Source organism: Dermacentor variabilis, chromosome 1, assembly GCF_050947875.1.
Source record: "Dermacentor variabilis isolate Ectoservices chromosome 1, ASM5094787v1, whole genome shotgun sequence".
NCBI lineage: Eukaryota > Metazoa > Arthropoda > Arachnida > Ixodida > Ixodidae > Dermacentor > Dermacentor variabilis.
The window spans coordinates 278411964-278484052 of NC_134568.1; the positions used below are offsets into that span (position 1 = coordinate 278411964).

General features: G+C 44.6%; 3 protein-coding genes across 7 annotated transcripts in view; all 3 read right to left on the minus strand.

Moving 5' to 3' along the window:
* Window positions 1-6348: 6348 nt before the first annotated feature.
* Window positions 6349-8616, minus strand: LOC142573774 (uncharacterized). Its single transcript, XM_075683040.1, has 2 exons — window positions 8044-8616; window positions 6349-7350 (listed from the first exon to the last, which is right to left on the minus strand). The coding sequence occupies exons 1-2, from the start codon at window positions 8399-8401 to the stop codon at window positions 6581-6583; spliced, it is 1128 nt and encodes a 375-aa protein (XP_075539155.1). The 5' UTR covers window positions 8402-8616; the 3' UTR covers window positions 6349-6580.
* A 10209-nt stretch (window positions 8617-18825) lies between these two features.
* On the minus strand, window positions 18826-56732 carry LOC142565420 (alanine--tRNA ligase, cytoplasmic-like). 5 transcript variants are annotated; one of them, XM_075676263.1, is made up of 21 exons: window positions 56678-56732; window positions 55901-56150; window positions 53707-53895; window positions 50983-51128; window positions 49104-49307; window positions 48783-48927; window positions 46654-46793; window positions 44567-44708; window positions 43161-43260; window positions 42905-43029; window positions 38110-38254; window positions 35849-36009; window positions 31359-31475; window positions 28772-28909; window positions 26654-26794; window positions 25941-26017; window positions 22762-22951; window positions 22541-22594; window positions 22179-22301; window positions 21888-22076; window positions 18826-21192 (listed from the first exon to the last, which is right to left on the minus strand). In XM_075676263.1, the coding sequence occupies exons 2-21, from the start codon at window positions 56129-56131 to the stop codon at window positions 20959-20961; spliced, it is 2991 nt and encodes a 996-aa protein (XP_075532378.1). In that variant the 5' UTR covers window positions 56132-56150; window positions 56678-56732; the 3' UTR covers window positions 18826-20958. The 5 variants fall into 5 exon arrangements, with proteins under 5 accessions (XP_075532378.1, XP_075532374.1, XP_075532377.1 ...); XM_075676259.1 differs by having other exon boundaries at window positions 56612-56720; XM_075676262.1 differs by having other exon boundaries at window positions 56570-56720.
* Window positions 56733-59157: 2425 nt separating this feature from the next.
* Window positions 59158-72089, minus strand: part of LOC142568706 (uncharacterized) — a 21021-nt gene continuing 8089 nt past the window's right edge. Inside the window, exons 2-3 of the mRNA XM_075678531.1 lie at window positions 59362-62505; window positions 59158-59290 (exon numbers count right to left, since the gene is read on the minus strand). Coding sequence (XP_075534646.1) covers window positions 59158-59290; window positions 59362-62505 — 3277 coding nt within the window. The remainder of the gene's footprint in view (window positions 59291-59361; window positions 62506-72089) is intronic.

The window sequence follows — 72089 nt, forward strand, 5'->3', positions numbered from 1 at the left end:
GGCGATGTACGACGCTTCGCTACCAGCAGTTCTTTCTGCTGACGTCTTGTCTTTTGGTCTGGGAGCAGTTTTGTTTCAAAAACAAAAAGATGGAGAACGCGGACCAGTTACGTTCGCGTCTCGTTCGCTAACTAAAACCGAGCGACGCTACTCGCAGATTGAGAATAAGCCCTTGCGCTAACATGGGCAGCGGAAAGGTTTGATGAGTATATGTTCACGTGGTTTGGACTTAGTTTTCGAAACAGACAATAAACCCTTAGTATCATTGTTGGGTCACCTGGCAGTTGATGCTATGCCACCAAGAATTCAACGATTTCGCTTACGGCAGATGCGATACAGTTTTTCTGTTGTATATGTTCCCGGAAAATCGCTCATCACTGCAGACGCTCTCTCACGTTCTCCGTTAGCTCACACAAACCTGTCAAGCTACCTGACGGTCTCTGAAGTTACAGCCTGCTCGAAAGCTTGTTTATTGGGCGTAGAAACAGATCATTTCCTGACAAGGGTGAGAGAGGGTCAAGCGAGCGACGCAGTGTGTAGAAGCCTGCGAAAACTGTGCATTGCAGGTTGGCCGAAGAAACAAAATGTTCCTGGCTATCTTGCACCTTAATGGCAAAATCGAGCATGCATTACGTTGGTGAATGGGCTCTTGCTAAATGGAATGCGCTTTATCATTCCTCAATCTCTTCGAAAAGAAGCACTATGTAAGCTGCATGACGGTCAACAAGGCATCTCACGATGCCGTGGTATAGCTAAAGGTTCCATCTGGTGGCCAGGACTTAGCACTGAAATAGCGTCTTTCGTGAAACAGTGTGGTGTTTGCGCAATGCATGCCCCTGAGAGGATGGAACTAATGGTGGCATCGCCAACACGCTCTTATCCATGGGAAAGAGCCGGTGCAGATCTGTGTCAAATTAACGGACAACCGTATCTTGCCTTAGTAGATCATCTTTCACGCTACCCAGAAGTAGCCATTCTTCCGTTTACACAGTCTGCCACTGTGATACACAGACTAAAAAGCATTTTCGCTAGACATGGTATTCCTGAATGTATGGTGACCGACAATGGTCCCCAGTTTGTGAGCACAGAGTTCGAGCAATTTGCCAAATTATATGGTTTCCGTCATGTTACCTCGAGTCCGAGGCACCCCCAGGGAAACGGAGAAGTGGAGCGTAAGGTACAGACGGTTAAGCATCTCATTTTGAAATCGAATGACCCTTACGTGGCCTTACTAGCTTATAAAGCAACGCCTTGTGTTTTAGGAGTCAGCCCAGCGGAGATCCTAATGAATAGAAGGCTCAGGACTCGAGTCCCAATGCTGCCTCAGCACCGTACTCCGGGACAGTGCTCCCCGAAAAAGACGGTGAATAATGATCGGAAGGTCAGGAAGAGGCAGAGCCGCTACTTTAACCGACATCTAAACATCTCCCCATGCTGGAAACAGGCGATGTGGTGTGGGTGACTGACCTCCGTACAAAAGATACCGTGCTCGAAGCAGCGCCACAACCACGTTCGTACCGTATTCAGACGGAGAACGGGGTCGAAGTTCGGCGAAATAGGCGGATGCTTAACCGTCTCCCGAAAGATAAGATAAACAGTGGAAGTTACGAGTTTCCAGATAGTCAGGAACAGCCCAGCAGTGTTCCTTGGAATACTAGAACAGGCGGAAAAAGGAACGAATCCTGGGTGCGCCTGACTCAAAAGGAAACAAACGCTAACAATTCCCAGACTAAGATTGTGACGACTACTAGGTCCGGTAGAGTAGTTCGAAAACCCACCAGGCTGGGCGTAGACGAGTGATGTATGAAGTGATTTCGTTTTTGTGGTCCTTTGTTGGTGTGTATCCAACCTGCCGGCCCCCATGTATACTTGTATAAATGCTTGAAAAGGGGGATGTGTTGGAGTCAGTTATGTGTTCTGTTATGTACGCGCGACACCACGAGAGAGGTGGCGCCAACAGCATCTCTGTCTGCACAGTGGATCATGTGATGCGCGAAGCTTATAAAGAGGCGTTCGCTGAATAAAAGGGGCTCCTCGATCACCCGAAAGACAGCGTCCTGACTGCGTTCTTGGGACACGGGGTCTCATCGCGACAATACGCACTTTAATTATTCAAGCATGTGTACTAGTAGCGCCGCTTGACATTCCCCTTTTAAAGTAACGTAAACGTGGGACTCGTCGAAGCCCTTATAGCATATATAAGAGGGGTGGACAATAGCTTGCTTCCTTGGGCAGTTGCTTTAAATGTTCTTCATTTAATAACACTCTGACACCGAGCGCAGACACACAACTACCTTGGCTCGTTGACGTTGTCGATGCAGAGCCTGCAGAAGTTAGTGGTATCGTTATACGGACGTCGTCGACGTACGTATGGGGAGCAGGTGTACCTTCTTCTTCTTTTTAATCCCGTGGCACACACAAACAGCGGGAAATTAGCCAAGCAGACAAGTAAAGTTTCTAATGTGCTTTCTCCTCTTTAAACACAGCTAGCTTTCACACTGCAAATACACAACCACATTCGTGGATAGCGGTGGCTTTTTCCGCAGTGTTTCAGACAACAAAGTCGGCGCCTGTAAGCCACGTCGTCTTTTTAGTACGCCACCATCATTATTCCGCACCTCGCGCGCCATAGCAATTAACGCTCGCACACGCGGACACTAAAAACCGCGCCCCATCTATCAAGTGCGCCAGAAGACGATGACGACCCAGCACATGCTACACGAAGTTAACTTATAAGTTTCTCAAACTTTTCTTTTTTCGTCTCTTCATACCACCAACTTGTTGGCCTACCCTGAGTTTGCGTCGCTTCACTTAAATAATAATAACAGAGGCCAATTGCAAGGCACCATGCAGAGATGGTTTGAGAGGATTACCGACAGCAACATAGCAAACTGTTTTTGTTTGTTTCTTTCTTTTTCTAACCATTGGAGCCCCAGTCAAAGAGCTGTTTTACTCTTTGCCAAGCAAATTGCAGGTACCAGAGGAGACCGTTTAAGAACGTATACGCTTCCGCTTTCCCAAAGGAAAAGAGAAACTGCTGCAAATTACCACATCGGCGCCGCGCAGGAAATTACGCTGATCCCATGCGGTCATTGCGCAATGAAACAGGAGCGCATCACTGAAAGAAGGAGCACGTCATCACGTGCTCGTAGACCGCAGGTGCAGTGAAGGACGAAGTGCCAAGCGTCTCGCGAGCGCATGACACGCGGATCGAACGCGACCGGCGAATACCGGCCAGAGGCGCGTGGGCTCCCGGACGTTCCAGACGCGTTCTCGAGCCCAGCTCGATCAGCGGTGGTCTGCCGGCGTCCAGCTCCCAGGAACGTAGCTGCTGCCCGAGGGATGGCGACGCTCTCGGTTGTGCTGCTCTTGGCGGTTGCGGCGGCGATTCCGCTGGCGGCTGTCGCCGATGCGCCCATAGCTGCGCAGTACGTCGGCAGGCCCAAACCCGACAGCGGTGCAGGGGAACAGCAGGTCGGGCTGCCGCAGGTTGGCAAGGCTCCTGGCCTCGGGCAACAGCAGGTCGGGCTGTCGCAGGCTGACCAGGCTCCCGCTGTCGGGCTGCAGCAGGGCGCGCTGCCGCCCGCTGACGGGGCTCCCGGAACCCTAACGGGCGTCTATCCTGGCGGTAAGCGGCACAGCGCGGCCAGTTTGCGAGCCCTGGCAGCGCAGAAGGTTCGTGGCGGAAGGCGGGATGACTACGAGGAGGAATATGACGACGACGACGACGAAATCATGGACGTCTCGGGCGCAGCGCGCCTCAAGAAGGACGACTTGGAGAAGTTGCAGCCTTTCCTTAAGGACATCGAGAAGCTCTACTCGCGCGGCTTCCGGCGCTCGCACGTGATGCGCAGTAAGAAGACTCGCGACGGCTGGCTTAGCATGGTTCACATGCAGCGTCACGAAGACCAACTCATGGCCGGCGAAGCGATGGACAAGAACGCTACCGTGGGCGGCGAAGCGCAGCCGTTCGTCGTCGTCGCAGGTCGCAAGCCAGTAAACATTTCAGCTCTGCCCTACCTACTCAAGCAGCCCACGCTGACTGTACAAACGAGGGATCTGAACCGTGACGACAAGGTGGCCTTTTACATGTCTGTGTCATTCGAAGACCAAGTAGCGTTCCATTGGTACCTGAACGGCCGCCTGCTCGAGGAGTACGACAGCATGCAGATCTTGGACATGAACGCGCCCATAGAAGCTGGAAACAAGAGCACCCGCTCTCGCGTCTCGCAGATCGAGATAGAGCATCTTCTGAAGCTACCTACCAGCACTGGCAAGTACGAAATCAACTGCACCGCCACTGTCGACTACACGCAATACAGCCTCAAGTACGTCATCGAGCCGCAGTTAACAGACGATTGCCCCCCAGCAAACTGCTACGATCGTCACGCTATCTGCCGGAACGGCAAGTGCGTCTGCGATTCGCCTTACCCGGTCAGGCTAAGCTCCGTACACACTACTTGCCGCACCGAATCGTTCCTGGAGACTCCCTGCCACCACCACGAGCAATGCCAGTACACCACCAACAACAGCGAGTGTCTTGAGCAAGGCTGGTGCGCCTGCAAAACGAGCTTTGGACGGACGCCGCAGCACGTATGCGTCAAGAAGACTGGCGTCAACTCTCGCTGCGATAGCGACGGCCAGTGCGCCGTCTACAACGCCACCTGCATCCTGAGCCACTGCACCTGCAACTCCGACTCCATGGAAGAGAATGATCATTGCGTCGTCGTCAGCCGCTCCGTGAACCGACTGCACTCCAGCTCTACTGTCGTCCAGCCACGCTGGGCCGCTCTGGGTCTCGCGGGCGCCTTCACCATCGGAAACTTCCGCAAGCTGCTCGTCTCGTGAGCCTACGCCGCAAAGCACAAAATAAATTCATTTTTCAGGCACTCTGCGCTTTGGATGGCTTCTTTCTTTTCTTTCTTACGCCACGTCTCTTGTAGTTATCTCCGTGGAACAATATTACCTGGCGGTTACCCTTGGACACGGCCAAATATGTTCACGCGACTTTATTACGAAATGACTATCCTTCTAGGAGCGTTGCTAAGGATCTTGAATCCGCTGCTCAACAGTGAAATGACGGGCGGAGACGGGCGGCGATAAGGCAGCAGTGTCTCATGCCGACGTCCGTTCGTTGAGAGAAGAACCTATATATGACGCCAAAGGGGTTAAGAAGACTGGCGTAAAATTTCTGCGACGAAAAGCCTAAGAAGGAAAGGCTGGGAAAAGTCTGGGGCCCCACGGCAACCTATCACGGGGGATCGACCATGAATCGGGCGGTACGTAGAAAGGAGAAAGTTTAGCAAAATAAGGAGAATATATTACATGGATAATAATTGTTAATATAAATTTTAGGGCTATATTATAGAATAGGTGCTATTAGTATATTTGGTACTTGCGATGAGGAAAAAAAGAAAAACACAGCGAAAATTAACACGGTAGTTGTTTCAATTACAAAATTAAATATGGCATAACCTACGTTCCTACTGCAGATCCTATACTCCGTTTAAAACACCAGGAGCTACGCAAGAAGTGCGGTGACGAAAATTTATCACTCCGCGCGTTCCGTCCACGCTTCGTTGCACGTCAACGTCGTTTGCTCGCGCGATCGTGCACGTGACGCTTCCGCGACGGGCTGCCGGCAACCCGGTACAGAGAACAGTTCCGCACAGTTGCGAACAAGGACATCGGACTATTTCTAAGTGCGGACGCAGTCACTGCTAGAAGTTTCTCTGGCCTCCACAGCGTTGCACCTGATATGTGAACAGTGCCGACGCCCCAAGAGAGAGTATAACAGGACGCGTAATGCCTAGTCTAAGACGACGAAGGGGACCTTCCAGAAGTCTTCCTTGCAGATTAAACCTGCGACATTCGATTATGAAATGTTCCATAGTTTCCGGTTCACTGCAACGACATTGAGTGGAAAGAGCCAAACCAGACTTGTGGAAATAATTAAAGCAAGCATTGGTATGAGCAACCCTTTCTGATAAACAAAACTTTAAATTTTCCATCGCAACACCGTCTGCTTTGCCAAGGGAATATAAGATGCTGAAAATCTGTGTTACTTAATACATATGACTTGGTGTGCAGCTCATGAACAGAATTTCTTTTAGATGTTGCAGCAGTGATATATGCCGAACGTCATAGAATTCTCATTACCGGGCCTTTAAGCTCAGATCCGTGTGAGGCGCCCTTTCACGTGATGGTATGTCGACTGCCATGGGGCGCGGGGCCTTTAGATTTGATCTAATGCACAACAAAATTTCGTGGCATAGATTCCTCTTTGTTCAACACCAACAAAATAATGCGCTTTCTTAGAACAGACACGTCAACATGACTTCGCTGCAACTAAGTTACAAAACGGACCTTTGGATATGTGTTCCACACAGGTTTATACATTCCTACAGACAACAGCCCTGCCCTACGTCCAGCGCCGTCTGTGCTTCTAGAAACCGCTGCATCACCTCGACGAACCGAGGTCCAGCCACGGGGGCCCCACTCGCCGCAGTTCCTTCCAGCGACGCTGTGACCCACCGGCCGGCCACTGCCGAGCCTATGCGCAGCGCACATCGCAGCGGCGCTACGCTAACCTTAGTAGCGCGGCTAGAACCACGACCACCGCCGCCGGGGAGTGGCGCACTCCTCTGCCGTACGGCAGTTTGTTTCCTTCCAAGTGTTCGGCCAAGTTCACGCAGCGATCATTAAGCTCCTTCTTGTGGCTAAAGCAGGTGCAGTGGTTTAGGATGCACGTGGCATCGTAATCGGCACACTCCTCTTCCGAGTTGCAACGCGAACGCGCGCCGACTTTTGGCACACACTTGTGGTCCTCAGTGCGACCGTAGCCCTTGAGGCAGGCACACCAGCCTCGGCTGGTGCACTCGCTGTGCTCCGTGGTGTTTAAGCACTGCTCGTCATACATGCAGGGCGTCTCCAGGTAGGCTTCGCTGCGGCAGGTCACATGCTTCGACAGGAGTCGTACCTTGTAGTAGCCCTCGCAGACACACAACGCGTCCCTGCAGATGCCCATCCGTTCGGCGCACTCCGTGCCGGGTTCCTGGCACGCGTCGCTCAGCGGCACAGTCACGTCCACGTGCACCGTGGCTAGGTCGTAGTCAGTGAGAGTGGTGCAGTTGAACGTGTACACCCCAGTCACGGTTGGCAACCGCGTCAAGCTCTTGATGAGAACGCTGGAAACGCGTCCCTCTGGCACCGTCTCCTCAGATAGCGAGTCGTAGTCTTCCAGTGGTTTGCCATTTAGTGTCCAGAATATGGACACTTGGGACTGATACGCGACGCTACAGTACAGCTGTAAGCCCTTGCCGAGGTGTACGTCGTAAATGTGCGGCTTGCCTGGAAAGGAAAATAGAATTCAGGCTCTGCACAGGTGCATTTTCTATATACTATACAATCCCTATATACGCGTATACTATATTATATGTATACAGTTGCAAACCGAGCACAACTTCCATTCGTGGCTTTTAATTAAAGGGCAGAATTTCCTGGCTTCGAATTTAATCTCGTGTACACCGCAGTTAAGTATGGACGTGCAATCAGTAGGTCAGTAAGACATTTATTTTTCTGCTTCGAGCGAAATGTAACCCAAATGTAAAACTGATCCCGAGAGAAAGCAAGTACTCGCTTGTATTTGGAATCCCTCATGTCACCATCCAGCCATAAATAAGCAGGAGGTTGTCACCATACGTCTGTTCAATACACATACCGATTATAGAAACCTTCACAAAAGCGTCTGTAACTGTACCTTGAAAGTCGACTGCTCCAATTTGGCATAATATTGAGAATTTCAAAGCTTCCTCTCGTCAAAACTTATCTCACTGAAAAAACCTAGACAGTGGTAATCCAAAGACTGAGCTATTTCTAGGACATTAAAAATAACTACAATGCCACGTGTAAAATTTGCATTTAATGGTACGTTACACGACTATACGAGCGCAGCAGCCGGGTTTGGCGGCATTGTGTAGAACTAGAAGCGCACCAAAATATGCCCACATGACAGCTAGGAGACGGGGCCGGATGTGACCGCACCTTTCTCGAATTTCATGTTAGGCGGGCCGTTCTTGGCAGTGAGAATGGAACCACCGACGGGCGATCCCGAGCGGTGCTCGGGTCGGATCCTCGGCTGCCGGGACTCCTTCGCGGCCCCGCTGCCGAATGACTGCAGACCTCCGATAAACGGCACTCGACGCCGGCGCAGCAGGCCCGGTGATGGCTGTCGCTCGAGGATGCCCAGCACCGACCTGCGCAGCTCCTCCGAGAGGCGCGAGTCGTGCTGCCACGACATGTTCTGAACGTATTGCGAAAGCTCCGCCCTGGGCCCCCAGCGGGCGCCGCCCGACGGAGCCACCAACAGCGGCAGGAGGATCGAGAGTCGCAGCGACAGCATGGCGCGGGCGGGCCGCGGCTGAACACTTGTTCCCTGGCGGCCCGCCGGCGACGACGAAAAAGTCTCCAGTCGAAATCACGCGCTCGGCGAATTCCACTCTTCCGGCAATTCTTTCTTTTGGGGCTACCGTACTGGGTTATAGCCACAGGAACGTTTGCGAGGCCCTCTGCAGCTTTCCGCGCGAGACAAAAAGGATTGCGCGCTAAAAGTGCTTGCTCTTGATACTTCTGATGCTCACATAATTTTCACTGCAATATTTCGTTATTTGAGCCTTCATACATGTCACAGCAGACACTTTAATTCACATTCACACGATACTAATTTCATTTCACCTTATTTTCCTTAAAAAACTATAACAGTCTTTTCACCACCCGATTCATGGCAGATGCCCAAGAGTGGATTGCGCCATTTTACTATAGGGCACAGCACAACAACAGCTTGTCACTCTCTTGCCGCTGACCCAGTGGCGTCGAGTTCATGCTCGTTAGTAGACAGCTCATGACAACGCTAACCCTACTGACACAATCAACGCCATTTCACCAATAAAACTTCAGAGTACCAAAGCTTTTCCCGCAAATCAACGACGGGCCATCAGCTAGGATATAAGCCTCGTATTTCATGCGCATAGAAACAGTGTCCATTGCAGTTCTTGTAGAGCAGTGAAACGCACACTGCACCGGAGCAGAGGAAGAGCGGCCCACAAGGAAACCGGAAACGACCACAGGTTACACAGAATAAGGGACCATGCAGCTTGAGGTGACACCCCGTGACGCAGCCGCGGCCCTATCGGCAGCGCATGATTCCGCGCAGGCGCATAGTATGGCGCAGGAAAATAAGCCTTCTGAGATCACTGAACTTTTGTATGTGAATTAGAGAGGTAACCTGGGTCGGATACCGGCTTTAGCGGCCGCAGACCGATGAATAATGACATGTTACTGTGAATTCGTTCAGCGTCAAACATTCAATTGCGCGAGATACTGAGTGAGTAACTAAAAACTTTATTGAAAATAAATAAAAGAAGGTACAATGGTTGGGCCCTCTATTCCCGGGCCCCACTGGCACGAGTAGCACGCTGGGCTTGGTCCAGAAGAGCCAATAAGGCATGGATTGCGGACGAGGGCCGGGATAGCCATTGGCTCTCCCAGCCCTAGACCGCAAGTCATGCCTCCCACTGCCCATTCCTCGATATGGAGAGTGGCAAGAAGCATAGACGACAAGCAGAGCAGAGAAGTTTTGTTCAAGGCTGGGCGGCGCGTACGCAGAGCGTGCCCACGTGACACGTCCCAAGCGGAATTGCCCAACGGCCGACGGTTGGAAAACTGCTGCTGGGAGGTCGGCTGCCAACTGTCGTGGCCAGCCATGGAGAGAAAAAAGTCGGGCCAAGGTTGTTCACAAGCTACGTCGGCACATAAGTAGCAAAAAGACATGGGACCGAGGTTGCAATACAACCATTCTCCAGGGCCGGATGCGACAGGTTGGTATGCGAAGTGGAAACGTCGTGCCGAAGCACGTTGCCAGCGTATTATATTAAGCATTTTCAAAAACAATTTTGCGCCTTTCGACCCCAGCGTGAGGCTTTTTTTCAAAAGCGCCTAACTTAATTAGATTTGACTGAATAATAATTCTGATATCACGTCTTTTTTTCTACCTTATTATATGAATAAGGAGATTTTTTTCATTGCTTATTGCAGTGTATTTGTCTTCCCGAAACCAATGCGCCACATAATGTATCTACATTCTTCTCTCTTGAATTCTTTCTTGCCTATATGTCATTTTGCGTCTCGTATGGTTGCTTCTCTGTTGTGATATCTTTAATGGCACCAAGCGTTGCCTTTAATGCAAGGCAGATACATACAGTCTTTTTAAAATGCGTATTCATATTTTGATAATGCGGTTTCAGCAGTGGCGTAGCTAGGTCGTTTGGCACCCGGGGCCTATAGGTCGTCTGTCACCTCCCCCCCCTCCCCTCGGGTGTAGTGAGGAAGGCGAGGTTATCGAAAATTTTCGGGGAGGGGGAGTATTGTTTCAGCACCAGCACATCCGCCTTGGATACCGCACATGTCCCCTCTCTCCCTCTCTTCACTTTCGTTCCCAGAGAAAGAATGTAGCAGGTATACACACTGTTTTATTTTCTGCACTGAAGGGTGCTGTACTGATAACGTGTCATAAGCGCATTTGCACATCTGCTGTCAGACTGTAACGCTTGGCAGCCAATACAGATGCGGCATTGTGGGAAATATGGCTCACAAGTAACCAAACAATTCTAATGGGATTTTAATTAGCGACTTTGGAGACGATATTACATTTCCAAAATTGAATCCCGACAGTCATATGTCCCCCAACAACAACGTCACAGAATTCGTCGTAGGTACTACGGCGTGCAGTATTTTGGCTGTAGGTAGCCCTGAACCCAAACGAAAATTAAATAGCGCGTCAGTGACAATGATTTCCTGATCCTATTAGGAAACTCCATCTGCTTTCCTGCTGCGTGGTTGACAACGCTATGAGAATTGCAAGTTCTCTTCATTCTGATCCATAAAGCCTTTCTTTAGTTGCTGCTATTGGCAAACGTCATTATCCGAGCTGCTGTACCGCCACAAGGTAGGGAACGGAATAGAGCACGCTTCGCGTAGAGTCCTGGCATTAACATGCAAACAAAAAACAAGAGAGAGAGAGAGAGAGAGAGAGAGAGAGAGAGAGAGAGAGAGAGAGAGAGGGCGCAATGAAGCCTGTGCCAGCGAAACCTTGCGCTAGTGTTGGTCTGCACTCGTAATGGAGAGGATTGAAATATTGACGTTACTGGTGCAGTATTTCATAATTACTTCGGTACTGCCATACTGGGCCACCCACAGTGCCAAAGTACTGCAGGCTCTAGCACCCAAGACGATTTTGTTTAGAGAAAAAAATTTTGTTGAGTAATTAATGACTTCAGCTCCTCAATTCCAGAATTCCAATGTTTCCTCTAGAATTGTTATTTAAGCTGTTACTTAAGATATCCTACTTTAATATAGCGCGGACTAACGACGTCGTATGTTTAACGACGTCCGCTCCGACCATGAGCGCAGGCCGAGTGGTTTAGTGACCACTTAGCAAATTAAATTTTTTAGCCCGCACATTCGTGCAATTATTACATAGGATGTTGATAAAGCTGCAGCCGACAATTCTGCGGCACTGCACTTCTGGTACATCGGGTACATGAGCTCGGGCTGCTGGTTATCGGAGTATCTTAACCATTTACGCCCAGTCAAGCCGGCGGAAAGAGGGGGGTCTTCAGACATATATGACACCAGCCGCCCCCAACTGGCACCCGGGGCCCACGGCCCCCCTCCCCTGTTACTACGCCATTGAGTTTCAGTGATCCATTTGTTCTAGTTTACTTGAACAGGGTTTGTTAGGTCGCACAAGCTTCAGCATTTTGTGATTTTGGTAAGATAACTGTTCTGTAATAATTTTCTCAATGAATATGTTCTCTGTGGCGCAGCACATGTTGTACTGTGTATGCTGTACAGCAAGAAGGATGCATGCTTGCTTTTTATCGACCAGGAATATGTACCTTCATAAGCATGAGACATGCTAGAAATCAATCTAAGCCTAATGTAGGCCCAGTCATAAGCCGACCTTCAAATTGGCGTGGGCCATCCCAGTGAAAACACTTCGTCCGTAGGACATCCGAATCTGGTTCCAATGTCCATGCACCATTACGGAGACAAATAGGACATCCACCATACGTCCAGTTGCGGATATCCTATCACGGATATCTCAAGCTTATACCATATGTGCCCTTTTCGGCATATGCGTGAATATTTGTCCTTCAATTGAGGCTTAGTCTGAGTTTCCTCGTGATCGAATTATGTTTATCGCATATTCGAATTACAATCCCAAACTACCATGCCTGCAGCTCATGTGTGCGTCGTACTTTACGAATTTTCTAAGCAATTTACTTTGGAAACTTCAATTAGTTCCTAACTCATTTGCGCTTGGCGGAAGGCCTAGATGAATGAGTAGTGCTGCATTTCTGCACAAATGCGTGCACGCATAACGTGTGCACAAAATATAACGTAACACACAATATAGCAAACATTGTGCAAAACGCCCTGACATGTCCGTGAAATATACGCCGAAAGTCCCCATGATGGCCCTTGTGCACGTGCGAGGGATGTCCGCAGGACATGGAAAATGCGACCAAAGGGTCATGTGAGAGACGTCCGCAGGACGTATTTGACACATCCCTAAGTTATCCATGTCCTGGCAGTGGATGCCCATATCTATAGGACCTCAAAGGATGTTAGGTTCGATGTAGGACTAGGCATAAGCCGACATACAAATTTTCGTGGCTATGCTAGATTCAATGCAGACCCAGACAGGGGCCAGCCTTTAAATTATCATAGGCCATGCTAGGTTCGACCTATGCCCTGACATGGCCCGACCTACAGATTGGCATGGGACTTGCTAGATTTGAGGTTGGCGAGGTTAGCAGCAATGATTTGCCCTAGGTCGGCACCATAATAATTGACCCATGTAACGTCGATGTCAATCTTAAAGAACGACCCAAACGAAATGGCCAAGCATGGGCTACTAATGTCACGGCTGGCCACGATATACTTGCCAACATTGGGCCGAGGAAATTTTTCCCATTGGGGTACTCCTACCGTCGCCGACGACCGTGCCACTGGCTAAGCGCCGAAGACGCACTGCGAAGCGGCAGACCTCGTCATGTGCGTCCCAGTGACACGGGCCAACTAGCGACAAAAAAACTCACGCTTCGCCATTACACACTCCCGAGGCCACGATGATGCCGTTTAGACGGAAGTTTAGGCGGCTGACGAAACAAAGCGCGTCGTCCTCCTCAGTATTCACGCAAAGGCACATTTGAGGCGCAACACAGGCAAGATTCCCCAGCAAAAAAGTTTCCAAATTACTCTCTCTGGATTTTTTGGGTCGGGCAAGTCGAGAAACTTTAGATTCGTTCGGTGCTTTGTCAACCGCTCTGTGCGCAACTTTCTATATGCTTGTGCAACTTCGCTAGTTTATTGAAACGTTTACATTCATCGCCCTCATTGCAATGTGCTTGAGTGCGGCAGCTGCACGTTGCTAATGCATCTGTTTTTTTTGTTTTTTTTGGAAGAGTGTGCGCCGCGGGCACATGGAGTTTATTTCCTTCCTCCATTCGCGGGTAGCGCGGCGGTGGAAGACACAAAAACTTACCGCAGGATGATCAATTGTTGGGCCGACTGGATTGGATTCAATTATTTTAGGTAATGCTCCATATCATAGTTCTTTCTGCATGCCTGCAGCAACCTGCCTGACGTACGGGGCCGTACTGCGCTTAGCGCACGGACAGTCCGGTCGTGACTGACGTCATGCTCTCAACTCCGCCATATATTTGGCATCTTGTCATATATTTGTCCCATCGTTCTGACAGCGCTACAACAAAGTGGCAAATACCATACCACCAAGGCCCATGTAGCTACCCTGTTCAATGGCGGAGTTTTAAGCCTATCAGAGAAGCCGCAGGGGCCCTGTGGGCCAATCAGAGCAGACAAGATGGCAAATTCGACGATGAGGCGGAATTTCAAACAGAATAGCACCAGGGTTCTACGGGATACAGAATACACAAATGCCTGGCGCCTACTGCGATGCCACTACGACGAAATGCGACAACCAGCAAGGCTGAAGGCCTAGGCTGCAATTGGCGGAACGCTCGATTCTGTGGGTGCCGAGTAGCGCTGCGGGGGTTCTCCGGGTGCGTTTTGTCGTAGGCAAGAAAACGTGCACTCGCGGGTTCCCATTGTGTGTTAACATATGAAGGGAATGTCACCCAATAGCAGCTCCGAGCCGAAAGGAATGATTCGTTGTGCCACACCCTCCACCCCGTTTGGTTTCGTTCAGTGCTGCGTCAAGGTAAGCGTACTCACTCCAAAGCGGTATCGCAACACGGCCGAAGAAACGCATCAGCACAGTTTGAAACGGGGAAAGAATGAGAGAAAGTGACACACTCACGCCTTTATAGGACATCGTTATCCGACGTGACGCAAGACTACTGTTAGGGCGTTTCCACGGCCGGACAAGAGCGTGCGTGTGCTCCAGTCGAGCCTTGACATTTCAATGAAAGTGGCACGCGCGTGCTATGCGACGTGACGCACGCAAAGAGATGGTAAGTATGCATACGATTGCGGCCTAATTTACAGAATCTGAAAACGTTTTAATTCATAAAAATTTAAATATTTACCTATTTTACGTGCAAAAGCAGGCAATAAAGAAACAAAAAACTGATAATGGTATTGAGCTTCAGGCTGCTGTGCCGTGAGACCGAGGTTCTTTAAGCGAGAACTTGCCTGGTATGAGGCAAAGAACGCTTTTCATTAAGACAACTGCATGTTGAACAAAAATCCGAGAAAAGTGTGCTGGAATTAAGAAAAGTATGTACATTTAAAATTATTTAAACTGCCATCATGTTATGCTCTTGAATACGAAAAAACGAAATTGAGCAAAGCGAATTACACTGTGCAAACCATGTCTGACGTTTGCAAATGTAAATGTCTTGTCAACCATTTGCTCACTGACCCAAACATGCTAATAATTTTAAGGAACACACAACAAAAATGTCAACTCTCCTTATTTGTTAAATCAAATCTATTTGACATAGTGAGGTAAAAAATAAATCACAGAAATGTTTCATTGTGCAGTAACAAGATGTTTCATTATAAAGGCAGTAGCATGGATTCCATGCAATGATTCTCCACAATCTCTCAAGCTCTTTCATAAGCTGACAATAAAAATGTGCTCTTTAGTAACCAAAGACACAGCATTGAATAAAAAATATCAAAAATTGCATCTTTTCACCATGAGTCTGGAAATGTAAATGATGTACAGCATGATTTTACACTTGTCTAAAATGGTCTAGTGGCTAGCTACAGACTGCGTGTCTGCAGTGGCTACTGCTGGGCTCCAGATCTATTTGTTCAATAGTGCATGGGCAATAGGCATATGGCAATGACAACAAGGTCTTATTGGTGGGTCAGCCTGTATTTTGCCTGGGAACGCTGGCGACCAAATTGGCCAATTGACCGCCTTTGACAAGTGTGACTCACACTGTACTCATCATCATGGAAATTTTAGTTTTCGAAGGATAAATAAAAATCTTTTCATGCAGCGTAATTCTTTCAATGAAATTTCACTTGTTTTGAAATAGAAGATCGAGAAGCACCCTGTTTTTGTCATAATTGTTTGGGTCACAATCACCAGTGTGTCTCTGATGACAACAGTGTCATTTAATCAACCTAAACTGACTGAATGAAGTTAGGTTCTCACTTGTAATGAATAATATTCTTCTTAGTTTGGATTGAAGTAGTAGCTTAGCGCGATAAAAACACGGAAACAAGAAAGGTGGACAAGGACAAGTGCTACTCACAACTGTTTAATGGAAGGAAGGATAGTACATATATATCCTCTTGTCACTCATGCACATACCCAGCAGAAGAGAACAGGCACATGCACATCAAAGGCAGTTGTGCAAGAAGTCAAATTCGGCATCTAGTAATGAGATAGAAGGCTCACTTACACACCTATCTCTATTCTTTTTGATAAAGAAGGCCTCAAGAGCGAGCCTGGAAGAGGCTTTGCCACTCCTGCCCAGAATAGTAGTCGCAGAAAATCGAGCATCACAGCCACACGCCCTAACATGAGCCACCAAATGTGCGCCCTTATCCTCCTTTCTCTTTAGTTTTTGTGCGTGTTCCCTTAAATGGTCATTCACGCAACGCTCAGTTTGTCCAATGTAGAGCTGCCCACAAGGGTGCAAGGGAAGTGCATATACAACCCCTCTGGAGCACCCAACAAAGGGCTTCTCATGCCTCGTGCAGCAGCCCCGCCTGCTCTCACAGCAAACTCGAGAGCACAGCTTCGAAAGCTTGTTGGACGCAGAAAAAACCCGAGGAATACCATGACGGTTAGCAACCTTTTTAAGGTTATGTGACACCTTGTGCACGTAGGGTATAACCACTGGTCTTACCTTCAGTCGTTTGACCTCTGCTCTTGCCCTTCGTGCTCCAAGCTCCACATTTTGCAGAAGAGAATCTACTATAGCGTTGACGACCATCAAAGGGAAACCAGCTGCCAAAAGGCGTCTAACTTGGTACGTAAAACTAGACCGCATTTAGTGTACGCACGATTTCCGATTTCCGGTCGTCAATGCTATGGTGTTCTCAACCTTTTTTCATTTGTAGACACGAACGCACAGTGACTGACAGATCAGTTTATTGGGGACATCGCATTATTTTGCTCGAGAGGGCGCATTCCTTCATGCTACAAGAGTTGCACGAAACCCATCCGGACATGACAGCAATGAAGAGCCTTGCTAGCACAGTCTTTTGGCATCTGGGGCTGGACCGCGATATAGAAAGCCTGGTAAAAAGTTGTTTGCAATGTGTGCAGTGTTTGCCACTACCTGCGGCTCCAGTTCTTTCACGCTGGCTGGAAAACAACAAGCACTGGTCAAGGCTGCACATAGGCTTTGCTGGTCCAGTGGAACGGCGTACGATCCTTGTCTTGGTGGATGCAGGGACGAAAGGGATAGAGGCGGTGCCACTAAAGACTGCAATGGTTGATACTACAGTAGAAGTGCTTCAGAGCATCTTTGCCCATTTTGGTCTGCATCACACATTTGTGTCCGATAACGGACCCCAATTTACCAGCGCAGTGACAAAGATATTCTTCTGAGATAACCATATGCGTCACGTAACAACTGCTCCTCATTATCTTCACTCGAACAGGGCAGCAGAGCGCGTGGTGCGCACCGTCAAAGAAGCACTAAAGAAAAATAAAGTAGGGTCGCTGCAATGTCAACTCGCTAAATTCTTGCTTTACTACAGGATAACGCGGATGAAGGACGGAAAATCACCTGTAGAGATGTTGCACACACACACGTACACACACACACACACACACGTGCACACACACACACACACACACACGTGCACACACACACACACACAGTCCGTCAGTCAGTCAGTCAGTTCTTTGTGCAGAGCTAATGACCTTTGCTAGTGCAAGTGTGTACTGTACAATGAGTGTACAGTGACTGCTGATTTAAGGTTAGGCAGTTAAACATGCTAGAATACTGGGCATATACTAAAATTTCCATACATTCATTTCTGCATTAGATACGCATAAGCACAACTGCATCAAGACATCATGCGATCTGCATGGAAAGCTATTGTCAGCACAGTTGAACCTTAATTCAAGAAAAACAAGCAGAGCACAAGCGAAGAGGATGGACAATGGCACCAATTACAGCTGGAACACTATTAAGACCCCACAAATCAATAATTCCAAAAAAACCTCACCTAAGTCATGCATGCACAGAAAACCAACAATGCACTGGGTGCAGACAGCAATGCCGTTCATGTGCCTTCTAAACGGTCTATCTCCTTAGTGGACATTGTAACCGAAGAGCAACACAATCATCAGAGTTCTTGAACATAGGGCACACTTCAATAACTTGTAGCATAATCTTACTCCTGTGCCAGAGCAAGATACCTGCATTTTAAACAATGTGAAGCTTCCATAGCTCACACAGCAATCAGTCAAGCTTCTGGCTTTGTTGTTGATAATGTTGGCATGCTCCCTTAATCTAATATTTATGCACCTACATGAGCACAAGAGGACAGGTAATTCCCCGCTCTCATTTTCTTGTGTTCTCCTGGGTGCCCATGGCACCATACTAAACCTATGCAAACTACTAGACCAAATTTTAGGTGTTGTTCTGAGAGATGCATAGGTAAAGCAGATGACTCGGTGTAGAAGATGCAAGATTAACTTCAAGGTTAGAGAAGTCAAAGGTGCAAGTTAGAAAGCACCAATAGTGAAGAGAAATAGTGCTTTTCACCATGCTTTCATTCACTGACATTAGACTGCAATGTTGGTGTAAGCTAACACCAAAACAATGTTTCAGTTAAAACATATCAGCTCCAAAGATCAATACAATGTTGGTGCACTTGCCATGGTGGCTCAGTGACTACTATAATGTTTTGCTGTTGATCACAACATCGCTCATGAGACTCCTTACTGCAGCAGCCACATTGCAATGAGTCGCAATGCTGAAATGTTCATGTAGCATGCTTTAGTTGCATGTTAAAAGAACCCCTACTAGTCAAAATTAGTCCACAACGTCCACCATTTAGGTCATTAAACCACAAATTGCTTTCTTGGTGTTTCCATACGTGGAGAAGTAACACAGTTCATCAAAAACGATCTTCATTACCAGTGTCTCTTCGATGCTTCCTGCAGCTGATCAACTGACATCTGAAGTAGCATTTGTCTTGTTGCATGGGGCTCCTCAGTCATAGGGGCGGCATTGGCCTAGTGGCCTGGACCCTTACCAGGTAGATCAGAGGGGAGGTCCTGGGCAGTGACGAGGCAAAACATAGAACGAAAACCAGGGCATTTATTTACATTGTTACATAGAGCAGTCAGCTTTGAAAGCTGCTCGAGAACAAAAGGCAAACGCTCCCTGCTGGGAACAGTCTCACCCAGGAGAGGGAAGGAACCATTGGCCACAGCATGGATGGCTGGTGCTTGGTCATCATATCCGAGCCCTGCCAGGCTGGCACCTCTCTGTGTTGACTATTACTCACTTCTTCTGCATGTGCTAGCAAAGGAAGTTTTGCATCATGGCACAAATGGGGCTTCTGGTGTTTTGAAGCATTGAAAATGTCTTTGTTGCCCTAGCAATAGATTGAAGCGCTTGGCATAATTTTTGGCCAAGTGACACGAATTTGCAACTCACGACAGTATTTTCGTGGGGGTCATCTATTGCCCTCATCATTAGCCTACCTATGTGTTATGCGGGGTAAATGGCCTCTTCCAGTGATCTTTAATTACTCCTATCTTGTGCCAGCTGACATCATCTTATGCCTACAAATTTCCTCATTTTATTGCACCACCTAGTTTTCTGCTGTTTCAGACTGTGCATCCCTTCTCTTAACACCCATTCTGCAACTGTAATAGATCACCAATTATCCACCCTGCACATCACATGGCCTCTACAACCTCATTTCATCCACTTAATGTCAATTAGAACACTGTCTTCTCCCGTTTGCTCTCTAACACATTCACTGCTACGTGGGTCACGGGTGGGTCACAGAAGCTAATCCCCCCATGTGGCTGTACAGGGCTTTCCTGCAATGCGCAAGTGACATCTTCACTAGAAATTAACGGAGAGAAAAAAGACTAGTTTCCTTTGATCTGACGTTTTGCGGTGCTATCTTTCTGAGCCTTGAGGAAGTTTAGAAAAAGTTCACCACCCTGGTGACTCACCAGTAGGTCACGACGCCCCAGAGAAATATTACAAGTGACTCACTGGTGGGTCATCACGTACATGAATCGAGAGTTCAAAAAATGCTGTCGCAGTGAATGTGTTTATCAATAATGCTGTCTTCCTGTCTATTAATGTTGTTTCATGGCTCGTTACGCAGCCCTTAAGTTCTTAAACTACTCTGTTAACCTCATGTTTCTGCCCCATATGTTAGTACCAATAGAATGCAATGATTGTGCTTCTCTTTTCAACAATATCAGTAAGCTACTAGTCATGACTTGATAATGCCTACCGTGTGTGCTCCAACTCATTATTGCACTCCAAGAGCAGCTATTGGTAAATTCATAGCTGATATGGAAACCACCCTAAGCCCTCAAATGGCTTCTAATTCCCTTTTGGTTGTCTGTGGAGATTTTAATGTAGACTCAAAGATAACCACTGATTGAATCCTTCTCTTGCAATATCTCTACTGCAAAGATGTAATAGGGCTGTAATAATAAAGATGTAATAGGGCATGGAATAACACACTTTGCCAGTGCATTTAGTTACCCAATAGCTCTTTTAAATGATGAGCGCAAACCTAAAATAGCTATTAATGGTTTTGGGAGCCTTACAATAGCTATGGGTTTACAGCTAAAATTTACAAAAAGCTATGGGTTTGGCTCCCAATGTTGGCAAGTTGTATTTTTCTCCACTTTCATTTCCCTTTACCTTATCATTTCTACATTTAAGTTAAAACCACGGACAATTTCCTTTACGCTTTCCTTGGCTTCATTGTCGGCTTTATGTCGTTGTGCCTAACAAAAATCTAGCCACTGGTACTGTCATTCTTGTGTTAAGCTGCTGGCCGTACCTGTTGATATGCACCAACTAGCCCAACAGAATACTGTCACATTCCCCTTCTTGTTCATTTGCAATGCAAACGCAGTTTCTTTTTTACTGGGCTTCTGAGCTGCACAGCTAATAGGATTCCCTACGAGATAGCATAAATGCTTCAATGTGTGGGCACTAGCAATAGTTCAGATGACAAGAAGCATTTTAATTCTCCAGAAATAGCTTCCAAGTCACGACATACAAGCCACCAGAGTTCTGTAGCCATGGAATGGAATTTCACAACAATCTTTAGCCTGTCAGAGGGAACCATAGCTTATCAGAGAATGCATGTGTTTACAAAATAAAGACAACAAACAAACTGGCTATATACACATACTGAAAATACCTGCGCTACAAACTGTATATCTTATCATAACTGGATATCTGATGTTTTCTTGCTCAGTTTGCCAGCACAATGACTTTTGGCAAAATTGACAGCAGCTTGCTCGACAAATTTGAGATCTAAACCTGGCCCAAATGATGCCTTCACATAACAGCAATTCTTAGTGGTGTGGACTTTGGGAAACACAAAATTAGGTAAGGTTACATAAGGTCCAACAGCCTTCACCCAAGCCTCCGCTTGAAATTCACTGGTCAAGAACTCCTGCAGAAAAAAAAAAAAAAAAGAAGGGGAAGGGGTGGGAGGTAGGAAAGCATAAGCAAAATTCTGAAATAAAAGGGACTTTTTTTCTTCATCCTTCCCTGTGTCTCAGTCCATATCTCATGGTATCACAATCAGTATCATACCATCACTGAACATTAAAGTCACTGAATTCTAGTAGATTTATTTATTGTGGATTTCAGATCACTAGGAATGTGGGTACATGAAGTTTGTGGCATAAATAAGGATACTGACAATTGTATGAGCACTGCTTCTATCACTCTATCGAAAAACGAAAATGACTATCTTTGCCAATGGTTGTGTGCTACACGTGTGCAACGAGAGGTCTGGCGCATGAGCCTTGTTTTTGAGCATTTATGTTGCCGAGCGACGTTTTACGGTGTAGTTACGAATGCAGTAAAACTGGTTGAAGACCAGCGTCCTTCCTGTCCTGTCAAATTTTCTCTGTTCTTCTACGGTGTTTCTTTTTTTCCTGAAGCACTATAAATGTCTCGGATGTCAAAGTTCCAACTTGCTCAGCGTTCTGTATTAAATAGTCACTCAAGCAGCAGCGCATCAAATCATTTTAAAAGACTTCAAATAAAAGTCGACCAATGCATTTTACATTCAATCTCTCACAAAGCTTGCAAGGGCAAAATTTCAGACAATGATTAATTATACTGCAATGACAGACACACCTTGGGGACAGCACAGTCTATGCGAAGTTGGTCAGTACTTATGAATGCTGCAATGAAGTATGGCTTAGAACCGCATTTCTTGTATGCCAGCTTTGACACAAGGTTTCCATCCATGCAAAAGTCAAAGCAAGCCACAACAAAGTTTGTGTGCTTCCACTTCTCCAAGGCCTTGTTCAACAGATCTATCACCTGAAAAATATATGCCACATAAGTTCATCCGGCACCACAATAATATTTTTAGACCTACAACTTCAGCCAGTTTGGAGGAATGTCACAGAGTAATAAAGGTACCTTCGGCTCTCCAAAATTCCGGTTGTACTTTCGGATGATGCTGTCTATATGACGCTCCAGCTTGAGAAGTTCTGCCTCTGCTTTCCTCTGAAGCAGCAGGGAAATTCCACGTGCAGCTACAAGCTGGCTCCATCGAAAAAAAGAAAGAACAAGCTTAATTTTTAAGACGTGTCCCAAAACATATCCAAAGTTATTTAGCCTGCTTTATACAGACTGTAAAGTGAAAATTTGCATGGGAAATAACATGCACATTTGTTCTGTTGGCTTTTTCCATCAAAACAAATATAATTGCAATTTTCACTGAAAATGGCCCACCCCTACCTACTTAATAACACGCACTTAAAGAAAAAAAGGGGGAATACCTTTCGCACTTCAGTAAGTTTTCTCTTGGAAGCTGCCATAGTTACATATTCATCCTAGAGACAAAACCAAAAATGAGTGTCACATGCTCCGTGCCACCTGCAATGTAACTGTTTCACTAAGTAAATATACACTTGTTACACAACAGTTACAAAAGGACATACAACCTATCATATAAGGGAAAAAATAAAATCAATACATAGCATAATAAAAAGGCACCTACCAGTGATGTTCGGTTCAAAGCTTCAACTTCTTCTGCTAGCTCACGCATTTGCCTCTGGACGTGCTCATCTTGAAAACGCAAAGCAGCAGCCAATGGGCCAGCTACAGCACAGATGGACCTTACCATGGTGCCCACGGAACGGTGTGATGTCACCACAATTTCTCCCAGGTCCGACAAGGATGAGACGTGCCTTCAGGTGACATATAAACCACATTTAAAATGCAAGAAAAAGACAACTTCCTAATGACATGAAACATGCTTTAGGAAATATGGCCATTTATTGGGGTACTAAACAATCTCAGATCATTTAAAAAAAATCTCTCTAGGCTCCTCTCTAGGCTTTTCAAGTTCCTTCTTCACATTTTGTGATGCCAACAGGGTCATGCACGTGACATCACCAAGGTAAAAGCTGTGAATTGGTCCACATACGAAACACATCAGTTAAGATAAGTCTGCTAGCACGCCTTTGCCGTATAGTCACACACCCTCTCTTCCTCGTCCTCTCACTTGCTTGTCGTGCACATAACTGATTTCAACTCATGTGGTGTGTCTTTCACTGCATGTCCAGAGGCAACAATGTTTGGCTGAACAGTAAGTAAACGTGCTGAGCAGGAGTAACAGTGTTTACAAACAAGAAGCGAGCACCAACATGACATTTGGTATTGACGTAGTGCCCATGTGTCTCCTAGAGAAGTATGCGGCAAGAAGGGAAGAGCACCTATTGGGAGGCTAGCAAAGGCATGAGAGAAACCACTGGCTTGCCTTTTAGCTCAGAGTGGTTTAGGGGCCCTTTAAAGAAACAGGATCATGCATCAGCATTCAGTCTCATTCTACAGTGGACATCCATTAATTCGACTCCATTTAATTCAATTTTTTAAATTAATTCAATCCCAAACGAAGGTCCCGGCTGGCGCTCATGCACTTCAATGAGCCCAAAAATTCATTATTTCGATCCTAAAATTGGCATTGGCCGTATAATTTGAACTTGACCAGTCCACACTCATGTGCTTGACCAATATGGTGACCCTAATACCGACCCTTTAGTGGCAGCATCTGTCTTGGCAGAACTTAGGGGACAGTGAATGCGTTGAACACACATTATCTCCTGTGAAAAACACCTATTTTCGGCCTGCCCTAGGAAGCTTTTCAAGCAATAACAGTAGCTCACAATGTCTGAATATGGTATTTACCCGATTCTAAGGGGGGCACTTTTTATTTTCCAGGGAAATTGGGCCGAAAATTGCTTGCACGGAGCAATCAGATATGAAACCAAAACCGCCTCTATGGCATTCTTATGCTATAACGCATAACATGACTGTATGGCAGCGAAACTCACTTTATAAACTGTGCGGTCAAGCTGACTTTATTAAACCAGCAGCCATCCTAAGAAATCGAGTCCGTGTTAGATTTCTACTTTGGTTGTTTAGAAGCTTTAAGTAATTTCTACATTGGTTTTCTACTTCGGACACATAGAAAGTTGGCGTGTGTTCAATTTGGAGGCCTGTTAAACTCGAGAAAATACTGCCAAATGAACCAACGGTATGTTTTGGCATTTTCTTTCTCCATCTTTATTCATTCGACCTACTGGATAATTAGATTAATTTTGTCGGTTTCGTCAGGGTCGAATTAATTAAGTCAACTATAAGACTTCCCTTCACAGTAAATAATTTGGGAAGAATTTATCCAAAAAGGATGATTATAGTTAGCTCATAGTCTCTAATGATGAAATTGTAGTGCTCTTCCCCTTTTTATAACATTCAGCTCACAGTAGCGCTATTATAAAAACTGCTTTTAGGTCTAAGCAGCTATTGGTAGCAAGATACATCTAAACCAGCACAAAAATTATTTAAGGGTTATTTACATTCAATTGTTAATGTTGACTGCAAGAAAAAATTAAAAAGAAATAAGAGGTAAGAAGACAGAAGGTTTAGAACACCTGAAAGTTGTGCATGTTGGTAAGAATTCATAGTTTATGGCTGACAATAGGTTAGGAAAAATTTATGCTGCTGTGCAGAGAAAGAAAGACTAATGAAACTGCAAGACTTGACAGGTGTTACGTAAAGCACATTTACAAGTTTGCAGAATGCTGTTTGAGCACAGTTTAAAAAGTTATTTTTAGCTGCCGTCGCTTTTATGTAGGGCAGACAGGGCATCAATCACAGGTTAAATACACATAAACGTTTGTTGACCGATGAAGCACTGTCTAACCTCTTGTTACATTGTAACAATTGCAAATGTATTGTAATATTTGTAGACAGAATTTATGTCTGCTTAGATATAAAAATGAAGAAGAGCATCTTATGGATGAGCTATGGCATATTAATAGTAGTAGCACATGAATTACATTATAATTAGCACAAAAGTGCACAAGGTAACAATTCATGATTAAACAGCATCATGACCAATGCAGCGTACTTAGTAGTACCACATGACCTCACAGAAGTGGACGCATCTTAGGCACTGTTAAATGAATTCTGCTTATCATCAGATACTAGTTCCTCACTAATGTTACAGCTTTTACACTGTCAAATGCCTTTTTTTTTTTTTAGACTAGGGTAGTTCATCTTAAAGTGCCGTTTGTTCCATGCATTGCCCATTGCCTAGAACATCTGGCCCTGTGCCTGTTATTTGCCACTGCTTGAAACTTCATGTCATATTCTCTATATGCTTCTTCGCCCTCAAGCATTACAACTTTCTGGTGCTGTTCATTTTTCTTCAAACACATTTGAGCTTCCAGTGGGTGTACCCATTACCCCTACCTAAAACAGCACCAAGGTGCTTCACAAGTACCCAATAAAGAAAGAAGTGCATGTAAATTGGCATACAGGTGATTGCATGAGCCCATTCTATACTGCAGACATTTGTTAAGACTGCTGTATTGTAGCTTTAAAAGGATTGCTCTTTTGCTACCACAGCGGCATCATTTGTTATTTTTGACTTCACCTAGCATCCTTCTCAGTTACATCAGCACTGGCAGCATATGCGCACATGAAATTGTGAAAAGTTACATAAAGCAAACCTTTTCTAGAGCTCCTCACATGCTTTCTAAGGTGAATGCTGTGGACCTATGTACTTTCAACAAGAAGCACTATATATCATTAAAAAAAGAAACATAAAAATTGACTGTCAGTTCGTTTAACTAAACATAGAGGCCACTGCGAACACAGCAACGAACTTACGTTCCACAACAAAGCTCTTGAGAAAAGATGTCATCTTCATTTCCAATCCTTATCACAGAGACAGTTTTGGGATAAGTCTGCATAGAAGAAGGTTAAAAAAAAGAGCAGGAACACAACACTAAAATTTAAGAATTGAAGAACCTCAGAAGCTAACATAATCCTTCAGTTATCATATTTATTTATACAATGTTTAAAATGAATTATGCTATGCCGTAACATTCTTATGACATGTCAGACCAAAACATTTGCAAAGTTACTTAAAGGGCATACGGTCACAAACATCTGAGCTGAATATTACTCCTTTACACCAAGCAAGAACTTTCAAACACCCTAAGAAAGCTTGTTTTCTACATTTTTGTTATTGTCTTTTAGAGGTTTATTAATGCTGACATTCATTAAAAAATGGTTACTAATGTGTGTCTATTATCATTCCCAGACACCAGCAGCCATGAGAGACAAAACAGTGAAAATTTGGCTGGTTGGAGCATGTTACAGATGAAAAGAGTAGCAGCGCATGGGACAGGTGAAACGGAAAGAACGGACAAATTACTGCATCCATTCTTTCCATTTGTCCTGTCCAATGCACTGTTACCTTTGCCACGAGCAAGTAAGTGCTCAAGTGGAATCTTACATTCACTTATGTTACAGTTTTGTGCAGCTTCAGTACAAGTTGTCATTACTGCAAAAGGTACCAAAGCATTATGTAGCTGTACCTCATTTGGAACTTTAACTAGTTCTGGTAGAGCCAAAGCATTTTCCAGAGGCACAGTCCTTCTTACAACAATGCGACCAGCTTGGATTGCATCACGACAGATCTCTTCAATTTTTGCTACCTGCTCGTTGGTCAAATTTTTCTGAAAAACAGTAAATGCAGAAGAATGCAAAACAGTATAAGTGATGAATCCCCATTCTCTTCTCAAACATAATTCTTTGCTAAACAGTCCCACACCTAGAACAACAACTTTGCAATTCCGAACTATCCAAACCTTGTCAAAGGAGGGCATTCAAGATGACAAGAACGTTGGGTCCAAAGACATGCTATGTTTGACCGCTATTGATTACTTCGTCACCACTTCCCTGTGAAATTCTGTTTTGTTTGGGCAGCTATGTTAAAAGTTACAGAGGTTCTTTCTATTTTTCTACTTTTTTTTTCTATTTGGTAACTGGCGAGTTGCTTGCCCTCTTTCAGCCCCATTATGTTTCTATACTTGTTTTACAGGGACAAATTCAATATCAACACTTCAATACAAGTTTGTTGCATTACTTCACTCTGCACACTGTCAACTGCACACAAAATTATGAAGTTCTCCACAAGCTTAGACTATTGGCGGCGAGGAGTTACGGAGTCGCCATCTGTCAGAAGTGCCTCGCTGGCCAGAAGTGCCTCGCTGGCGTAGTATGAGGGATCACGCGGCACACTCCTCATAGGTTTTGCTGTCAGCGCTCACTGAAAACACCACGCTTTTCACCGGGTGCTCTCCCGGGTGCTCTCCCGGACATTTCTGTAAGTACTTTCGAAACGAGAGAAGTTTTTTACTGTCTAAATAATAATCTTGGGCAAAGTGAAAGCACAGAATCGTTTACAGATGCTATCTCTTTACCAAATACATACAGTGAATGCCACTGCGCGCGGTTGCCGCGATGGAGTCTCCCGAACCGGCTTCTTGCATGAAAGGTAGATAAACGGTGAGAGCAAACTATGTGAAATATGCTCTTATAGTGTTTGTATAACTAAATGGAGCGTAATAGAATGAAGCCTCAATGCAGTGATCGCACAGATTCGCAGCGACAGACTGCGCATCTGTATGCTTGTCCGCGCAATGTTTTGCTTTCGCAGCGTGCGCGTTTTCGCATCGTGCCATGAGCTTTAGGCTGCAGAATATGAGCATTTGACATTATACAAGCAACCATTGTTGCGTGGGCACCATCAGAGCTGTTCAAAAATAATTTCATTGTAGAGACTTCGACGCCTACGGGGATGTGCCGTCGCGACGATTCAATCTTTTTTTTTCTTCTAAATTCTTGGACATTTCAATATTATTTCTCGAGTTGCGTCGCACTGTATGTCTATTGGTGTTCTCAGCATGCGACTTTTCACTGCTTCTTTTTTGTAATCCAGTGCATTAATTCATAACACAAACATCACCTTATGTCATACTTTTTTATAATGTGCTTCTTACGCTCCCTTTCCACTGCAGTGAATTTGCCAGTATCTATAGCATCAACAAGTTCATAGACCAAACCGTTATGACATTAGTCGGGCAGCAGGCTCGGGCGAGCGTCTCAGTGCACGTTTTCCGAAGATTGCAGACCCGGCGCCGTAGCAGAAATCTTCCTCGCGTCTGTGCTTGCTGCACACCCGAGTTGTAGCTGATGACTGTTTGCCAGTTTTATGTTTCACGAGCCAAGCTTCACGCAGCTTGTCCTGCGGCTACGTGTGAATAAGGCTGACACCGGGCTCCGTTGCATACATCCGGCATTGCGGCACCGAGCAGTAGCCTACCATGTTGCGCGCCTTCAAAGGCAGCCACTACCTATTGCAGTGCTTTCAAGCGTTGTAAAGGAGACACTCGAAGGGGGAAAATCTCGCCACTAAATGAGGAGCGCAGGGTACGAGGGAATTTAAACTCTCGTTTTCAGCTCGCTTCGGCGCTCCCGAAGCAGCCGCTGTGGCCGCTATGTCCACGTGATCCCTAATAGCACGTCACGGCGACGGTGGCGCCAGCTTTTCCAGTGGTGGAGCTCGAGGCCAATATTTTGAAATCTTATAACAATCATGTGCATAAGAAAGCCAAGATAAACCTTCATAAACTGGGATACAAGTTACTCACCTTACAGACGAAATCAAAACGCAAGTGCTCACTGTCTACCAATGATGACCTCTGCTCAGCAGAATCAATTACCGCTCTCAGTGCAGCATTCAGGCAATGCGCTGCAGTGTGGTGTATCATGCACTGCAATCGATGTTGCTGTTATCAATAAAAACAGAGAACAAAGAATTACACAGTTACTAAAAAAGAAAAAGCCGAGTCTGTAGATGGCAAAAAGGTAGGAAATTGGCTGAACTTGCATGAAAAGTAAAAAATATGTGGATCCCACGCACTGTGGGAATCGACGTAAGCGAAGCTTTCTGTGCTATTCAAGTTGACTGACAATATTTAGCAGTGATATTGACGGCGCATGTTTATTTTTTTTAACTTTTAGTCCAACACGAAAGTGGCGAGTTGATGTTAAACGTTACCTTGTGAGCACCACTGTTATTTGTCTACATAGCACACAGAACACACAGGGGGAGGCGTTTGCTTGAGGCATCGTGTGCCATAGTTCATAACCTCTGAGACGGTTGAGCATTGTGATTGCCTCACTTGACACATTGCATCCAGGCAGAAGTGTTAAACTTTAATTGCATTATGGGCCTGTACATGCCAAAACCACAATCGGATTATGAGGCACACCGCAGTGGCATACTCCAGATTTATTTTCACACTATGGTGTTCTCTAGCATGTCCCTAAATCTAAGTGCACGAACGTCTTTTATTTCAACCCCGTCGAAATGTGAATGTCGCAGTTGGGATCAAACTAGCGACCTCGAGTAATCCCATAGCTGCAAAACTACCGTGGCGAGCACAAAAGTGCTGACTTGACGTGTGACCGCTTCCGTAGTGTTGCCTAGACCCTACAGTGCACTTTAATGTGGCTATGCTTTTGCGTGCCCTGCGTAAGTTGGCCACTTGACAAATTTGCATGGTATTTATTTTTTAGAAATAGCAGAAAGATACCGTACTGCACCTTGAACTTAATTTTATACCATTTGCCCATAACCACTGAGTTTTATTGCCTTCTCACATCACCTCTTCACAATCCCATCCCTTGTATGGGAACTGCAAGCAAAGAGTGGCAAGGCTGTTAACCACTCGTTTCGCTTCTTTGTCGGTTCTACCCATTCTGTGCCTCCTCTCTGCCATTCTATCCAGCTTCCCTCTGGACATGCACGTTAGTAGAAAGGTCAGCGCTGCAATTTTGCAATGCTTTTGAGAGGTCACGGATAATTACAGCTGTCAAGAGGCTAATGTGGCGATGCCCAGGGAGCTCCAGAGGGCATTGTGCACATTCGACGCAGTGCAAAGGTCCAAACGAGTTTCTCGCGTCGCCTTTACTCTCTGCCACGCTCCTGACATGTATACACACGCTCTAAACCACCCTTCGACACGGTGTGACAAACAACAACAGCAGCTCAGGAGCAGCAGCAGTGTTGGGACAGTCGAAGGAAGAGGCAAAGAAAGCTTCGCTTTAAAAGGCATGCAAACATTGCCTAACCAAACCTTTGCCCATTCTGCTTGCTCGCCAACTCAATTTGGCACCACCTAGCTACCTGGGACCATCATATAATGTCAAGTCTGCTATTCAATAGTGATATGGTGTTACTGAAGCAGGCAGGATGAGCAGGAAGGAGCGCAACATAAATGAAACACTGAGGTGACTGCAACAATAAAATTCTGACCTGGAGTCGAGAAGAAAAGCATGGAATACACACCTAATATGTGGTTTCATCCTATTCATTAATTAATTACACATTTGCAAAGAACTTGCTCAATCACCGGCATAACCAAAAGCATCAACAATGGCTTCTCCCACAGCTCCATAATCACTCATGTCCTGTGCTAATTGTGCCCTCTGTACCAGCTGTTTCAGTGAACAGTTCAAATTGTTAAATAAAGTGTAGCGGAGACAATAAGTTTATTTTTTGGCAATGCATTATTTGCACCAACAAGCATCACAATTTGCCTGATAAGCACTGATTAACTCATTAACTAAACTGCAGTAATAATATGTTTATGAATGCCATTCGAGAACATGCTGCAGCAGCCGAACTGAAGACTGTCAGTGCTCAAGGCATATCTATGTAGTAGGCATCATGAGCCTACCACTAGTTTCAATCTGTTCGAACATCTCCAAAGTCTGGCACAATATGTACAGTTGAATGCCTCCACAACAAATGCTTCTAAAATGAAATGACCTGTACGACAAAGGATTTCAAATGCCCTGACCGAATTCCTAACTGCCACATGTGTTGTGAACGCCTCTAAAACAAATAAATTTTGGCATCCCCAGGGTTGATTTATTGGTTGTAATGCACGTAGCGATGCCACCACATCCCCCTGTAGCCACCACAGAGTAGCGGTGCACACGAGAAGTGCCAACGTATGAAAAGGTTCTGACACCGCAGTAGTTATGGTAGTCCTTCCCCCCTGTCGCCTATTTTTAACCAGCACAATAATCTGCTCAGAACTGCGCAATAGCAGCACTCGATGCTGCTATTGCTATTGCCGATGCTACATAAAACATGATGATGATGATGATGATGATGATGATGATGATGATGATGATGATGATGATGATATAAATGGTTTTTCTCACTTTATCAATCCACATTTCTGCATCATCATCCTGGTGGATTAATCCAGCTGTGACCACACCTTTGTGAAAAACAAAGCCGCTGCAGTTTTTCACATCATGAACAGTGACTTCACCACTCTGAAAACAAAGATAATGTGGTGCAGACATCTTAGACCAACTTACAGAGATGCTATAGCACACAAGGGATCGAGAAAAAGAAAGTGTGTAACCAGATAGAGTTGCACACTGAGCTGCTTTCTTCTTTTTTCTTTAATTTATGAACTCCTCTTGCTTTAGTATCATCACACTGTGAACTTCACAATGAGTTGTAACATAACTCAAAGCAAGTACAAAAACCAAACATAATAATTCTCTAATTTTTCACAATGCACACAGCAAGCTTATTCATATGCAACAGCTGCCACTATTGGCCATATTTTCCTATCTGTATTAGATAGAATTCACCATCACAGACAGACACCTTATTTCCCTCTCTCAAATTCAGAACATACATATTTTGTTGCGCTGGCCACAAGAAACAACACATGAAAGTGTGACCAACCCAGTTAATTGGCAATAAGAAAAGACATTAGTTAGGCTCTGCGAAAAGTCCGGCAGAGGCTTGCCTGACCCCTTCATTGCAACTTAGTGGCTTCTTGTAGAAGTACCTAGCACCAAGAATAAGAATAGTGATGTGGGTGGGTTGGTCTAAGTTCATGGTGTGATTTTTACGGAATGAAAAGAAAAAGTAAAGCTGCTTGTGCGCAGTTAAGCATAAAAAGAAATTTGTGTACCGCTGCATAGGGGTGTGTATTGAATACCATTTACATGCAGCTTCAGTTATATAGGTTAAACAGGACGCTGTATAAACAAAACGTTAGGGGAACACAAAAACAACTTAACAAAAGGAAGACATCTAACCTAGTGATGTACTGCAACAGCTGTAAGCCTCAGTTTAAAGAGAGAAAGTGCTGGACCACCATCATAATCCGGGGAAATGCAGGAAATTTCCAAGGCCTATATTAAAACATATGGTGACACGTGCCTGAGCCAAGCATCAGTGGCTTTACAAGATAAGGAGTTAATGCTTTTGAGCCTATGCCAATGCTAAATTTGTTTTGTTTTTATACTATCAGAAATTCTCACTATGTAATGGATTTTTACAAATTTTTACTGCTGGTTTTCACCTTCCAATGTGACTAGTGTCTCTGATACAGTGTTTGATAACTCTATCACCTTGTGTATATATTTGTGTGTTCTTGACCAGTAAATCCAGTTGGTAGCCAGCGCTCATGTTTGTCTTTCTTTCGCTAACCCTTCATTATTTTTCTCTACTTTCCTCACTTCAGTGCTTTGTACTGCAAAAATCATGCCACGCACTTCTGTATACAAACATATATTACTGCAAACATAAGTTGTGAGCTAGGAAACGTGTGTGTGTACATCACACTTTGGCTTAGGCACAGCATGATGTAGCATTAAAAAAGAAAAATAACCGAGCAAGTATACCTGGGACTGAGTCAACAATCATACGATTGAAGCTGTGCATTCTAGCCACAACTACTTGGCACAAGCAAGCTGATAATACAGTAGAATAATTCATTGTTGGGCTAGTTGGACTTGCATTGCTGATGAGGAAAATCAGCACAACAAAAAGACAATGCACACAGGAAGACAAGACAAAGACAAATGCTACTCGTAACTATTTATGAGCGGGAAAGATTTCACATATATATCACCTTGTCATAGATGCTCACAATAAAAATACGGAACCATCGCAGGGAGAACACGTGTCCATCAAAGAGAGTTGCGCAAAAAGTAAAACTCTGAGTTAAGTAGTGCGATTGACGGCTCACTTACACAATGATCTCTGTTCTTTTCAATAAAAAGGCTTCCACAGCAAGTCCTCAAGAAGTGTTACCGCTCCTGCATAGAATGGCTGTCTCCGAGAAATGAGCCTCAGAACCACATGCATTAACATGGGCCACCGTACGTATGTCCTTGTCCTCTAGCTTACTTTTTGCGCATGCTCCCTTAAGTAATAGTTCCCAAAAGGTTCAGTTAAGGCCAATATACATATATTGCCACAAGACATGGGGATGGCATATTATAATACAGGCTCATTAAATTGTCCTTCCATGGCAGCAAATTTTCAAAATAAGAAAAAGTAATAGTGTTCTGAAACTATTAGTGTATGGAGTCTGGAGCATGTGCTCTCACGCTACTTTGTTAAAATTAAAAATTAGATTATGGGGTTTTACGTACCAAAACCACAATCTGATTATGAGACATGCCATAGGGGGCGACTCCAGATGAATTTTGACCACCTGGGTTCTTTAATGTGCACCTAAATGTGAGTACACCATTTTGTGGAGCCCTCATTAAACATGTATGTCCTGCATGCATACTGCAGCAAATGCAGGGTGCAGCAGAATGAAAGATGCATGCTGCTGCTGAAAGTCACAGGGTAGACTAAATCGTAAGCAGTGTCAGCAACGGTGCCTGCTACGGTGCTTGTATAAACCATATCTGTTTTCAATGCGTGCAATGCACTGTAGCTGTCAGCATCTACACTGACCATGTTAGCATGTAGCATAGCTACGTGCTGACATGGTCCAGGAGTCCAAGCGTTGACACTTTCCAGGTGTTTCAAGGAGTTGATCACATGCTTTGATTCTTTCTATTTTTGTTCCACTCTCCCCGTGCCCCTATGCTAAGTAGCTGGCGAGAAGCGAGTTTTAGGCCGATCTTTCAACCTTTCCCTTACAATAAATCTCTCTCAGATGATCTCCAGGAGCACCAGGCGTTTCTTCTCTATAGATATACCAAGGAGTAAGGGAGTTCAATTGCTTTTTGGATTAATGGAATTTTTTCAAAGAACTTCTGGAGTCTAAGAGTATTATTATTATTATTATTATTATTATTATTATTATTATTATTATTATTATTATTATTATTATTATTATTATTTAAATGTTTCCTTGACTTGCAGCTTGTTTAGTAAGGCTTCCTATTTCTCTGAGCCTCTTTAGCAAGCGCTGTCATGAAACAATTCTTGGTACCTTATGGACAAGACAAAATTTTGATGCAAGGCTTGAGACCAGACAATTCAGTTATGTCAATCAAGAAAAGCCTGATTTCAAATGGAAATGTGACACAGCACAGAAACACAGCCATGCTATATCAAGCATTCCTTTTGTAATGCGGAACAGTTTTGAAAAGCTGTTTATATGTGTTTAGGCTGCCGTCATTTTCCCTACTAAGCTACATGGCTAGGCAGACATTGCTAGCAAGAAAATTTTCCATAACAATTAGGCTAAGCAACTTTTAGATTATTCAATTAGGCCACCACATGTTGTAAAATTGAAGCCAAGCAGTAGTGATGTCATATATACCAAAAGGATTGCAGACACCAAATTCTTGGGTGACAATTTTTACTCTTGGGTAATATACAGCATCTAAGGGACCATGATAACAACTGGCACATGCACAATCGTGTCCTCAGCAATGAAGTATTGTGCAATTTCTACTACACAGTTTCTCATTTCAATATTCCCATCAGCAGAGGTGAATAACCTTTCAATGACGTTAATGGCGAGTACTCGATGTTACAGAGGTCATGTGAGACACCAAAGGACGGACGATAACAAACTAATGCGTCACCTGCTCAATTTCACACGCGCGCCCACACTTGTCAACACGAGAGCCAGGTGTCTTCAGAAGACAAACACGTGTGTCTCCTGGCAGTGTTTAAACAAACGTACGTACAGCCACTTTGAAAATGCGTCGTCACCCACATCTTTAATGTCCCACTATGTATTTTGCTCTCAACAATGACATTTTCATCACAGCTATCACGACATGTCCAGATAAGTGAGCCACGTTTCATTTCTAAACTTTAAAATTGAAATAAATTACCTTTTAGCTGTCTGCTGTCAGTCACATTTTGTGAAAGCGTTCCACATAAGCATGCAAAGCTTATGCTACATTCAATTCAGCCTCTGAATTCGGTGTCTACACTCCTTTAAAAGAAAACCTGAGATTAATATAGCACTACTTTCCGGACAACAATCCTCAAAATGTACAACGAAATACACTGAAAACCTAAATATGTCTCCCAAAAGTGTTCCCCTTGCAGTTTGGAATGGTCTTGGTGGGAACACCAATACATTTTTTAGCTGATTCTGGAGATGTATATCTCTAAAGTGGTGCTATAGTCTTAGGACATCTGCAAAACATAACTTCAATACTACTGCTCAGCTTGAATTCTGAAATGTCAACATGTATACTAAAATTAATAATCATAAAGTTAATTAGTACATTCTCGATAATTAGCCTAACTATTGAAAGTTTTCTTGCTGCTAACATAAGCCCAGTCACAACAAAAACACCAGGGCCTAGCTCTAACAGATATTTTTTTAAAGTGTTCCACATAAGAAAAAGAAACACTAGGTATGCTGTAAAGAAATCAGCTATAACTTGCTTGTGAAATACAGTAACAGGACAATTACCTTGGTTTTGATGCATCCAGTGTCAGAGACTTGGCCCCCACTTTCAAAGTAGAAGTTTGTGGCATTGGTTACAACAAGACAGTGTTCTCCTTGTCTGGCACTGGTAACTCCCTGGCCATCGCAAAAGACAGCTTCGACAGTTGACTTCAATGACGGGAACTCTATAATAAAAATAAGTAGTCTCTCAGCAAGCCATAATAAACAGAAAAATGTTGCTGTGATACCCGTTAGCTTACAACACTTACACTTACACTTACAACATAGTCCCCTCTAAGATTAGCTGTTCAAAAACAATGTTTCTGAAAACAGCTCTGTTCACACTGATAGATAGGCAAACTGTTTTTTGGTTTCATGCTATACTTACTGCCTGCAGTCCAAAACAATAAGCCTATGTTCTCAAATGTTTAACATCCTCACATAATACAATCTAACTCTCGCAACTCTCTGGACACCACTGACAACAATCACTGGCTTTTGTTTCAATACACCGCATTCAAGGTTCTAACCAGAAATTTTGGAGGGTTGGAAATCTTGCGATGGTGGGGGAGGGGTTACACACACAACTTTTTCTCTCTCTTTTTTTATTTCCGATACAACCATTCTGCCATTTTATATTGTAAATTCAACAATTTTGCATTTTGGATGCATTAATGAAACTATCGCCAACCAGCAACACATCCTACCACGATTGCCAAACATAGCCAGGACAAAGAAACAAGGAAACGCACAGCTCGCTGTTGTCAAAATGTGCGCTCAACATGCGCTGGTGATTCAAATCTGCATAAGCCAATAGGTGCATTTAGTACTGTTTCTATATGGCAGTAATAAGTCGATCCCGCGCTGTAAACGCGGGATCGACTTACGACATCTGCACACACTACCGATTAGACCGCTTAACCTTTCCGCCACTCATGGGCAAATCCCCGCGAAGGTGTGAAGTTCTGTGGCGACAGCTGCAGACTCGCACCTTTCCATCCAATTACCTCCTCCACCGCATTCATCCCGCCATTTACCTTTCTCCCTCTTGTAAATTCTGTATCTCTCCCAGAGCAGACTTAAACCAAATCACGTGGGGGTGCCCTAAGCACCCCCTTCCCTCAAGCAATTAATATCTAGTGAGGAGCAGTGGGAGGCTGCCTTGCACAGCTCCAGGCTCCATCTTCAGGAGGCCATCCTGGAGTGGGCTGAGAGGATAAAGGAGGCCTACTTCAAGTAGTTCCTCCTCTCACCCTCTATTCCATTGCCCTCTTCCCTTTAAAGAGGGATAAATAACGTTTTTCATCATCATCATCATCATCATCATCTATGGCAGTAGTAACCAATTCCAATGCTAGCTTCCTTTTTTTCGTTCGCTTCTTTTATTTGCGCATGGCAAAATATGATGCCGTGTATACTTGAAGCTCAGACATCTCCTCTTAATGATGGTTGTGAAATGGTGGCATCACGTCAATAGAAAGTTGTACCAGTCACGTGCTCTACAGTGCAATGCCACCTATCGATACCAGATTTTCTACCCAATTTCTGTCAACAGCACACTAAAAAAGGGTGATTTTCTCAACTTCTACGTCACTTTTCTTTCTGATATTTCCCCACATGATAGAGGAACACCGAAGGATTGCAAAAAAAGAATTAGAAATTTCAACCAGTCAACCCAAGCAGTGGGTGGTAAACACAGAGCGGTGGGTGGTAAACCTGCTACAGCTTGCGCTTTTAGCTTTTTATCAGGTGCCTGCTTGCTCACACGCCAGGATCATGCCAGCACATGAGAAAGGCTGATGTCCTTCATAACATGGAGAACAGATATCTGGTTTTCCCAAAGCAGGCGTGTAGCCAAGCTGGTGTAAACGGTACTGCTGTCCACATGCATTTGAAGCAAGGTTGCATCACCTTTGATATACCAAGTGATTGCTTAAATAGCTTTGCCATTTAAAATCTGCTTTATTGACTGTGAGGCTCTCCAAAATTCGACTGATTTGTACAACCAGAGAATTCCGACAGGCACTGAAATCTCATGACAGAGGCATTGTTTCACTCTGCCCACCATCAAGATGCAGCTGCCACAGCTTCTTCTAACATGTTAGCCAATACCTTGTATGTGTTAGATGCAGGAATACAAAATTTCCTAACAAAGCAGCTCACAAGAATAAAGCAAACATAGCTTATTCAACTGAGGCTGAAAAACCACACGAAGATGGCCTCAAGTGAGTTTTCTTTAGTTTTAGCAATCACAACAAAACTGAAAATAACAAGCAGACACTCACCATAGACCCCATTAGTAGATGTGTAGTAGTAAATGCTCTCAGTATCGGTAGGCACAACACCCAATTTCCGAAGGTGCTCAGCATGATCAGAGAGTTGATGGAACGGATTTAATTCATCCCTTGAACGTCCTGATGCAGACTTTTCCTGGAACATATGAACAACCATGCATCTTGGTAACTTGGTAAAAAAAAAAAGCACTTGCCCTTGAATTTATTTATTTATTTATTTATTTACTTAAAAATACCTTACAGGGCCCCTTTATGGGGAATTGAGTAAGGCTGGCAGAATACTAGTTATACAAATAAAAGTAAAAACATAACATAAAAAAGTCTCAGTTTCACCCAAAATGCAAAGCATAGATTGCAATTGCAAATTAGTGGACAGCTATACGAAGTAAGGATAGTAGTTAGATCAGCAGTAAACACTTGTAAACATAAGCATACTAACTAAATTAACAAGCATGGGGTCACGGGCGCACAAGCAAACATGAACGCATCTCACTCGATGATCGTGGAAACTCACTGTCAAAACACTGGAGTGCGCAAGCGCAGCAGCAGCAGCAAGTGAATTGGCCTTCATGCTGTGTCTCACATCAACGTTAAATAAGCCATGGAAAGGCAACGCATGGCGGACTTTGCCCCCAGCACAGATGGCTTTCGAGACACAGCGGCTCAGGCGGGCAAGTACGGCCGCGCGGAGTAGAATGCGCCCCTCTCCCTACCCTTTCCCTAGAGCCTTGTGCCCGATGGAAGACAGCATGCTTTCTCCCCACTTCTCTCCCTTGCGTGCATAAGATTGAGCTGTCATCGCCAGCTCACCATCGCACATACAGCATATGGTGCACGGCGACTCTTTTATCGCCCTTAAACTTTATACGGAACCTCACAGCAACGGTGATGCCAATAGCAGAAATGCGCTTGGAGTGCCCATATAATTGCTATCCGAATAAAAATTATAACAAGGGTTAACTCATATGAACATTAAGTGACTGCTGAAGCTTTTTTTGGTTAGCTTCTGCAACTATGCTTTCGGGAAGGTTATTCCACAGACATATGGCATGTGGGAGCACTGACGGATTAAAGCGTCGGTTTTACCATAAATGTGGGTGAAACTTAGGCGATGGTGTAATCCACGTGACGTGTACGACTATGTTTCCAGGCGTAAAAGATGGTGGTTAAATTTATGCACATATTTATGAAACAATTCCAAAATGGCTATGTCACAATCGTTACTTAGCAGCTGTAGGGAAAGGGAAAGTTTAATTTGAGTTATGCTTTATTGGTAGTCATGATTTTGAGAAATGAAAAAGTGGCTCAATTTTGAATTGTGGTTAGATAGTTCTGATAGGGCAACCAGATCAGAGAGGGAAATTCAAGTTGTGGGTAGGCAAATGTTTGAAGAGTGACCTAACAGATAAAAGAAGGAGTTTTAAGGGTGTTGATGTAAGTATCCTGACGATCTGGTACCCCAATGATCTGGCTGCATTGTTCCACACGATGATAATATGGAGAGACCAGGAGAGGTTTGGAGTAAGGGTGATGTCAAGAGAAAGCCTGAGATAATCTGGTGCTTTTTATACCTTACAAAAAGTTAGAATTATAAAAAGCTTTCGGCTAAAAGAGATTCATTTGAATTTATTTGAGTGTAAATTCATTAGCCAGATGTCTAAATTAACAAAGCAATGAAAGGAAGCCATCTCTTGGCAGTTGAAGAATATAAAAGAAAATGAGATTCACTTCACTTGCTTTTACGTCTGCAATGTGAAAGATCTTCAACACTTCTTTTTGTATGATGCTGCCATAGACAAGCTATTTTTGCCTTATGCCTGCTTATATTTCATAGCTAGCTTATTTCTTTGTAACAAACTACAAAATTTCCTTAAGTTATGCACCTACTTCACCTCACAATAAAATCACATTACAGCACTGGCTGCTTAGCACAAAGCCCAAGTTTGATTACAGGAATTCTAAGATGCAGATAAAATGTGAATGCTCTAAACAGACAAAAAAAATTTCGTATGGAAAGGATTGGAGGAAGATTGATAGACATTTGGCTGTGTAATATCAGGTAAGAAGAGGTAAAACTCAACTATTTACACAAAGCTGCTCCCATTTTCAATGGCTGGCTTCAAATCTTCCAACAACTGCATTAATAACTGGCACTTTTATGCAAATAAGTGACCACAATTTTAACCCAGTGAAAAGAAAGTACAGCCATCCAATAAATCAGTAATCATTACAAAACAATGGGCTTATGTTAATTTCTCCCCTTAATTTGATTGCTTCCAGTCAACGACAGTACATCTATATAGCTCGAGTTTTGTCGTACTTTTATCTAGAGAAAACAACAGCTGAGGTCAAATTTTTTAAATGTGTGCTGTTGTTTTTGCTTGCAGTCAACGACAGTACATTTATATAGCTCAAGTTTTGTGGTACTTTTATCTAGAGAAAACAACAGCACACATTTAAAAAATTTGACCTCAGCTGTTGTGCGTGCATGCATATCAGCCAGGCACATAGCGCATAAAAATTAAATTCTAGGGTTTTACATGCTAAAATCCCAATCCGATTATGATGAGCAAATCAAGAACGATGTAAAAGTGGGAGCAAACGTTTCAACAAGTGGACTTGTCTTTTGACCTTAAAATGACCTTAAAGTAACGCTAGCAGAAAGAAACTATCCACAAATTCCTCTCGACAATGCTTATGACGTCGCATCAAGATTGGAGAGGCAGTCGGAATTAGCTCAGAAACAGCCTCCACCAGAATCTGAGAGACCATCAGCCTCTATAAGAAAATATTCTGATGCCCTCGCAAACCTAAACAATATCCAACGAAAATACCGCACAACATCATCAAGTAATGAGCATCTGAGAAAAGCGTTCCCAGTGGTATCAAGGGTGGCCTATCGCCACAACAGAAACTTTAAAGATATGTTAGTGCATGTAAAAGTCAGCCATCTATGCCCCGTAACAAAAGTATGTTGTCACCCCAGGTGCGAAACCTGCAGGCACCTTCAAAGTGACATTAAAATTAAAAGCACTGTAAATAGTTATACACACGAACAGAAAATTAGCTTTACTTGCACTAGTTCTGATCTAATTTATATGCTTGAATGTTCCATCTGTAAGAAACAACATATTGGTGAAACGGGACAATCAATGAACGTCAATTTAAACGAACATCGCGCAGACACAGCTAGAAAGCTTCTCAAAGCCATTGCCAAACATCTCAACCAACCAGGTCATAACTTTAATGCACTTAAACTCTACAGCCTACAGTCAAATTTCCATTCTATGCAAGACAGAAAATACAGAGAATCAAACCTCATCCTTAAGTTCAGCAACCAATAGACATAAATGTTTCAAAGATATTTAGAATCTATTTGCTATGCTAAATTTCAAGCTATAGGCAATAGCACTTATTTTTTATTGGGTTGCTTAGCGTTTTCTTCTTTTGATTTCTTCTTTCTCTTTTTTTTCTTTCCTCCCTTTTTAAATTATTATTATTATTTCTTTTCCATGAGCACCTTTTTCTGGCGCTTTTTTTTTTTTATTCTCTCTTTCAGAGACATGATAGCTCACTGATCTCCAGAGAAGCATATAATCCCCCCATCGTCCAGGCCCCTGTCACGAAAAAACACACGGTCGGCTGACACACGGCGCTACTGCATATTCCCTTTCTAGCACCCCTTTCTTTTCAATCCTATACCCTTACCGCTAACACAACCTCGGTCGTTGCCTCGCCCACCTGCATTACCCCCTCACCCCTTTAGAAGAAGCCTACCTATATATACAGTGCCAAGGAAAGCACACGTCGCCTTGAAAGAAACAAGTCCACTTGTCGAAACGGTGGCTCCCGCTTTTACCTTGTTCTCATTTTGCTCATCATCTTGAAGTTCCATCTCCTATCTACCCCGTGTTTTCCCTGAACCTGATTATGAGGCACGCAGTAGTGGGAGACTCAAGATTTTGACCACCTGAGGTTCTTTAACATGTATCTAAATCTAGCATACCGTGTTTGTAGACATGACAGAAGTGACAAAAAGTAAATGTCCAATGCAATCCTACCTTCCACTTAATTCTTACAGGAAAACATAGAAAAGGAAAAAAGGAGTCATTCCTGCCCGCAAGCAGTACATCAAAAGTCTACCTGTCTGCCTAAGGAACCCATCACATTAAAGAAAAATAATTTCACAGGACAAAGGAATACACAGACATTCAGAATTTTCATTCAGAGAAAGAGAAACGAGAGAACAGAAGGGGGAAATGAGAGAATGGATGGCAGCAGGAGACACTGATACTGTTGGAAAGGTGCTACCTCCTAACATTTACCTTCAATATACTCATTAGAAGAACTCGTCATTGTAAACACTGAAGTGGAAACCCACATTGGCATGTCGCACAATGAGGCAGCACAATGGGTGGCAATATTAAGTCACAAGCTTACACATTAGTTTGTCTAAACACAACAGAAATAGCACTCAATGCTACAGTTGCTACAATTTTGCTTTCACATGAAGTGCCAAAGAGGCATAGAAACACACTGCTGCACTGCATGCTGTACTTTTTCAAGCATTTTCTTTCACAACAAAAAACAGAATTAAGCCTCTCTTTTTTTTTTTATTTGATCGACTTGAGAATGCAACCAATTCTTGCAGCTCTATCATGGTGAAATGATGGATGTTAAATACAAAAGCACAAAAGCAGTCTCAAAGAGAGGAAAACAAAAACAAGAAAGCCATGTTATGAGTGAAATAAAAAATAAATAAATAAAACACAAAACTTGTGCAGACCTGAAATTCCTTGAAGAGCTGCGCAAACTGTTCCCAGTCAACAGACAGGCCTCTTTCTAGAGCCAGATCAGTAATCAGCTCCTTCTGGAGGCCATGCTGAACATAGAGTTCCCAGGCAATATGTCCTAAACAAAGAAGAATTGCAAACAGGAAGAAATCTTTGTGCAACACAAGCATCTCATGGTTGGACACACCTTACAGTAGTGCCCACGTGATAAAGCTACTATACAATGTTTGCAACAAATCGTCAACATACCAGGCATAACATCAGCCGACTTCACACCTTTCAGTGCAGCCTCCGCCTTACTCATCTGATGAAGGTATTTGTCTTCTTCGGCATTCACAATATTTTTCACCTGCAACAACATACGGTGTGCAAATCATACCATATGACATACAGACAATGAAACACTTCACTCAATAGCACAGTGTGATAGCAATACAAAACCCTTCCTGGTAAAAATTGAAAACTGCCAATATAAAGATACTATGTATGCCCAAAGAGCAAGGGTGGAAGCCTGGGTTAATTGGTAATTTATGACAAAACTAAGCACAGCACATGATTGAGGACTTGAACCTCAACAAATGATTGAGGATCTTAACTGAGCAAATGTAAGAGTAGGGTTAAAGATTAATATGCAGAAGACAAAAGTAATGTTCAATAGCCTAGCAAGGGAACGAGAATTCATGATCACCTACAATCCTATCACCTACAGTCAGCCCCTAGAGCCCCTAGAGTCTGTGCAGGACTAAGATTATCTAGAGTAAGTTTATCTAGGCAGGCATTGCAAAATCATGACTGGAAGCTTACCACTGTCTTTGAAAAGAAAAGTGTACAATCACTGCATTCTACCGGTGCTAACATATCGAGCAGAAACTTGGAAATTAACAAAGAAGCTCAAGAACAAGTTTAATAAGGACCGTGCAAAGAGCAATGGATCGAAAAATATTAGGCGTAATGTTAAAAGATAGGAAGAGAGTGGTGTGGACCACAGAGCAAACGGGGAAAGACTATATTCTAGTTGACAATAAGAGAAAAAAATGGAGCTGGGCAGGCCATGTAATGCATAGGGCAGATAACCGGTGGACCATTACAGTTACAGAATGGGTACCAAGGAAAAGAAGCGCAGTCAAGGATGGCATAAAATTAGATGGGGTGATGTAATTAGCAAATTCGCAGGTGGAGGTTGGAATCAGCTAGCGCAAGACATGGGCAATTGTAGATAACTGGGAGAGGTCTTGTCCTGCAGTGGACATAATGAAGATGATGATGATGAAGCACAGCACAGAAGACAGGGACACAGAAAGACACACAAAATGCTGGTTCTTTTTTTCTTTCTTCTTTCAGTGCACACTTCCATATATGTGACCTTTGCATCACCAATAAACACTGTTGAAAGTAAGCGCCTTTGGTGTTTTCCTTTCGGCCCCCATTTTCGCATTTTTCTTAGTTTTGCCATGTCCATATAATGGGTAACAACAGTCACATCAGCAGTTCCAAACAAGAGTCACCACTTGCAATGATGGCCTCTAATATCAAGAAAAATCTTTACATATATCCTTGGCAGCTGTACATTTGTACCAGGTACTTATATTAACTGCAGGAACACACATGATACATAGACATTAAGTAAAACAATAATAATTTTATAATGTAGTTACCAGCTCTATATTAATTCCAGGGTAAACATCACCCAGAAGATGCTGAACATCTTCTGCCAAGAGGGCCAGCGTTCCTCGATCACATTTCAAATGCCAGATTACTGCATGAGAAGCCTTGCGTATAATTCTCCGTAGCTTGTTCCTGGGAGTAAAGTGAAAAACAGAAAATGTATTAGGGCAGGTTTTCATGAAATGCAAGCAAGTAAAGATGTATTAGCTGTAACTGCATATTTTCTTCACAGAAGCATGATTACAAAGAGTGGAATAGGTGTAAATAGTGAGTAGCAGTCCACATACTTGCAGGATAGGCTGTTACAACAACGTATGCTGTACGCCATTCATAAATCAAATTTCCTTTCCTCCACTTCCTTTTTCTTTAAATCCCCTTCCCCCATTACAGGTTAGCAAACCGTATTGTTTGCTGGTGGTCGACCTCCTTCCTTGCCTTTACACTTTCTCTCGCTCATATGCAGAGCACTACACAGGGAAGCCTGGTTTTTGCATATGAAATCAACAAAGCAAATACATTAAGCCGACTGTTAAACTTGACCTGCAATATAAAACTCACACATAACTATATACAAAGATACTAAGCTAAGTGCAGCATAATACAAGCCCAGATGTTTTGCAGCTCACATCCTTTCATTTTCGTGCAGTGGCACAAATAAATGTGACACTCTAGCATAACTGCACTCTCAAGACTAAGGCCCTGTGTTTAAATGTTGTGATACAATTTACTTAAATATTTCACTGTCAATTACGATACTCCCTAATGCAACTTTGAGTGCAGTTCTATATAGGTTTTCATTTCGCGATATATTGGCTGGCACATACAATCAGTCTCGTGCGGCACAGTGCAAATTGAGTGAGGTGTGGTGCAACTACCTCGATAGTCTGGAGATCGTGGGAGCCAGTGATTGGGGCCAGCGCATGGGTGACGTGTGGGCGCAATTCACAGAAGTTGCCACGAATAGACCTAGACAATGCGCGCTACTCTGGTGCCATCTCGTAGTCACCGCTGCAAAGCACCTCGTGCGTGGCACTATGCTTTTCTTCTCACGCTTTTGCCATACCCTCCCCCACTTTCTGCCTCATGGTTCCGATGCACGCTCCTCTCTGCTTTTCTCCTCGCACCTCTTCTCTCGCTGCTTTCTTCATCCCCCATTACACGTCACCTTCGCTCTCATGTTTCGCTGTGATCATTGTTGTGCCATTACCACCAGCCCGGATTCTGAATCTACAAGGTGCAGAATTTATCCTGCGAACGCCCTTTGGACAAACCCGGGGCTGCGCCGAAAGGCACAGCGCCCTAAGCTATCCCTTGACAAGTCAAGATGCTGAGCCGTGAGGCAGCGGCATCCTGAGGAAAAGCATTGGCAAGCAATATGTCCAAACGTGCAACAAAGTGCTAGACAGCCCAGCGCCGTATTTCCTTTTGCCTGGAGGTCACCGCGCGCGGCAACTTTGAACCGGGTGGCCAGCGCGGTCGCTGGTTGGACCTCTCGGACGACCGTCGAGTGCTGGCTTTGTATTGGGCCGTTTGAGTGACAATCATTTCTCGGGGCTTTATAAGCCCCGCCGCCGCCGCCGGGAGAACCGGATCCACCGACCCACCGGGAGCCGAGTGCCGCTCTCGAGTGGAGTGAGATGTGTCACGCGTTGGAGTCTCACCGGACGTCCCCGAGCGGGAACAGTCGCGTTTGCTGTTAGCTCTCGGCCCCAGTGCCGATCCGAACTTGTCCTGTACAATGACCTGTATATAGCGTATAAAATCCCTTTCGTTATTCTCACCGACGCCTGACTCGGAGTCTTCGCTACCAACGCTCTGTCACGAAACGGGTGACGAGCGCTACGGGACCACCTCAAAGTCGTAATATAATTCACTCGGTTACGCCGCGAACACCAACGCTCTCCGTAAGAACGGGCACCTAAAAGCTGCACTCTAAAATTTTATACGCCAATTGCTTTAATCAAAACGCAGAAGAACAACAAGGCAAACCACAGCACAAGCAATGTATTTGTAGAGCTAGCTTGACACTTGTTCGCAGGCCTCTTAAAATGAGCAAGACTTGCGCTACTGAGCTCACCCAGCATCTGCATGTTCTGGAAGTACACCATCAGAAATGGCCATTGTGAACATACGGGCATGGTCCACAGCAGTGCGATAGGCAATGTCCACGAAACAGCCACTGCCTACCAGGCCACTGTAAGGCTTCACTCTAGCTTTCTGAAAAAAAAACATTGAGAAATTTCAGGAGAAACTCTGAAAGTTTACAGGCTCAATTTTGATCGTAGACAACTAACCACACTAAGATAGGGACTGCATTACAGAAGGGCTCTGAAAAGTTGATTATATTCTTTTAAATTGAGCTCATAAGACTTGTGTTCTTAGGCCAACAGCATGGTATGTTGCATGCATGTCATTAGGTTTGTTAACACGAGGCATGACCATGCAAAACCTAAGAACGGGGACAGTGTCACAGCAGGTGGGACAACAGTGAACAAATTGATGCACAATGTAGCAAGACTAAGATGCCACCCATCAGATTCAGATATGTGCATGCGAGTTAATTGCTACAGAAAATGGCGCATACAGCCTGTTAGATGTCCTCCAGTTGATGCCTAAACCATTCGGTCAGTGCAGCCATGAAATTGGAAATGTTGTCCCTACAACTTCCTTTTGCATTTAAAGATGTGAGAACCGCATGGTTACACTACAGACTATCAGATGAATGATGAAAAACCTCACCAACTTTTCTGCTTTACTGCAGTTCGCACAATTTTTTTTAACATCTTGTAATATTTCTAATCATCACAATAAAACCGATTCTTTCTAATCATCACATGCACGCAAGCATCTAGCTTTTTGTGATAGAGGCAAAATTGTACAAAACTATGCTGGGGTGTTTATACTTGAAGATTTCAAAAGGCTATATCCAACACCTGCAAAGTGTTCTTGTAGCACTTTGCATTGATATTTAACTATTTATGTGTGTGACATTCCGCTGCTACGAAATAAACTCACACTTGCTAGCCCATCTTGGACAGACTCTAAAATCACATTGTCCATGTTGTGAATCATGTCCAGGACAAAGGGCATGCAACGAGAATTGATGTTTGCTTGTTTGTACATTAGTATGCACTCACCATGATGCTATTACTCTATCTTTGGGCACCACAGGTGCCAGTCCATCTGACATTGCATAAATAGGTTTACATTAATAATGCATCATGGTTCCTCAAAGCAAAAATTACAATTATCAGTGAATGGTCAAAATTGAAAGCTGTTTTAATAATAGCAACCCAGAAAGAATGCCAGGAAGTGAGTGACAGTGAATAAAAGTGGCAGTAATTGTCACAAGGGCAAAATAACATTTTACCTTTTATTTTTCTCACTATCACATTCTCAATGACACACAAGGTTTCCCCTCCAAAAAAATTATATATATATATATATATATATATATATATATATATATTGTAGTGAGAAATAAGAGCACCAGCAGGAGATGAAGAGGAAGGAGACGGTTGTTGTTAGTGCTCACACTTGCCCTGCTCAGCCTTTGTCTCTTTCTGTACATTCATATAAAATGCCAAGCGCATCTAGCCTTAAACGCATACTATCAATATATATATATATATATATATATATATATATATATATATATATATATATATATATATATATATATATATATATATATATATATATATATACACACACACACACACACACACACACACACAAAAGCACAACTCAGACTTTCATTTCATCCCATTCCTTACATTCACAGAAGCTCAATATTTCTAGAAATAAAGAACACAAACTCGTATCTTCATCATTCCTTCAATGCACAACAAGCAATGAGATTTGTCTGTTGCATATAATCACATAGGTACTCCAAACAAACTTACTTTAAGAGATTGTTGCAGCTCTTAAGTTGTAAAAGAAGTTAAACCAAACACATTTAGCATCTTAGATAAATAGAAGAGCACAAGTATACACACTTGCAACCACGCGCACACCCAAACACGCAGACACACTAGATACGTCCACTACACACTATTTACACTCTTTTAATTATCTAAGATGCGTTATCGACTAGCCTAACAAGTTCTTTTGGAACATTTAGCATGCACTCAGCTATAGCAAAATGAAATGAGAATTCTATAAAGTGGTGCATCCATGTTATGAAAATAAATATTAAACCACTACCTTTTGCAATGCTGTAATGAGAGGTGAAAACAAGTCCGTGTCATAGTTTGATTTCACATTCTGAAGAACTGCAGTAAGGCGTTCAAGTCCCATTCCTGTGTCCACATGTTTCTTTGGTAGTGAGTGCAACTGACCATCAGCATCCCTTAAGAAAAGAAAAACCTTTATTTCTATTTCTAAAGACAGGATGTCAACTTTTCCACACAAAAAAAAAACGGAAGTGAGTGATTTCCACAGCAGGAGAAGGCTCACTATATGACTCTAGAAAAGAATGAAACTACACATTTAAAAAAAATCACAGCATTGTGGCAAAATACTCACCTGTTGAATTCCATAAACACAAGGTTCCAAAGTTCCACCATGTCGCTGTGTCCAGCATTGACTCGATGCAAAGGAGGTGATGAAGCAAAGCTGTGCTCAGCAAGGTCAATATGAATTTCAGTACAGGGGCCACATGGTCCAACATTGCCCATCTCCCAAAAATTTTCCTTCATTCCAAAGGGAAGGATGTGCGCCTCCGGCACACTGAAAATTGGAAATATAAATGGTGCTGACACAAGCACAGGATCGAGAAAACTGCCACTTGACATTTTTATTTCTATTTATCCTTGAAACTGACCCAGTAAAATTGTGCAGTAACTACTCAGACTCAACCCTTCCCCCACCTCCACATCCTTCATCTCAAAACCCACTGCCAAGTGGATGATCACAGCCACTTCATACAAAGACCAAAGGTATTTTTTGGTCTTCACTGGTGGCAGGATAACTGTTGTGAACAATACTCTGGACTGAGGACACTGACAGCATACCCACCTTTACTGCCAATAAATCCTTGGATGAGTCAACAGTCAACTTCATTCACTACAAGTAAATGATGCCCTTCTTTTAAGTTGACCTTGTACAAAAGTCCAAGTTGCCATGCTCTTAAAATTCCTAATTTAAACTCTCAGATTAGTCAAACCAATTTTGGATGTCTGATGGGCATTGAGAGATAACTCAACTGAGAAACACAAAGTGCACCCAAACACAAATTTTCATGGAAGTCATACAAAATTTTTGCCATGAAAAGGAGCACTGTCATCCATCTGAAGGTAGCCCTGAAGCTACAAAGGAAACCCATACAGGTTGCTAAAATGCAAGCTCCACAGTTGAAGACCATTTTGTCTCAACTTTGGAAGTTTTTCCACCTTGCATATTTACATAGAACTTATTTGCTTATACTTTTCATTGATTAATTTGCTCTCACACTATCATGTGCTAGTCTCCTGGTTAGCCCAGTTTGTAAAGCAACTGCCCCAGAAATATAGTGATACGAGGTTCATTTCAAGGGCCAGGAAAAAGTGTTTTCTAATGCAAAGCTTTCTTTCTAAGGAACCTTTATGGGTTTTCTTTGTAACTTCGTGCATTTTCCGTGTATACCAACTCTACCTTTCAAGAATGTTCTTCCACCCTGTGCACTTCAGCAGAACTCAACTGCTAATTAAACATTGATGGCACTTCCTGGAAACAAAATTAGGGACCACCCATCACAATTAACACATCTCAAAAGTTACATCTCAAGTAATGCCATTTCTGACTTGCTGGAACCAATAAACATCCATGTCACATTGGATTCATTGGGATGTCTGAACATAGTAGCAGCCACGCAGAACACATTTCAAGGACAATGCCTAAACTTTCCAAAATAATTTGAGTGACTGCTTGCCACAGCTTTCAGACACTAGTACATTCAATGAGACACAGTTTTATAATACAAAATTGGTGCACTTGTATGAACAAAATTTTTTCAGACTACACACTTCCGCTTAACATGAACTATAAGCATTGCAAGGCAGGCTAAAATGCCGAGAGCACAGTCAATGTGCATTTGAGAAAGCAAGCTGTTGAAAATGTTTAATGTTTTGAAAATAACAGAATATTTGTGAATGCAGGAATTCAGAGCACTATGTGTTTATGCATTCATTAAAACGATTAAGCATTAAAAATGATTAAGCATCAGTTTCACTGCTTTGGTTTTTCAAACGCACAATGTCGGTACTGACAATAAAAGGTAACATGTAGCTGATTTTCAACACATAGCAGCACTCCCAACGCTTTCAGTGTCCCCACTGTATAGGCTATAATGTAGCAGCAGTTTTATGTAGCTGTTATCCTAGTACACACAAATGAAGGGCTAGTGGCCAATGCCCAGATAGCTTACCCAAGGTCCAGCCACACATGGCGACACTCTTCATCTGGCTGCAAACCTAAGGTACAATCTCCAGCAAAATAAGTTACATAAAGCCTTTCCTTCGGCAGCTGATAAACTTTTGTGAGCAGTTCCCAGGCCATTGCACATGCTTCCTTCTGTAAAAAAAAAAAAAGAGTGGGCATTCCAGAACTGAATTTTTTTAAAACATACTCAGGCACGACCACTCGCAATTAAAGGTAATAACTGATGTGTCACATAACTTACAAACAGCAAGTAGTAGTAGTAGTAGTAGTAGTAGTAGTAGTAGTAGCAGTAGTAGTAGTAGTAGCAGTAGTAGTAGTAGTAGTAGTAGTAGTAGTAGTAGTAGTAGTAGTAGTAGTAGTAGTTCTCATGAAAAGATGAAACAACATGGTAGCTGAACTTCTAAGAGCATAAATAGAGTAACTATTTTTCAGAATTTAGTAATTGACCATCTCTAATGCTTAGTGCCTGCAGACCTGCAAGTAGTCATACAGGTACAATGTCAAGTTGTAGGGAAAGCAGTAGCCCACAAAAAACATGCCAAGCCCATTCCCCCCCCCCCCCATGTGAGGTCTGATACAACCTTTTTTTTTTTATGCATTCGGAAAAATGCAAGACAGAAGTGCTAAGAAGATTGAAGAAATTATTTCCGAATGCAGCCAAAAGCACAAGCCTTGTGCCTGAACCTTTCGAATGTTTTCTGCTACATTGGTGGAACAACCTGATTCAATAACAATTTCAGTTGCATATGCATGGCATCACTGTGTCATGGGTGACATAGGGTATTCCTGCTGTGTGGCAGCAAAAATACAGGTCTTTTTTATTGAGTGAAAACAATATGTTCGTGAAAAAATCGCGCAGCTATAAACATTTTTGCCGCAATCAGTTTCAATGGGTATGAACTTTGAGTCGAGTACAAATGTGACCAACCAGTGTCACATAATGCACCTTATAAAAAACACAGTACATACCCAATGCCCTGCTTGGTTTTATCAAAACTAGTCAAGAGAACTGTTCAATGCTTAGAAGACACAACTAATGTACACTTGTTGCTCACAGATGTTAAATAGAAGCTTACAAAGCTAAATTACTTTGAAAACCTGGCTGAAAACATTATGCTTTCTTTACGATCTAGAACCAAATTCATGGACACAAGGATAGCGCATGTTTACATACACACATTCCCTCAGTGCTCCGAATTAATTTTTGCATTCATGAAACTGAAGCTCGTTACACTTAGATTACTTAAAATAATACATGCATATGTCCCCGCAAAATAACTACACAACTCTAAGTGTTTGTTAACACTACAGAGAATTCAGAAGAACCAACTCAAAAATGAGGATCATAGTAAAGCAAAATCAAGAATAGCCTATGCAATCAATTTCAACTACAACCAATTTGCAGGCCTCTTTCTGGTTTCCTCCACCTGCAATAAACTGTCACAGCAGGCCAAGGCAAATAATTATAGCATAGCAGCTGCATAGCTGTCACGAGAGATACAAACAGTGTCTTACAAAAATATGGACACGTTTCTGTACGTCCACATATTTTTCAAATAGGTGGGCCTGTATAGAGACCATTCACAATTTTAATCATCGTAATAGACATTGATGGGCTAGTTCGTGAGCCATGATATTGATGAAGGAGCACACTTGAATTAGACACACTGAAGCACACATGAAAAAGGACATACACAGGTGCTTCATGAATATCCTTAATCATCTCTCAGGAGTGCCAACCAGCATGACACTCAGTGCCATGCCTAGGTCAGCATGCTCACTAACGCATACAGTGACTGCTACTTGGTCCATAGTCAATTCACAGGTGTGATATCTCACACCTGTGACGAAGGGTGTGAGTGGACGTGAGTATGAACAGGAGTGCGTGCCGTTTTATGCGAGCAGGAACAAAAGCCAGTGACAGTGAGTTTGAATGGATGCATCAGCATGAGTGACTATTGGCAAGTGTGAGTGGATGTGGTGGGAATTGACATGAGTATGAGCATGAGTGGGAGCCAATGTGTGAATGGAAGTGAGTATGAACACGAGTGGGCATTGGTGAGCATGAGGAGAAATGTGAATGCCAATTAATGTGAATGCACATGAGCATGAGGAAGTACATAGCCTACAAAATTATTGGTGAGTAAGAGTGAGCATCCGCTTATTCTGCTGACCTATGGTGCCATGTCACGAAGTGTGCCTGCGAAATTAGCATGCATGCTGAGTGTCCTCTTGTCTGCTTAACTACTGAATTCAGTGTAGCATAGTCGTTTGCTGTTTGTAAGCTTATCTATCGCTTGCAATCTCTTATTGTATCTATCGCTCGCAATCTCTTATGGTAACCATTATGTGAGCACAACAATCCCAGGAGATGATAATCAAACATAGCAGCTGGAAGTTACATGCCACTTGCGCAAAAATGTGTGTGCATTCCTGCTTGCATTGAAAGCAGATAAGCAGCAGGGTCTATGTCGAGCTGTACAGAATAGCCTAGCAAATTATGCATGAATAAGAGGACACTGGGTGGACGCATATGTGTACCCTCGCGTCTTTCGCAGGTGCACTCTATCATACGGTGCTGACCATCATGTCGGTCGATGCTCCCTTGAGATTTTTAAACACTTGAAGAACTGTGCCTATCACAACAAGTTAGAGAAACTCAGCTTTCATCACAGTAGCAAGTAAAAAGTTACACAAAAGTTTCACTGACCTTGAAATAGTCTCCAAACGACCAGTTTCCGAGCATTTCAAAAAAGGTGTGGTGTGACAAGTCCTTTCCAACATCATCCAAGTCATTGTGCTTGCCACCAACCCTGATACACTTCTGGTAGTTTGCAGCTCGCTGCAAGTCATGTAAAGGGCTGGATGGTTCCACCACTCCAAGAAAAACTCCCTTGAACTGCAAAACAAAATCATGTAAATTAAATCTGTGCTAAAATTGTCAAAATGCAAAGAAATAAAAGATAGCCAATTAACCACTCCTTTTGTTTCCCTAAACATTATTTTACCCTCTATTCCTTTACCCCCCAGTGAACTGAACAAAGAGGAGGAAATAAAGCAGCTTGTTTAAAATGACATTAGTTACTACAGAACAGGAAAGTGAGACAGAGCTGAGAAAATACTACCAGTATCAAAACAAACACTGTAGTTGGTACATGCTCCATTTCATATACCTGGTGCACAAGGTATTTGAGGTCAAGGCTTTGAAATGTCATAGGTATTTACATTCTCACTCTTTCTGTTTCGGTGTTTAACTTTGTCCTCACCAACCCATCTCTTACCTATCTAGCACATTAATTCCAGAGTATTATCCTCCAGTCCGACAAAAGTGATAAAGCCGTACACTATCCAAGTCTTCTTACACATGGAGATCGTCACCTTTCTAAATGTCTTAAAATCCTTTATTTTCGGGTGAGACTACATTTTATACCCAGTTATCGTGTATGACAAAGAAGAATAAGTGCTGAGAGTGGCCACATGCAGGCAGTAGTCTCTCAAGCAGGTGGAGGCTATGAGGAGCGAGAACCCTAAAAGGCTAATCATAGCCATTGTGGCACAGCTTGAAGTGGCCGAGTCAACAGCGAAGCTTTCGGAGCACGATGTCATTAGGCGCCAGTCCTAAGTAATGGATTTCCTTGCTCCCACAGGGCCTGTGCCACCCAACAGTGGGTGGCTGTAAAGTTCTGCTGTCACATCACCCTCAATGTGGCAGCTTAGCTCCCATTATAAACCTGCTACGCTGCTATGTACTGGGGATGCCAGTGATAGGGAGGGGAAACTAACAAACAGCCACACAATGCTAAAACTTGCTAAAGGTTGCTATTGTGGAACCACTGCCCAAAATCAATACACACTGTCTGATTAGAACATGCAGCTGTTATAGGAGCTAAGCTTAGTCAATAATTGGCACCAGATACAGTTTTATTGAACAGTTTTAAATAAAGAAAGTAAAAAAAAAGAAACAATGCAAAAAATTTGGAATGAATGTAGTCTGAAATATTGTTGATATTCGTGAAGTCGTCATTATGTCCTAAGTACCTGATGCACCCAGTTACTTCCAGGACATATACTTTGTACATGACCATATAGTAAGAGCAGTTGGTAATCTTGTTCATCAAAATGCTCAGTGGTTATATTTCAGCCTTCCAGTCTTTCACACAGAAGTGAAAGTGTGCTCTAAGTGTTTTATCAGTCTGGATTTCTTGCAGCAGCGAGATGAGTGAGACCTTTAAGTCTGCCAAACCTGGTTCTGTTATAGCATATATTGTTGGGGAAGTTGGTAAATATTTGAAGTAAGTAAAGTGCAAATTAGGCCAAAGACAAGCTGAAAGTCTGCGTTATGAACACTCTGGTTTCCTTACAGGATACATTATGAACTCACTTACTGGTAAGCAAGATGTCAGCTTTAAAAAATAAGGGCGTTTTGCACATGACCAAGAAACTGCACACACATGAGAGTAAGTGAATCCATACGCCTAAAAAAAAAACCTGCTACATGCCCTTGAAGGCTTCATGCCGATACAACTTCAATCTCGTAATTATTTTTCAGGTCGGCTACGTGAAGTGGTTTTCAGAACATAACAGTGCTCACTATATTTGAAAAACAGGTGACTGAAAGCTAGAACTAAATTGATTATTGTTAATATATAGTGACAGAATACAGCCTTTTAGGTGTCGGATGCCTAAAACAAATTGCCTTACAATAAAACATGATTTCCCACGACTGTCAAACAGTATCACTGTTGTGTTTCGAGTACACGCCACTGGAGAACGCTGTACATGTACTGAATCTTCTTTACGCATGTGTACCCTAGTTGTAGACAAAACGACGTGGCATACAGAACCGCTGCAGTTTTTTTACACACAAATATCAATAAACTTCCCGTCATGAATAAATGGCTTGCCTGGTTCATGCCCGCATTTGTAAAAAGAACAGATTTGTCCGCGGCTGCGGGCACAACAGAGCTGGATGGGACGAACTGGTGTTCATGACCTTTGACGAAATATTCGACAAAGGTCTGGCGAGCTTCACGAGCGGTGAATTTCCTAGTTGGACAAGTGCAGAGACCACGCAGATGTTTAAGTCTCAGCCACGTCAAGTGTCTTCCCCACAATATTAGTGTTTTCCCTGTCATTTTAGATGCCAAGGAACACCTGGAAGATGGAGAATGTTGCCGGTTCGTGAAGTCATCAACAGCACGTATCAAGCATAATGCAAACATACAGCATATATGCGCGCATAAAAATAAACCCTGCAATCGTCATAATCATGCCATAAAGGTATCCCGAGGTTATAAATAAAAGGTCACGCGCCAATAAAATACTTGGTTACTTGACTTACGCAATCAAAACAAACACGGACAACGCACTGATATTTATACAAGTACTCAAGACGCCTGGATTAAATAATTAGTATTATAACGACTGCCTATAGGACATAATGAAATTAGCACATAAGCACCTTGATTTTGTTGCCAAATAGTCATTACAGGTTTCCCGGCACCTGGGATTACACTAATATCAAAACAAGCAGTTCGCCCTCAACACGTGTAAATGTACCTGTAACCCATTACCTAAATTCAAACCTAACGCTTGCCTAACGTAGCGAATCTCACCGCATGAGCGATAAATTTAGCATAAACTAAAACACGTAATTAGCGTGATATTTGCACGCCGCTCACTATAACGCCGCTTGCTGCATGGTTAGCATGGTCGCTGCCATTTCTGCTAGCGTCGTCATAGAAACAAGAACTACAATTTCACATCAACCGTTGAAGGGCAAACAACTATGAAAAATATATGATTTATAATGTCAGTCTTATTATTATGTTTACAAAAAAAGGTATTTGCCTACATGATGCAAGCACTGGCCCTAGTTCCGCCAGTTCTTTCGCCCTGCTAAACAAAGCGCGCGAGATTCAAACTTTCCATTAAATTTTTCTCCTGCTTTTGCAATGGAATGAAGGCTCTAAGGCTCTAGCAGCTGTTGTAGTAACGTTGTTGTGATGATGACGATGATGATGATGTGCCGCTCCTATGGTGCATACCCATTAAATCACACTTTTTTCAGCGTACTTTCCCTTTACAACACAGGAACTAATGCGTTCTTCCTTTTCTCTATTACATGAGGGCCTTTCAATCAATGCAGATTACCACACTCTTCGATCTACATCTTTCATGATATTCTCGTCCAAACAACGAGAAATGACAGCAAGCTGTATTGTAAAACGGAGCTATTAGTCAGTCTACTGTAAATGAGAAGCATTGTTTGCCCTTGAACGGTGTAATCCGCGTGCGCCAATTTAAGAATTAACGCAGTGTCGCGTCGTTGAGTTCCGCTTGTCAAAATAACCTGGAAGGCATGAATATTGAAAAAAAAAATGCACCCACGAGATCTCAGAAATTTTGTACTTGTCTTGCCTTAATTATTTCTTGTGGTTATGTACAATACACTGGCTTCATGTTCACTGTCTGCAAACTATTAAACAGGATCAGCAGCGTGCACGATCCGCAGATACAAGGAGGATATGTCCGGATATCCTGACCCCCTCCCCTTCCCCGTCCCCCCTTAAAGTTTGCCTGCGCAGCCGCCAGCGTACGGCACGAGGCAAACTCATGAATTCCTTCTTCCCAGCTCTCACTGTCATTTTGCTCGTGGAGAGACACGAAGGGTTTAATGATTACTGAAGAGAACCTGCCAGCATGTAAAAAACTAATCACCATCATCACCAATCACTATCTCAAAGTCATACCCCCTCTCTCCCTCATTCCTGAAGAAAACCAGGATACGCGCTTGCACGTAACCGCATACGTGTTTGATGTACAGCTGCTATTGTTAGAAGGTTTTGGTTATTACCCTTCACTTTTCGTTTTAAATGTAGCGCTTGTATCGTCCGTTATTTTGTGTTTGTCCTTGTCTGTTATCTGCGCTACCTACATGACGAATGTAATCGGGCTCGCCCACTTCTCTATTCTTGTGTCAAAAATATAATCGCTTGGTTGCATCATCCGGCGTGCATTGCTTCTGTGTCTCCATTACAAGGCAAGCGGTACAAAAGCCACTGAGTTACTGAAAGTTGGAAAGAGCCCTGCAGAAGCCGTGATAAAGAGCACGTGCGTTGTATCAAAGAAAATGGATGTCCCGACAGTCTAGTTACAGAACACATATATCTAGTAACGTTGGTCCAGGCAATGCGATGAGCAACTATGATGGCGACAGTCGCTTTCCTTCCTCCATGGTCGCAAATGAAGCCTCTGCAAGTTGCGTATCTTTACAATCTAGGTCATTTAACACATCAGGCGTTGAGCTTGACCACATCCTATTTCTACGAAAAAAAAAGAAAAGAAAGTGATGTCTCATTATCATGTTCCCACAAGGTCAATCATATGGTGTAAAACACATATCACTAAATGCAACTAAATGCTGGCGTTTTCATAGGGGGAATACGGACAATTTCTTGCATTATTAAAAAAAGTGAGCTTCTGCATTTCTTTTATTGAGGTTAGTTTTTCTTCTTCGCTAATTTGCAGTCAGATGCAATCGGAAGTAGAAATTATCAGTGAATTTCCCAATATGGATAAAAACGTTACTATGGAAGGCTACAGACAGTCAAAGTATACATTTAATAAAGTACTTTCTCAAAACAAACGTGTCCGCAAACTTTCCCACTAACTCATAAAAAAAAAACAAGCCCACAAAATGTGGTATTGCGATCAAACGCACGCGCGTGCACCGTATCCTAATGCAATTAAGCGTCAAGACCTGCAGGCTATCTTCAAAGCCGCTGATATTTAGGGTCTCGTAACCAAACTTCTATATATCTATATAGAGATGAACCCGGTTAAGTATTGCTCCGACACTCAACCGTTGTCTCGTCGGAAATTTCAATCGTTTTGGGGTGGGTCGTCATATGTCGAATAATAAAATACCTGTACTCGCGTTATTTCATTGTGGTGAAAATACGTTGCGTATATGTCAACTGTAACGTAAGTTTTAAATCCCGATGTATGTTGCAGAAAAAGACCATCTCGCTCCCGGCAAGTAGCAATGAGCATCCGCAGTGTCTTTGTAGGTATAACGATTCTCACTTCTTCAGTCGCCACGTGCTTCTGCTAGCGAGCTCCGGCGGCGTGTGTGGGTGCTTGTGAAGGTCCTTTGTGCTCACCGCAAGTAGTGGCCACGCTGCAGCCGAAGTGCCGCACCTTCGGCCTCAGTGGGCACGCTGGGGCACAAGTGGCGCAGCTTCGGCTTCCCCGACTCCGGTTTGTTCTCCAGGGAGTCGGGCGAGTCGATGCTGAAGCACATCAGGATCACGACAGTGTCCGAGTACGACAGCGGCCGCAGCCGGTGTTGTCCTCCTGCCACCGATCTTGCTTCGCCTTGCCGAGCTCGAGCAACATGGGTGGATCGTTGCGAAGGTCCTCTTTGTTCCCCGCAAGGATGGTGGGCACGCTGGGGCACAAGTGGCGCACCTTCGGCTTCCCCGACTCCGGGTTGTTCTCCAGGGAGTCGGGCGAGTCGATGCTGAAGCACATCGGGATAACGACCGTGTCCGAGTGCGACAGCGGCCGCAACCGGTCGTTGTCCTCCTGCCGCCGATCTTGATTCGCCTTGCCGAGCTCGAGCAACATGGGTGGATCGTTGCGAAGGTCCTTTTTGTTCCCCGCAAGGATGGTGGGCACGCTGGGGCACAAGTGGTGCACCTTCGGCTTCCCCGACTCCGGGTTGTTCTCCAGGGAGTCGGGCGAGTCGATGCTGAAGCACATCGGGATAACGACCGTGTCCGAGTGCGACAGCGGCCGCAACCGGTCGTTGTCCTCCTGCCGCCGATCTTGCTTCGCCTTGCCGAGCTCGAGCAACATGGGTGGATCGTTGCGAAGGTCCTTTTTGTTCCCCGCAAGGATGGTGGGCACGCTGGGGCACAAGTGGCGCACCTTCGGCTTCCCCGACTCCGGGTTGTTCTCCAGGGAGTCGGGCGAGTCGATGCTGAAGCACATCGGGATAACGACCGTGTCCGAGTGCGACAGCGGCCGCAACCGGTCGTTGTCCTCCTGCCGCCGATCTTGATTCGCCTTGCCGAGCTCGAGCAACATGGGTGGATCGTTGCGAAGGTCCTTTTTGTTCCCCGCAAGTATGGTGGGCACGCTGGGGCACAAGTGGTGCACCTTCGGCTTCCCCGACTCCGGGTTGTTCTCCAGGGAGTCGGGCGAGTCGATGCTGAAGCACATCGGGATAACGACCGTGTCCGAGTGCGACAGCGGCCGCAACCGGTCGTTGTCCTCCTGCCGCCGATCTTGCTTCGCCTTGCCGAGCTCGAGCAACATGGGTGGATCGTTGCGAAGGTCCTCTTTGTTCCCCGCAAGGATGGTGGGCACGCTGGGGCACAAGTGGCGCACCTTCGGCTTCCCCGACTCCGGGTTGTTCTCCAGGGAGTCGGGCGAGTCGATGCTGAAGCACATCGGGATAACGACCGTGTCCGAGTGCGACAGCGGCCGCAACCGGTCGTTGTCCTCCTGCCGCCGATCTTGCTTCGCCTTGCCGAGCTCGAGCAACATGGGTGGATCGTTGCGAAGGTCCTCTTTGTTCCCCGCAAGGATGGTGGGCACGCTGGGGCACAAGTGGCGCACCTTCGGCTTCCCCGACTCCGGGTTGTTCTCCAGGGAGTCGGGCGAGTCGATGCTGAAGCACATCGGGATAACGACCGTGTCCGAGTGCGACAGCGGCCGCAACCGGTCGTTGTCCTCCTGCCGCCGATCTTGATTCGCCTTGCCGAGCTCGAGCAACATGGGTGGATCGTTGCGAAGGTCCTTTTTGTTCCCCGCAAGGATGGTGGGCACGCTGGGGCACAAGTGGTGCACCTTCGGCTTCCCCGACTCCGGGTTGTTCTCCAGGGAGTCGGGCGAGTCGATGCTGAAGCACATCGGGATAACGACCGTGTCCGAGTGCGACAGCGGCCGCAACCGGTCGTTGTCCTCCTGCCGCCGATCTTGCTTCGCCTTGCCGAGCTCGAGCAACATGGGTGGATCGTTGCGAAGGTCCTTTTTGTTCCCCGCAAGGATGGTGGGCACGCTGGGGCACAAGTGGCGCACCTTCGGCTTCCCCGACTCCGGGTTGTTCTCCAGGGAGTCGGGCGAGTCGATGCTGAAGCACATCGGGATAACGACCGTGTCCGAGTGCGACAGCGGCCGCAACCGGTCGTTGTCCTCCTGCCGCCGATCTTGATTCGCCTTGCCGAGCTCGAGCAACATGGGTGGATCGTTGCGAAGGTCCTTTTTGTTCCCCGCAAGGATGGTGGGCACGCTGGGGCACAAGTGGTGCACCTTCGGCTTCCCCGACTCCGGGTTGTTCTCCAGGGAGTCGGGCGAGTCGATGCTGAAGCACATCGGGATAACGACCGTGTCCGAGTGCGACAGCGGCCGCAACTGGTCGTTGTCCTCCTGCCGCCGATCTTGCTTCGCCTTGCCGAGCTCGAGCAACATGGGTGAATCGTTGCGAAGGTCCTTTTTGTTCCCCGCAAGGATGGTGGGCACGCTGGGGCACAAGTGGCACACCTCCGGCTTCCACGACTCCGGGTTGTTCTCCAGGGAGTCGGGCGAGTCGATGCTGAAGCACATCAGGATCACGACTGTGTCCGAGTACGACAGCGGCCGCAACCGGTCGTTGTCCTCCTGCCGCCGATCTTGCTTCGCCTTGCCGAGCTCGAGCAACATGGGTGGATCGTTGCGAAGGTCCTTTTTGTTCCCCGCAAGGATGGTGGGCACGCTGGGGCACAAGTGGCGCACCTCCGGCTTCCCCGACTCCGGGTTGTTCTCCAGGGAGTCGGGCGAGTCGATATTGAAGCACATGATGATGACGTCTTTGTCTGGATAAGACAGCTGCCACAACCGGTCGTGGTCTTCCTGCCGCCTTTGACTCGCCTTGGCGTCTCCGACAGCGTGTGCGGGTCTTTCGGTTCCCGCAATAACGATAAACACGCTGGGGCAGAAGTGGCGTACCTCCGGCCTCCCCGACTCCGGGTTGTTCTCCAGGGAGTCGGGCAAGTCGATACTGAAGCACATGATGGTGACGTCCTTGTCCGGGTAAGACAGCGGCCGCAACTGGTCGTGGTCCTCCTGCCACCTCTGGTTCGCCTTGGTGTTTCCGACAGCGTGTACACGTCTTTTGGTCCCCGCAAGAACGACAGACACGCTGAGGCAGAAGTGGCGTACCTCCGGCCTCCCCGACTCCGGGTTGTTCTCCAGAGAGTCGGGCGAGTCGATGCTGAAGCACATCAAGATCACGACCGTGTCCGAGTACGACAGCGGCCGCAACCGGTCATTGTCTTCATGCTGCCGATCTTGCTTCGCCTTGCCGAGCTCGAGCAGCGAGTGTGAGTCGTTGCGAAGGTCCTTTTTGTTCCCCGTAAATATACTGGGAACGCTGGGGCAGGCCTGCTTGACGTCAACCTCGATGGCGGTGACGTAATTCTCGAAGACAGTATTGGCACATGCGCCTGGAAACACGTCCTTACTGAAGACGATGAATACACTAGTCTAGGATAGGAGAAGATAGGATATCCTTCTTCGATGGCGAATACCCACTACGGGGGATTGGCCAAGATTTGGAGGATATTAGGAAGATGTTGGTAGTTTCCAAGAGAGGAGGCTCCTAGAAGAAGGATATTGAAATTCGAAAATTTAAACAAAATTGCGTGAACATTGGTTCTAAAATGTTTGTCATTAAAGAAGAAAAACGGCGGCACAAGTCTAGCACCCCCCCCCGCCCGGCGTTCTTCTTATTCTATTTCTTCTTTGTCTTCTTACATTCTTACAACCTTATTTCTTTCAATCGAAATCCGCAGGTCTATGGTTCACACTGAACAATTGAGTTATAACATCCCAAAGCCACCGCTCTGCTATGAAAAATGCTGTAGTGCGGGCTCCGGATTCATTTTTACCAACAGGCATCCTTTAAAAGGACAGAAAAATCACCCAGTTTTAGAGAATTCATAGCTGCTTTCGGTGGCGCAACAACACGTGGAAAAAGAAGTTGTGGGCTGACAGTACATGCGCTGTTCTCACAACTGTTTTCACAAAGTAGTGACATGTGCCAAAAAATAGCATGTCTCCGGCGATTCCTTCGACTCTGAACTCATTTACTGCAACCGTAGTATTCTCCCACAAGAAATATCTCAATGTTGTTGTTATTTCGGCCTCGACACATGGCTCATACCCACGCGGGGATTGGGCCCACTGGAGTTAACGAAAAGTGCACCCAACAAGTACAAAAAGCGGTAAAAAAACGATAGATAAGTAAACATTAGGCAGCTGAATTATAATAACACTATAATAGGGCTCCTTATAAAAAGGCGAAAAGATAAAGTACACGTCTTTCGGTACTATATATAGCTGCGTAAACTTCCCGACGGTTCAATGAACATATGCAGAGAATAACAGACCCGTGGCGTGTACCTAATTGACATTACTATAGTCGGAAGTACACATTCTGCGGAGGCAGGAGAAGCGCTGGCAATAAAGAAGGAAATGGTCACTTGTTTTTGGTTCCTTACATAAAGAGTAGAGGTTAGTTATAGATAAACGAGATATATGAAGGTAAACGTTCAGGCGGGGAACTCTACAACAGAAGCTTCATAACGTCATCCCGCATTGTTGGGAAAGGCATTCGCTCGTGTTCCACGGGAAGTTTAGCTGTCTAAAATCATCAGAGGAAATTGGAGATGATTAATCACGTTTTACAAATAAAAGGCGTTTAAATATATCTCATGTTAGAAAAGAAAATTTGGGAAGAACATATAAAACTGGACCATTGAGTGTTGGCTGCGAGCGAGTCCGCGGACTAAGTTAAGAAGATTTAGTGTGTCCGGAGACCCAGAAAACGCGGACTTCAGACAAACTGTTCGGCACAAGTGCTGGAAATACCGGGTGTTTTCTTTTTTTTTTTTTTCGGAAGGTCCAAAATTTTTAAGAATTGCCCGTGGCAGCGCGATTCTAACCCTTGATCTAAATTACTCGGCGAGGAACTGCTTGCGTGGACGATCTCGTGACTGCGCTTCTTCTCGGCGTTTTCTCTGTTTAGTGAAGCGAAGTTCGGCTGGCGACCAATCTATAGGCCTACTTCGACCGCGTCATTGTTTTCCATCAGGGAGTATATAAATGCCCCGCTGTGTGCGCGCACACACAGCGGGACAGCATAAAGTGCGCCAGCGCACTTTATGCAACATCTCATCCAACACCGTAAAAATGTTTACACCCTTAAGGGTGTTGTGGCACTGGTAACACCCTTATCGTTAGCACCTTTAAAAATTTACAGAGGTCGACGACGGAGCTCTAACTAGACGCGCGATGACAAAAAACGCAGTTGAAAACTATGTAATCATTCTGACAGCCTTGGGCGCGCAGAAATATCCAACAGGAGAGTTTCATATCTCTCCCTGTGAAATTCTCTTGTTGGATATTTCTGTGCGCCCAAGGTTGTCAGAATGTTTGCATAGTTTTCAACTACCTCTTTTGTCATCGCGCGTCTAGTTAGAGCTCTGTTGTCGGCCTCTATAAATTTTTAAAGGTGCTAACGATAAGGGTGTTACCAGTGCAACAACACCCCTAAGGGTGTAAATTTTTTACAGTCGGTGAGTGACCGATTTTCCACTGCGCCCGGCGCACCTTCGCGGCCCCCATACATGCATAGTTCGCGCAACCGATTGCGATAACCACATGCTTGTGATGACGAGATGGGCTTCGCATTTGTGCCAGCGTGGTGACGCGGTGGTGAAAATAGATAACTCCCGGTGTGGCTGGGTGTGGTCATTCTGGCGGATTTTTTGTGCAATCTTCTCGCGCAGGTTTCTTGCCGTTCTTGGGATGCAATTTGGGTGCGCCAGCTATGTGGCGGTTAGATTAACTGACTGCTAATAGAACGAGTGAAATTTACAAGTTCATTCTGCTTCTTTCGCGCGTTTTAGACAGAGCCGCCACAATATCACCGGAACACAGCGCACCTGAACAACCGAAATAATGACCGAGCTCTCGCTATCTGTTTTTATATATAGGTCATTAAAAGCAGTGCTCACGTATTGCCTCCTTCAAGACGGTGCTGAACACGTACTCAATGTATATTGCCGTTGTCTGGTGAGAAAAAAAAAACGAGAAACGTAGAGCCAAAACTAAAAATTAAATTCGTCATATCTGTAATTTAGTGCTCTTAAATGACCTTCCTTTATGTCTTTATACTCTCTGGAAGCAAAGAAAGAAAAGGAAAAATAAGCTGCTTGCTGCATGCAAGCAGTCGTCGAAGTTTTCGCATTTTAGACAGAACATGACTTTCATTGCAAGCTAGCTCTAACGATGCCTGCTCATCCTCTATTGTTGCTTCTCCGTAAGCTCTAAAGAAGCGTTTCACCATAAATGCGGAATATTGTCTTCACCGATGAGTCGCTGACAGGGAAATAATCAAAAGTCAGGAAACTATGGTTTATCATAACTCCAATCTCGTAGGGCAGTGTTTCTCAAACTGCGGGTTATAACCACAGTGATAGTTATAGTCGTGAGTCTTTTTCGGGGGGTCATGGAGGGTCTAGCTACACGTATGTACATACTGCTTACCGGAACACAGATACATTTTCAGTCAGGGTGCCCGTACTCTTTCAACGCTGTTTTCTTCAAGAGTAATATTAGCATGTATGTGCATGTCACCCCTGGAATTATATCCATTATGCAGAGTGTAATATTAGTTTTCACCACAAGATGGACGGCGAAACGGCATGACAAACGGCGATCTAAACCTTCGGTCGCCATTAAGAAAACGGAGCACGGCCTCCCTACCGCAGCCAATTAGGTCTTACTGAAACTGCACAATTGAAGCTCTGCAGATACGGTTGGGAATGAACGACCGCACGGCTGTACGGACTTCTTTTTCAACCGCAAAACTTCTACCTTCATTGTCAGCCAGCAAAATGTTGGCTATAGCGGCAAATTGATCCATTTGAAGCGTATTGATTTGGCTGTATAAAGAAAGCAAATTCATCCCTCAAAAAAGAGGTGAGGCGTGCAGACAGGACACAAGAGTAGAAAAGTGGACAACACGAACGCCGTTTTTTCCCCTATCAAGATTACCTCTTGACAGGAGGTCAACCGCACGTTGCTTAATTGCCGAAGGTTTGAGTTTTACTGGCTGTAAATTCTTTTCTATGGCTGAAATAGCTTTTTCTGAAAACATGTCATCTGGCATAATTACGAAATAACCTTCCTTGTCAGATATTACTGGTCTAAGTTTATGCTCCACAAGGTAATTAACTAACGGTCGGACAGGGTCAGACGTCTTAAAATGAGAATTTGATTGTTTAATGCTAGCAATGCAATCTGAAATACAGCGCGAGCGTTCTTCTTCCTGGACGAACCTGGTTATGCAGCGCGGTAGCTTAAAACGTCAACGGGTTTTATGTTAGGCTTGAAATAGTGCTTAGGACCTAAAGCAAGGGTTTTCCTATGGGTATCACTTACGATGGCATCTCCAAGAACCAGTGTGTTATTTGACGGTGAATTATTAGAAAGGTGTTTCCTCTTACTTTGTTGAAGCTCCGGAAGTTTCATCCTCCATAGGAAGTCCGCGTGTTGCACGGCTAACCTATTCCAATCGGCGTAGGGGCGGTTCCAATGGCGCCCATCTCCCAGGGCCGCGCAACGGACCTTTAGACACTCCTGATAGAACCTAACTTGGCGCCATGATTCAGCGGAAAGAATAGCTCCAATCCTCCTGGCATGCCCAGTTGATGGTTGATGGAAGCCGCACATCGTTTGAACTTCCAATGGGACGACACGATCACGACTAAACCACGACATGGTTCTAGCGCGGAACATGCATATCGCAATTAAGGAAGCTAACGAAGCAGGATTGTGCAGATAAGTAGGGGAACATGGAAAAGGGCTCAGAGTACTAGAAATGAAGCTTAGAACGACAGAAAGCTGAGCTAGTTGGTAAGGATTCATGATGCAAAAAAGAGAGATGAGGCGTACAGACAGCGTGCAGAGGTGAGGCGTGCAGACTTCTCTACTCTTGTGTCCTGTCTGCATGCCTCACCTCTTTTTTGCATAATGAATCCTTACAAACTAGCTCAGCTTTCTGTCGTTCTAAGCTTCAAATTCATCCCTCTCATTAAAGTACCTGATTAAATCAATCCTTGTTAAAAAACATTAGCAATATCTTTGGCAGCTCTCTTCGCGGAGGTTAATGTATTTTAAATAAATTAAATTGTAAAAATATCCGAAATATTGAAAAAGTAGTTGAGCCATTCCACTCTGTGAAGGTTGATGACCCAGCGAAGTTGTTTAGCAACCCGCCGTGGTTGCTCAGTGGCTATGGTGTTGGGGTGCTGAGCACGAGGTCGCGGGATCGAATCCCGGCCATGGCGGCCGCATTTCGATGGAGGCGAAATGCGAAAACACCCGTGTAGTTAGATTTAGGTGCACGTTAAAGATCCCCAGGTGTTCGAATTTTCCCGAGTCCTCCACTGCAGCGTTGCTCATAATCAGCAAGTGGTTTTGGCACGTAAAACCCCATATTTTTTTAAGTTGTTTAGCACACGACACAGAGGTGACACAGAATTTTGAAGAAAGGTACGAACTCATTTATTGTCTTGATCAGTGGTCATTGTTTGTCTTGATCGGTTGGTACTTTGTTGTTGTTGTTGTTGAACGTGGTGGTGGTGACGATGGCCTTGTGGTACACACTAATCGGCTCGGGTACAGCCTTCTTAGCTAGAGTCAAATCTATGCACGACAAAGAGAGGACAGTGCGCGCGTAGACATGGACGAGGCCGGACGAACGCCGGCAAGTTGTAACGGAGTGAAAGGGCTCAAGATTTTTTGTCTTATTATACGTGGTCTTCCCACAGCAAGTGTAAAACACAGATGAAATGCGTTGCTCGGGGATATGAGCCATTGCTTACTAGTTTATGAACCATTGCTTGATGAACCGCTGATGATGAAAGGTTTCGACGTGCTGTTCTGTATGCGTGATTAGAAAGAATGTAAGCACTGTTCGCTTCACTTTACGGAGTGCTTGTAGCCTCTGCCTTACGAGGCTATGAGCCATTACATTTTTTTTTAATTGCTTACAGGCGTGTGAGTGCTTACGGGGTATGAACCATTGATGAAGATAGTTTTTGTTGACGTACACAAAAAATACACGGAACTCTAGCATTATAGAGCTTCGCTGTAAAAAGGAAATTTTCAGAAGGCTGATAAAGGTGGGGTGTCATGATTGATTTGGTACTACTAAGAGACGGGTCACGTACTGGAAAAGTTTGAGAAACACTGTCGTAGGGGGACTTCACCCTGATTTTAGTGACTCTGTCAAGTGAAAAGTGGAAGTGGGACGTAACTCCGCGACACACTGCATGAACATTTTCCCCTGGTAGCAATTGAACAATCGCTCGATAAGGCTAGAAAAGTAGCAACAAACACGTGGTCCAAGATATCTCTTTTGTATGCTAGCTCTTTGATAGGGTGTTCGCCATCGATTCGGTCTCGTTGCGCCCTCGATACAGGATGAATTACTGTCGATCCAGGCAAGGTGAAGTCGGGACTCAACGTTTCTTAATAAACTCCGTGATAGTTCAACAAATCCTGCTTAGGGTTTATATCGGGTGTTTCAGCGAACAATATCATTTTTTTAAAATTGCCTGTGGCAGATAGGACAATTCTAGTCCATGAACTGGTCTACTGGAAGAGGCAGACATTACTTGCACACACACACACACACACACACACACACACACACACACACACACACACACACACACACACACACACACACACACACACACACACACACACACACACACACACACACACACACACACACGCACGCACAAATAGAAATGCATATGCGACTAATTAAAAGAATCACTGATCAAGTTTTTCACTAATTACCTTACGGCACATATTGCAATTTAGAAATTCTAGACGGAGAGTTCGCAAGGCGGATCCACTTGGAACGAATTCTCAGGATGACACCAGCTTCAAGATATTAATTATCGAACTTTGCGGAGAAATGCATTGTCGTTCCAGTTACTTTTGTGGTTCATTGCATAAAACAACATTTTCTTACGAAGTGGAATGACAGTGCATATTTAGCGCAAGTTTGACAGCGCATATCTCCTAAATGGTGTCATCTACACAATTCTTTTCAAGTGGATACGCCTTGCAGTCTCACCCGCTAGAATTTGTAAATTGCAATATGTGCCATAAGGTCATTAGTTAAAATTATAATGAGTGAATTTCTGGTAATTAGTCGATAATGCATTTCAATTTTCTGTGCAAGCAATGTCCGCCTCTTCGAGTAGACCAGCTCATTAACTATAGAATAATAGTGCTATCTGCCGCAGGCAATTAAAAAAAAAATTTTTTTTGAAAGTGTTCGCTGAAACACCGGCCCTGTATATAGCACCACCGCAAAATAAAATCAGACATTTTAAATTGTTATTACTTACGTTTGGGAAACCTCTTTATGTTTGCTAGTGTATTAAAGATTCACATCACAAAAATAGAAAAAAAGAAAGGGGCTTATATAATGTGCCAGTCAGGGTGGTGATCTGGGCGAGTTGGCTATTAATCCGAATAGCCTTCATGGCACTGTCAGACGAGTTTTCTTTCAGGCTATCTCACCTAACTAAAGGCGCGGTTAGAGTCCAGCGTTTCCAGCATGCCAGGCAGCGGTTGGAGCAGTCACGCCAGCGACGCCGAGACCGCCAAAAATTTGCCTTTTGTATGTGCGTTGAATGTGGTCCACGTAGCAGCGCGGCGATCAGCTGGTGGCTCAGCGCATGTCCACAAGTGCGCGGTGAACGAGCGCTTGCTCATTTAGCGAAACTCAGCACACTCACTCCTGTGCACCCGAACTGTATGTCAGCATGCTTACAGTGGACTGGAATAGGCTCTTCTAGTACGCTGTAAGCATGCTGCCGGCCAGCCAAGGTAGCGCGCGATGCACTCTGGTCTAGCGGCTCCGGCGGGAGATAGGACGTCTTCTATTCCCATGCCAGCCGTCTCCGATCACGCCTAACGGCGCCGATCACGCTGTCTCCGCGGTGACGCTAGACTGTACAGCGTCCACTTACGTCCACTTTTCGCTAGCGTGTAGCGTAACTGCGCCGTGCGTGGCGTGTGCCCGCGTTACGTCGGACTATATCCGCGCCTTAAACGTTTTCGCGGCCCGATCCTGAATATATATTGCAGTCTTAGAATCTGGGCCGAAATGTTGGCGGATGCCGAGAAATTAAGTCTAAAATCCTTTAATTTTTTTTCCGTTGCTGGCCGGAACTGAACCTGCGCCACACGGGTTCTTCAAGCACAGCAGCCCGCGCTATATACACCACGAACGCCCACAGGGAGGGAGCTAGGTATTGATTACTTCTCAGTGTTCGAACGCACTGTCGTGCCACGCATTTCAGAGGTCACGCCCAGACTTCGTATGCGCGCCGCCAGATGCCGCAGCATGTCCAGAGGGAAGCACAAGAAAGGAGCCCTGATACGTGACGCGTTTCGGCTATACGCATACTTGTATAGTCATCGTATATGCTCTGTCCAAATTTTTCATAGTGAAATTGTTTTAGCTCTGACAAACACGCACCCTTCTTATGCCCTGTTTAACCAGCGCTAAAACAATTTATCTATACAGTGCTAATTTATGGAGAAACCGGAAAAGCGGTAAATAGCCTTACAGGCAGCCGGAACGGTGAGGAAAAAAAAACCGGTTGTGCCTACGGAAAAACGTCCAAGTGGCAACCCATCTACTCATTACGTAACCTGCCAATACTCGCAGCTGTGGCTCAGTGGCTATGAGCTTCTGCTGTTGCCCACAAAGTCGCTGATTCGGTTCCCGGCCGCATTTCGATGGGAGCGGAATCCAAAAAGAACAAAAAAAGAAACGCTCATGTACTTTGGTTTAAGTGCCCGTTAAAGAACTCCAAGGTAGTCGAAATTAACCAGGAGCCCGTCACTGCGGAGTCCTTCGCAGCCCATTGAACAGTATCGTGCCGCTAAACCCCCGAATTTATTGTTTATTTATGACCTTCCAAACAGCACTTATTTCTTTTAATATCGACTATCTATGCCCAGTTGCTTTATAATCTGCAATCACTAGTGAGAAATTGTGGGGCGAATGTCAGGTATAATATATTAACAGCACTAGATTACTCTCTAATCCGTTTAATAAAAAAATTGACCGACGAATACGACACTCCCTAATGCGAAATTTGAGCGAAGCTTTATACGTGTTTTCATTTCTCGCTATATTGGTTGGCGCATACAATCTGTCTCGTGCGACACGTCGCAAATGGAGCGAAGTGTGGCGCGACTACCTCACTAATCGGGAGATAGCTAGAGAAAGCGCGTGGGTGACGCGTGGGCGCGATTCGCAGCCGCCGCCGCAGACAACCTCCTCTCATGCAGCGCTTTGTTTCTATACAGACGTAGTCATCTCGTAGCCATCGTCTCTAAAAGCCCGTCGTGCATGGCACTACGCTTTTCTTCTCACGCGTTCGCCATACCCTCCTCCTCCGCTTTCCTCCTCGCGCTCTCTTCGCTCTCGCTGCTTTTTTCATCCCCCGCTGCGCTCCGCGTTCGCTCGGTTACGAGGTAGGGCGCCGACGCCAATGCTCGCCGCAGGAACAGGCGCCTAAGAGCTGCGCTCTAAAATGAGTATTGAAGCGAAAGGCTGTGTCGTTGGGTGGCCACGTGCTCAGCCATATTTCACTGTACCACCGCTGCAGGAGCAAGGCCAGCGTTCCATGCAGCCTCGCACTTCTAGCCGGTGGGGCGCCTGGGTCGCCCTGCTGCTATTGCTGCTGGTTTTCTGCGTCCACGAGAGCACACGGGACAAGCTGCTCAAGCTGGCGGGCGCCGCAGCGTTTCTAGGCGGCCACAGGGGCTTAGTACCTATACCCATTCTCATCCACTACGGTGGCAGAGACGACCATCACCACCACCACCCCCACTCACACCACCCACACTACTACTATCACCACTACCCGCGAGCCGCCACTCCGTAGCTTGTCAATATTTATATGCAACATTGTTTCAGACATAACTGCATTTGAC

Bases quoted from the DNA above. Each gene is read 5' to 3' on its own strand.
- LOC142573774 (XM_075683040.1), bottom strand. From the start codon at position 8,401: ATGCTGTCGCTGCGACTCTCGATCCTCCTGCCGCTGTTGGTGGCTCCG. The intron at 7,351-8,043 runs GTGCGGTCACAT...TTTCCTTTCCAG, and splicing joins TAACATGAAATTCGAGAAAG to GCAAGCCGCACATTTACGAC.
- LOC142565420 (XM_075676259.1), bottom strand. From the start codon at position 56,634: ATGCTAAATTTATCGCTCATGCG. The intron at 51,129-53,706 runs GTCAGTGAAACT...TTTTTTTTACAG, and splicing joins CGTTTGGAGACTATTTCAAG to AAGGAAGCATGTGCAATGGC. The intron at 43,030-43,160 runs GTATGTTGACGA...TTCTTTGTTTAG, and splicing joins GTCGGCTGATGTTATGCCTG to GACATATTGCCTGGGAACTC.